At 37.8% G+C, this 72,089-nt stretch overlaps 5 protein-coding genes across 5 annotated transcripts; 2 read left to right on the top strand and 3 right to left on the bottom strand.

Moving 5' to 3' along the window:
• The first annotated feature begins 3,512 nt into the window (after window positions 1-3,512).
• On the top strand, window positions 3,513-4,274 carry LOC110939296 (zinc finger protein 1). Its single transcript, XM_022181009.2, has one exon. It carries the CDS (start codon window positions 3,553-3,555, stop codon window positions 4,180-4,182), a length of 630 nt encoding a protein of 209 aa, XP_022036701.1. The 5' UTR covers window positions 3,513-3,552; the 3' UTR covers window positions 4,183-4,274.
• Window positions 4,275-16,397: 12,123 nt separating this feature from the next.
• On the top strand, window positions 16,398-17,192 carry LOC118492362. Its single transcript, XM_035990284.1, has 2 exons — window positions 16,398-16,551; window positions 16,622-17,192. The coding sequence occupies exons 1-2, from the start codon at window positions 16,422-16,424 to the stop codon at window positions 17,110-17,112; spliced, it is 621 nt and encodes a 206-aa protein (XP_035846177.1). The 5' UTR covers window positions 16,398-16,421; the 3' UTR covers window positions 17,113-17,192.
• Window positions 17,193-47,863: 30,671 nt separating this feature from the next.
• Window positions 47,864-50,744, bottom strand: LOC110899098 (polyadenylate-binding protein-interacting protein 5). Its single transcript, XM_022145974.2, has 3 exons — window positions 50,518-50,744; window positions 48,901-49,303; window positions 47,864-48,264 (listed from the first exon to the last, which is right to left on the bottom strand). Exons 2-3 carry the CDS (start codon window positions 49,282-49,284, stop codon window positions 48,109-48,111), a joined length of 540 nt encoding a protein of 179 aa, XP_022001666.1. The 5' UTR covers window positions 49,285-49,303; window positions 50,518-50,744; the 3' UTR covers window positions 47,864-48,108.
• Window positions 50,745-53,197: 2,453 nt separating this feature from the next.
• On the bottom strand, window positions 53,198-56,634 carry LOC118492361 (serine/threonine protein phosphatase 2A 57 kDa regulatory subunit B' kappa isoform-like). Its single transcript, XM_035990283.1, has 3 exons — window positions 55,225-56,634; window positions 53,812-54,138; window positions 53,198-53,643 (listed from the first exon to the last, which is right to left on the bottom strand). The coding sequence occupies exons 1-3, from the start codon at window positions 56,335-56,337 to the stop codon at window positions 53,554-53,556; spliced, it is 1,530 nt and encodes a 509-aa protein (XP_035846176.1). The 5' UTR covers window positions 56,338-56,634; the 3' UTR covers window positions 53,198-53,553.
• Window positions 56,635-66,505: 9,871 nt separating this feature from the next.
• LOC118492190 lies at window positions 66,506-67,729 on the bottom strand. Its single transcript, XM_035990021.1, has one exon. The coding sequence runs from the start codon at window positions 67,727-67,729 to the stop codon at window positions 66,506-66,508; it is 1,224 nt and encodes a 407-aa protein (XP_035845914.1).
• Between the last annotated feature and the right edge of the window lie 4,360 nt (window positions 67,730-72,089).

Here is a 72,089-nt window from a genome sequence, read left to right as displayed (position 1 = left end):
ATTTCTAAGTTATGTAAAGGTTATTTAAGGTATGTTAAGCATAAATTGATGTTCCGGAGTATTTGTTGCATATAACTGATTACGTTTACGCACCAGTTTGTGTATAATTCTCCAGAAAGCGATATAGAGTTTGAAATCGAATAAAAGTCAAAACATGAAAAACATCAAACATAAACAAACAAACATTGGGATCAAATAACTTTATTTCATTGATAACTGAACTGTTTACAATGATTACAAGCACATATGTCACACAAGTGCCCCTATCACCCTTACTATTTATTCATGTCTTTATAGACGTAGGGGAGTTATATGACTAGCAGTTTCATAATAGACGTAGGGGAGTTATATTTTTTTTGAATGGCAAATTAGGATCACTGACGGACCACTGGAGTATCATCGTGCCACCAGCAGAACCACTCGATCATATCCATCTCAACTAGGCTATAATGCTTATATACAAATTCAGGAGGAAACCTAATAAATCTGGGAAAACCCCCCACTTTGTGAGAATCGAACCCATGACCTAATGATCCTAAAGCCTTATCACACCTCTAAGATGCCACTAGGCTATAATACCATAGACCGTAGGAGAGTTATATGACTAGCAGTATCATAACATACTATTATACTAAAATTAAATTAAAATTATGTCAACATTATCCAAAAAAACATTGAGTAAACATCACAATAAGATATGACCTGTCTTGATCCTAGACAACAAAAACAAGATTATGAGTTATGAGATATGATTGGATTTAAAAGAAAGATTCCTTCATTGAACGCTCTACCTTTGCTTTTGAGGAATTTTGCCTAACTACTTCACATCACAATATCAACTCTACGTCACATTGTTTAAAGTTCAAATAGTGAAATCTTTATGGAAAATTTTCATGAAATTAAATATTTTATCAATAACATATATAAAAAAATAGGTACGCATACATATGTGTGACTTATTTAAATAGTAAAAGTTGTTTAAACTTTAAATGAAACACTTTCCATTATATTTAACCACATGACACAAACAAAATAAGTTAATAACTGTCTAATGTGGGTGACAATTGTGTTTCCCGATCAGGAGGAATTTATATACTTAAACCAAACATAACCCATCTAACTAAACATGATTCATGTGTAACCCGTTTATCTAAGATGATCACATGCGATTGTGGATTGTCAAGAGTTGTAATCTGGTTAACGTAGTCATAAATGGATTGGCGGGTGAGAGAGTCCATTTGGACTATAAACGTCACCTTAATTTCCCATACAACTGATGTGGGATAAGTCTAATACCTGACAACAGTAGTGGAGAGTATGTAGTTTTCGTATAGAAATTTTTGGGTATATACGTTTTTGACCCCCTGTTTCATAGAAATTTTTAGGTGTGTACGTTTTCGACCCCACGGTTGGAAATCTCAAGCTTCGCCACTGCCTGGAAAAGGTTTCAGTCCATAACAATCGACCATTCTTAAGGGTCAACGTCCTCGTTGGTCATGACTGGCTCCTTCCAGAGTCCAGACCACTACTCCGAGCCTCGTTGGTCACGTCTAGTTTTTTCTAGGTCACTACTCAGAGTTTGGCTCTTATCTGTTATAGCCAAAACGTGAGAACTCAACTCAAAAGATTAATCTGGTGAATGAGAGAGTCTATTTGAACTTTAAACTCCCTATTTGTTGCCCATTACTTATAACGATTTCAATCCATAACATTAAAATCAGGTATGATAGTTTCATTGTCAAGAAAATGCAATTAATATTTAAGAAACGACTTTGTGAAAACTGAAATAGAGTAAATAAACATGTTAAAAAACAGTCAAAATCCACAAGAATGACAAATGCAAGACATGTAACGTACTATCTCTATCGTTGTTTAACGTTGAGGTGGAAAAAATTGGTTAAAATGTAAACTTCCAGCACACGTCAAATCAGTTCCAGATCTTTAATTTTTCCCAAATTAATATTTGTTACAATATTTATGTAGAAGATTAATAAATTAAGAAATACATAGGTAACTATTTTAACATGACTAAGATTTGTTTGGTACCCACTTAAAGATTACAAGATCCATGAGTTGAATAATGACTCAAAATGAATGACTTGAGGTATTTGTGTGTCGGGTTGAATTAAGATTAAAAACCCATTTATCAAAATCATGCCGACAGAAAATTACACCAAACAAAACATCCACTAAATATTTTTAAGTGACTTATGACTCCTTTTATCTCATTTACACGTGCTGCTTTAATCTGGTCGAACCGGTCAAACCAGTCAGGAACTGAAAAGAGTTATCAACTAAACCGTGACAACCATGGACCAGCCTAGTGGCATCTTAAGGGTGAGATAAGGTTTAGGGACCATTGAGTCTTGGGTTTGATTCCCACAAGAGGATTTTCCCAGATTAATTGAGTTTTCTCCTGAATTGGTGTATAAGCATTATTACCTAGTGGAGATGGATATGAGCAAGTGGTTTCGCTGATGGCACGATGATACTCCAATGGTATGTCACCGATTAATAAAATAGAGAATAAAAGAGATGATGGATACGTTATTTGGTGTTGGCAAACTTTAGTTGCTTTTTGAATGGTTTAAATTGGCAGAAGATAAATCATATATGGTTTTGATGTATTTTGAGTTCAACATATTATTTTTTTAACAACAATTTAAACCTAACCACTAGATCACTAGGTTATGAGAGTTGTATAGAGAATTGTTAACCTTTTCCACATACATTATTAATTTGTTTCCTTTGAAGTAATCTTTAATATGTCGTATATATCATATTTTCCAATCTTTAGGAAAATATCTCCGACGTATTTTAGTATATTTCAACCATTTATGATGTCATGATGCAGCTCGAAAATACAAAAATTAAAAGAGAGAAATCGGAATATTATTGAATGAGAAAAACATTACATCAAAGTCCCTTTTATAAGGAATTTTAAATCTGATGGTATTGTCAAATCCTGAAACTTGACAAGTAATAACTAATGGAACTAAAGTTGTAAACAAACGCGTAAAATTAGACAATCAACGATTACATGTTTTTACACTAGAAATGACACGATAAGAAATTGTTAAAAACAGAGAAAAACTGGCAATGCATGTAGGAATCCAGGTATAACAATCGGGTTAAACCGTCTATGGCATTTGCTAATTAATGATCCAATTTGCTAAGGTCTCTCTGTAAACAATTTATGATCCCTGTAACTCTAATCGTAACTCAAATTATTTAAATAAAAGTTTGCTAAGTTTTAGATGAGTTCCATATCACTTTATGATAGGATGGATTAAATAAAAACATGTTATGAATTGACATCAAATTTTGTTATTTTATTTTATTTTACTTCGTTTAAAACATGTAATGAATTGACATCCTTTAAAAAAAGAAAAAGTGAGTTGTTAACATATTTTTTATAATATAAATGAGTTTTTAGAAAAGACAATATTGTCTTGAGTATATAATGCACCACAAGTAGGTCATCACTCATCAGTCATCTTGAACTTCAAGTGTGTTGTTAAGAAACCTTTGCCAGTCCTTTCAAACCCTGACATGAAAAACCACTCATCGTACCCATGTAATGTTTACCATGAAAGAAATTCAAGCCACCATAACCAACAACAACAAGCATGTGGTTGTGATGTTAACTTAGATCTTCGTCTATCGTTAGACGAATCTGATCGAAAACCTAATCTAGATCTGAACCACAGAAACCCCATCGTCACTTCCGGTGAAGATCCAAACCAAACATCACCAAGAGTATTCTCCTGCAACTATTGCCGACGAAAGTTCTACAGTTCGCAAGCACTTGGAGGCCATCAAAACGCGCATAAAAGAGAAAGAATAATCACAAAACACATAAATAAAGTTAGCCATGGGTGCACTCATCGCGGTTCAACTAGCTCTTCCTTAGGGCTCCAAGTCCACTCTATGATGGTTCATAAGCCATCAAATGATTCGGGTTTCTTTCCATCTTCTAGCACTAGAAACCCTACCGGTGCTCCACGGATAATAGGGCAGTTTGCACCTCTGGAGCAACAACATGTTGGGTCTCTAGCGAGAGAATACGTTACAACATATCCTCTCGTTGGAGACATTGCTGGAGGCGTTGTTAGCGGTGGTTATTTGAAAAGTAATCAAGATGATCAATTGCAAAAACTAGATTTGTCACTCAAACTTTGATAACGTTTCCATTTGGTTATTTTATTTTTTTTGGGCTATAAATGTATTTTGCAATTTCTTCATCAATTATCGAAACTTATAAATTTTGACCAACCGATAATGCGAACAGTATATACTTTGTGTAAATAATAGAACACACTGCTGGGAACATTATTAGTCGGGTACGTCATGATTAATAATTATGTGTTTATATCTTAGTTTACATTATAGCACGTGTGTAAAATGATCGATCAACTAAAATGATTCCTAGAGTTCACAAGAAAGAGTTCATCAACTTAGAAACTTTTATGACGTATTACTAGAGTTTGCAACTGCCAATAAATTTAAAAAAATGTGAACACTAAACCTTGTAAATCATATCAAATAAACATTTTGCACTAAAAAGAGTAATTTCAGAAAAAAAATATCATATTATTAGAGATATTTTGTATTTTATATAAGTTAATTGTTTCCTATTCCATTTACCTCTAGTATCTTGTAAATTCTCAACATGTATGAAATGATTAGGTGAAAATATACAAAACATATATTGAACACACTTGTTTTTGCTTAAAAAAATTTCATTTTGTATGAATCTTCACATGTTATCAGAGCACTACTCGATCAAAACATATTTGTTTTAAATCCATTGGTTTTTTCGACATGGTTCAATTAAACAAGCTGAAGATCAGAAGCGAGCACACAATGACACAACGGTAACTTATCACCGACAGCCAAGATTCGAGCGTAATTAGCAATGACTCACTAAAAATCCAAGAAAAGTTGAATAGGAAAAAGAAAATAAAAGTCACTAATATATTAGTAATCAACAAAGAATGTCATAACCCATAATGGTGAAGCTATCTGATTCGAGTCAATCCAATTTGGTCGTTATACTGTTGTTGGGTTACACTGACATTTATCAGATTTAAATTTGATCAAAACGAGTTAGATAGAATTGTACTTAAAGAATGCAATAGATAAAGTTAATAAATACCAGTACTAAACCCGTCATGATCAAAGGTTACAATCAAACAAATATGGCACACATTTAATCTTAATCTACTAATAAGATTAAATATACCTTGTAGTTAATTATTTAACCTTTTGAGACACCAAAAATACAACTAATGAGTGCCAGACATGAATACAAACCAAGCATGGAATCACAAAGCTAAAAAGGGGTTGAAGTGTGTATCACAAAAGCAAAAAAGAAAACCTTTTTTATTTTCAGTTGTATGTTGTGATAATATTTTGTGTATATCATAAAGTCAAAGTTTGAGTTGTGATGATAATTTACGTATCATTACCATATAACAATGGTTCGTCTGTGATCCAAAGTTATCATCTAAAAAAATGAAGGTGGTTGTAAAAAATAATTAAGAAATATAATAGTTAATTAGGTTTTATCTTTTTTTAACTATTACTAAGCATCTTCCAGGCATCCAAAGCCTAATACGACTAGTACAAGCCTAAACGCGATATGTGGCCCGAAAAACAAATTTTAATTAAATATGTAATTAAATGTTACGTTCCGCAAGAATATATAATTATCTAGATAATTATATATATTTAGTTCCGTTAATTATTCAGGATCTCATATTGTTTTTCACATGTTTTATTCATCTCCTCAAACCTCACTGTTTTTCAGATGTTTTATTACCAATTTGTTAATTTGGTGTAAGTTGCATATTGGAATTGGTAGTCTTTGAATTAAAATTTGAAAAAAGGGGCGATGGTGGGTGTGGTCTTTTGTTCTTGGATTAATGTCCACTAAGAATATTCCAAAAAAAAAGTTAAAATTACTCATCATGTTTCTTTTGTTCTATATATTTTGAATCAAGGTTTAAAAGAGATACAATAGCTTCTGATATCTAATTTAGTATAAAAGTACATTTCTGTTATATGTGGATATGTATTCTAGTACAATAATATCTGTATTCTATTTATAATAGAGTAAATTTCAAAATTCGTCCTTTATGTATGTCTAAAATATCAAAGTATGTCCTTTGTCTTTAATAACCTCAGAAAACATCCTTAATGTTTGAAAAACCAATCAGGTTATGTCCTTTACCCTAAACCTTGTTTGTTTTCCCAGTTAAATCAGGTCATGTGAGAAGCACATGAGGGTATATTGGTCTTTACCTTAATACTAGTTATATAGTTATATATATAAAAACACACATATATTCTCTCTACCTGTACACTCTTTCTCACCACCACAACCATCCGACCACTACCCACCTGCCGCCGCCACCACCTCCCACCACTCACTCTAACTTCACACCTCTCTCTCTCTCATCAACTCAGAACAAATCCAAACGAACTCATGGCATAATCATTTTGATTGCAGTCACTCAATAACTATTTCAATGAACAATTTACAATTTTTTGGGTAACCCTGCAAAGACTCCGAGTCCCACTCGACAGGCTCGCCACAATGTCCACCCGTAGCCGTTACTTCATGGCTCGAGTCAGCCTTCGCTTTAAGCCTGTAGCGTTCAGCTCTAGAACCAATCACCTAACCGGCTGACCCAAAACAAAAGCTGCAATAGTAAAAGCCATGGCGGATTTGGGAATCAAAACCGACTTTTGCAGGCAGTGGTTGTAACCACTCTTCACCCAATCAACTACTAGAGCCCAAAATGGCTTCAACAGTAATACTCCACCTCAAAGTCTGCAACCCCAATCGGACTCCAATCGGAGCCGTCGCAACAGAACCCCAACCTCCGAACACCCCCGTCGCAACAGAACCCCCATTCATTCGTCGTCTACAACCCTATCCACCTTCACTTTCAGATCTCAGATTCCTAGATATGTCCTGTCCGACAAGCACATGGCCGGCAACGAGCTGCCGGTGCCCTCTTCTCCGGCTACAACACCCCACAGCACTCACCCACCCCCCCACCCTCGTCTCCCTCTCGTTTCGTCGGTAAGTTTCCGACAACAGTTGCAGCGCCACCGCCGCTACGGCGGCAGGGGAGGAGGTGATCTGATAATGATAATGTTCTGTCGAGGAAGATGATAACGATGATGATGATTTCGTGATGCTGAAGATCGATGATGACAGAGACGACGATTATGATGATGACGATGACTTCAGGTTGCGGCGGTGGAGGGAGATTATAACGATGATGATGATTTCGTGGGAAGTATTTAGGGTTTTTATAACAGGTAACATTAATTGGTAGGTAGAATGACATTAATGCCCTCATGTGCTTCACATGTGACCTGACTTAACTGGGAAAACAAACAAGGTTTAGGGTAAAGGACATAACCTGATTGGTTTTTCAAACATTAAGGATGTTTTCTGAGGTTATTAAAGACAAATGACATACTTTGATATTTTAGACATACATAAAGGACGAACTTTAAAATTTACTCTTTATAATATTTACAAGAGTGTACATTAATCATACACATGTCTTCGATATCAAAATGATTTGTTATTACCTAATATGGCTTGTGTAATCTAAACTTACCTACAACATGACAAAGCAAGTTAAGGTCTAAAATTTGCAATTATACATACGTCTTTGGCCTAGTGGTATCTTGATGGTGGGATAAGGCTTTGGGACCAATAGGTCCTGGTTTCGATTCCCACAAGGGGGTTTTCCCATATATATTGGGTTTCCTCCTGAATTGGTGTATAGACATTATGCCTAATGGAGATGGATATGATCGGGTGGTTGCGCTGGTGACACGATGATACTCCAGCAGTCCGTCAGTGATCCAAATTTATCGTTCAAAAAAAAATACATACGTCTTCAGCAGTACTAGAATGACTTGACCTGTGACTTTGTGTAACTTCAACTAACCCATTAACATATGCTACGACCCATTAATTCCTAAGATTGTATAGTTATACATAGACATGTCTTTAACACAAAAATAACTTGTTAAAAGTACTTAACATGGCTTTTTGTAACCTAAATCTATACACCACTCAAGAATGCCTTTTAAGAACCAAAACTGTACAATTAATCATGCACATCTTTAACACCAAAACACATTGTTATAACCAAAAGTTGTGTTGTATAACCTAATCAACCAACTAACACATGGCAACGTCAACTAAGGCCCAAAAGTGTATGATTAATTGATCATAGGTATGTTTTTAACAAGAAAATGACTTGTAATAACCAAATATGACATGTGTAACCTAAATCAACACACTAACACATGGCAAGGCTCAAATGTGAGGAATTGATCATAATTATGTTTTTAACACCAAAATGACTTGCAATATGACCTAACGTGGCTTTGTGTTAATTAGCCCAACAATACATCACAAGGTCTGTGAAAGTGTACAATTAATCATACATGTGTACCATCGCGAACTAACGAATACCATGATACCAAGACCCATGTATCAATTTTAAAGATTAACTAGCAATAAGATCCGCGCGTATTGCGGCGCGGTACATCGAATGAATTAGTCCAAACGTTATGTGATGCATTAACCACATAAAAACATGTGTTTCGACATATCTGATTGAACTCAACAGGAAAAAAACAGACGAAAAAACGTTGAACCCCACACGCATGTTACTGCGTGTTGACTCGCAAAATTTCGAACGAAACGTAAAACAAAAAACTTGCAAAAGATGAAAAGTATGGGGGACCAAAGATGAAAATAAAAAAGTGTTAGGGTTAAATTGAATGATTAAAAAGCTTTGGGTTAAAAACTAAAAAAGTCAAAGAGGTTAAATTTCAAAAATAAAAAACCCTTTGGATTAAAAGTGAAATAGCAAAAAAATTTTGAAAAACTCCTAATACATATATTACAACTACATAAAGCAAAAAAATGGTGGTAATTTATAGTTTGAAAACATCGAGTGAATTAGTCCAAACATTATGTGATGCATTAACCATATAAAAACATGTGTTTCGACATATCTGATTGAACTCAACATGAAAAAAACAGACGAAAAAACGTTGAACCCCACACGCACGTTGCTGCATGTTGACTCGCAAAATTTCGAATGAAACGTAAAATGAAAAACTTGCAAAAGATGAAAAGTATGGGAGGACCAAAGATGAAAATAAAAAAGTGTTAGGGTTAAATTGAAAGATTGAAAAGCTTTGGGTTAAAAACTAAAAAAGTCAAAGAGGCTAAATTGAAAATATAAAAAACCCTTTGGATTAAAAGTGAAATAGCAAAAAAATTTAAAAAACTCCCAATACATATATTACAACTACATAAAGCAACAAAATGTTGGTAATTTATAGTTTGGAAATTTGACCAAAAAAAAAAAAAAAAAAAAAAAAACCTTAACGTAGTTGTAATATAATTCTATTTATTTTTTTTTTTTGGAGATGTATTCCCTGCTTTCCAACTTTCCAATTTGTATGTATTTTAAGGTGATTTTGATTTTCATGAAGAACAAAATATATATATATATATATACCAATTGCCTAGTGTTCTAGCGGTGTTGTATCTTCCATCTATCTAAAAGGTGAAAGATTCAAATCCTGAAGGTTGCAAGTATAGGTGATTAACAAAAGTAGTTAGAAGAATGTTAATTTCCCATTCAATATATATATATATATATATACACACACAAACACAAACACATATTAACAATAAAATTACCATTGTCAGTTAAGTTATAGCGAATGTAAAAAGTTCTTAACTAGTTGAAAATTCTAGGTTGGTATTACCAAACATAATATTTAGTTCAATATATATGTCGCAGACTGAAGACGAACTCGAACACTCTCCACGCGTGGAACAACGTGTCGGGTAGGGCATGGTCAACCATGTGACGGGTATGAAAGACTGGCGTGTAGTTTTCTGCAAGGTGTTGAACTTGAGTAAAATAGTGGGGTGGATTAGAGCAAAAATAGAGAGGGAAACTATGTGAAAACTAATATGGCGCTGAGGTGACAAATTTCCACATGAAAAAGAGATCATGAGTCTATAGCCTTAACATCCACATGCAAGGTTAATCATTGTTTCTTAGGAGTTATTTAACTATTTTTTCTCTAATTAAAAATCAATCCTGTTATGAAAACTTTCAATAAGTTGGGTTCTCTTAATTAAATAATTATAAAGGTTGGTTATTATTAAGTAAATTTTCTTTCAAATGTAATTTAGTACCAACGGCTCTTTTGCCTATTGGCATAAGGTTTTTATCACCACCAAAGTGGTGTGAGTATCCTGTTTCTTTCTCTCTCTATTTAATTATATTAATAGACTGTAAAAAACTGGATGAATGACGGTGGTACGAGATGGGATGAATATAACACATAGCCTAACTTGCATAGTGTTATAAAGGATAGGGAATGAATATAACACATAGCCTAACTTGCATAGTATTATATACTTTTAGGCATTGTGTCTTTGTATAACACCATTCCTAAGTTTGTTTCCCTCTTTTTAGCTAAACTTGATTTTTTTCGCCAAACCCAAACATATGTATATACCGTATTACATTTTTCCAACTTTAACTAAAAATTATTATTTAATAATGGCCATCACTCACAACTCCATCAAAAAGCTACACACGTCTTACTTCAAAAATAGTCAAGTTGCTCGCAACTTGTTTATAAATAACTCTAAATCGGCTCGTTAAAAACTCGAATTAAATCATGCTTGAGCTAAAGCCCAATCGCGAGTCTATATTGAAGCTCATTTCGTAAACGAGCTCTAGCCAAACTTCAATAATCGAGCTCAACTAGCCTAAAATGTCAACTATTAATATAATTTTACTTAATTGTATGTATAATATCATCTATACTATATAATAAAAGAAACCTTATTTGAGATACATGTCATTCAATGAGGGCATTAATAATTTATAGATAAATTTTAAATTTAAAATTAAAAAGATTTAAATATTATATTTGCATTTTATCTTGATTGTAAATCTAAATTCTAATATAAATTTCGTAATAAAAAAAATGAAACAATATCGAAACTTAAGAATTTAAAAAAAAAGTTAATGCTTAATCAAAGAAACTAACAGATAAATAAATAAAAAGACTTATTTGACAATTTTATATAATTTTTAAGCTGATCAGCTGATGTCGAGTGTTTTCAACTTTTAGCAAGTAGTCTTCAAAGCCCAAAAAAAAACATTTCAAAAAATATTAAATGTTTTATTAAGTTTTCAATTGGGCCGTGAATTGAATTTTCAAAAGCCCAATGTAATTAAATAATAGAGTTAAATGTGATTTTAGTACATGTGGTTTGGTCATTTTACCAGTTTAGTCTAAATGTTTGAAACGTTGTTATTTTATTCCAAATAGTTTCAAACGTTGCCATTTTAGTCCACTCCCGCTAAATATTATTTAGTTTAATATCTTATATTATAGATAATCTTCCTACTAAATATTATTAGTTTAATATCTTATGGATAATTATTATTTAGTTTAATCTCATTCTCATTTATAATATTATTTACTTGAATTAATTATATTTGAACGTTTTGTTTAGTTTGGTATCAAATAGATTTTACGAAACTTAAAATAAAATTAACTAATATTATTTATCATTTATACATTTACGGAGTTTTAAATAAAGGGTTAAATTTATTGAGACTTCGTTAACAAATGTTGCAACAACAGAATAATCTATTTTTTCATGAAAACCAAACACGGGGTTTTTTAAGGATATATATGTTTTATTATTTAGTACAGAAAATTACATTTATTCAAACCGTGTAATGCACATATTTTTAAAGATGTAATTTTTTTTATTATTTGGTATATAAAAGTACATTTATTAAACCCGTGTTATAAATGAGGTTTTTTTAAAGATGTATTATTTTATTAGTTGGTAAACAATATTACATTTATTCAACTCGTGTAATATACGTGGTTTTAGAGATATAACTTTTTTATTTCGTATATAAAATTACATTTATTCAACCAGTACAATATGGTTCTTATAGATATAACTTTTTATAATTTAATATATAAAATTATATTTATTCAACCCGTACAATAAATAAGGTTTTTAAAAATATATTATTTTATTATTTAAGATATAAAATTTATTTATTCAACCCCGTGTAATACACGGGGTTATAACCTAGTTAGAATATAAGTTAATGATTTGTATTGTGCTATACATAAAATATACTATGATAAATATATAGATATAAATAAATACAATAATAAATAATACGCAAGTCGAGCGGAAATCAAACCCGAGCTTAAAAACCTACTTATGAGCGGAGTTCGAGTTTAGACGAGCTTAGTGTTACACCCCGATTTCCACGTGTCTCACCGGTGGGCCCGGTGGGGGATTAACGTGACGTAGTTGGCAACAATATAGTCAAACAACACAATTATATGAATGCACAGCGGAAGCATAAAGATAAATATAATTCAACCTTTTGAATGTAATATCAAGTGTATTACAGAAGTCGAATTGTATCCACAGGGGATCATAAACAAAATAAAGTATTGTTCAATCAGATACAGCATCAAGTTTGCGAGACTATTCGTGATGCTAGGAAGCTATTACCAGCCAAATTTCGTGTAGTACCTGCACTTAATCTTTTGGGGAAAATACGTCAGTTTACACTGGTAAATACGTTCAACTGACACATTTGAAAATGTTTATTAAAATTGATTTGAATGCACGAGGCACAAACTCTTTCATAACTTGGGAAAATTATTAAAATCTTGTGAACGAATTATATGTCCTTTTATGCGTTCAGTAGCCCGGATCCTGTCCGGGTTAAAGATTAATAGACACACCACATTGCGTAAAACCGTAGTGTAAAAACCAACGGCTACGTCTTTTAATAATAATAATGTCGACATAATATACCGGGTGTACGCCTACACCGGGATGTCGAGGTCGTGGCCATTTCGTAAAATGATGCCAAGGATATCCGGGACAACGGTCATTAACCCCCCAAAGGCTTTTAAGAAACAAGACTGTTTAAATGAGCCGATCACATTATTCAATTTACCACCTAAGCGATGGAAGATATGATGCTCAATCAAGCGGTATTAATATACCGTAACCCAAGCCCGTATAAGGGAAAATAAGTTAAAAGTATTTACCTTTGCAAGTATATTCCTTAATGGATTACGTCACAGATAGCTTTTACTGGGGATCCTATTCTGGAACGAAGGTTTTATTTAACCTATTAGAATCCTAACGGGTCTTTATATTAGCCGTAGCTTAGACCGGTTGGTTTCAAAAGATAGATATGGTTTAACCGCGCGAAAAGGCGAAAACCGAGAATGGAGTGTGATTCTGACCCAACAAGTTCAGGGACTTGTTTTTATATGGGTTTAAAGTTCACACCTTGGATTTTAGGGTCCAAATAATATGGTTTGACCCATATCGGCTAATTTATGAAAACTAGTTCCATACGCCGAACCGTGCGCGCAATAGGCGAAACGGTTAACCATGAGAGTCCTACGCTTGTTTCCTAGGTCAATATGCCTTAAAGAGGTTGTGGTATCAGTAGGATACCTTCCGTGATGCCCGTAACGAGTTTTAGTTAATATATCGCCCCGTAGGGGTTTTTCGGTCATTTTAAAGACTTTTAAAGAGCTTTTTGAGTTCTACAGGAAATCTGAGTTTCCTGAACAGTTTATAAAGTCTAAAATACTTTATTTATTATTTAAAATCAGTAGTAACTGGAATCGGGTCAAAAGACCTTGTAGAACTCAAGTTTTGGCCGAAAAGGGCATATTCGGTATTTACCGAACCGTAGCCATAACCGCAGGTTATGAGCAAGGTAAAAATTATTAAAAATCTTTAAAATTCCAAAAATATTATTTTACAACAGTGGGTAAAAGTTTTGGTAACGAAATCTTGGTTTAGATAGGCGTTATGCTAATTGCGCCGTTTATTACTAAAGTTTACTTTAATTGCGCTTTTTAGCATAACTCTCATTCTAAACCTCGGATTGACGTGAAACTTTGAGGACATGCTTATAATTTAGTAAGCAAGGTTATGGTCCATTCACGCGTCCGAAATATTCGTTTTATTTTAAAAAGGCCGTTACGGTCAACTTTTAGGCGATTAACGGAAATGCGTAAAAGACTCGGACAAACAATGAACCGGTCACAGAGGGTTATACCATCATGTAACCTGGTCCTAAGAGAGTCCTAAGGCATATCTATACCTCACTAAAACGGGTCAGAACTGAAGTCAAAGCAAAAGTCAAACTTTTGCGACATTCGGCTCCGAACCGGGTCAATATAGCAAATGGCCGATTCAAACGAGCTTAGACAAGTTTATATGCTTAATATCATGTTTTATAAGTGTCAAAAACAGGTTTCATATCATCTGCATTACAATTTATACATGAATCGTTAAAATAGCTTTCTGTTGACTTTTTAAGCATTCGTTTGACTCGACATTTGAACTAGTTAGAGTGGTGATCAGAGGGAACCCTTTTAGGGGTTTATTACCCACATGAATACCAACTCATAACTACTTTTGATCCGTCATAAGACTGAGTCATTTCGGATTTATTTTGGAGTCAAACCGTAGTTACGACGGTTTGATTTTTAGCTATATTACTAAGTAAAATTGAACCACAAAGGATCTAAACGACTTACAGAAGCTTAGGCTTGCTTAGAGAACAAAGAAGGAAGCTTGAGAGCTCTTAGAATGATCAGTAGTTAAGTGTTTGAGGTGTGTGTTGGTTATGAACCAAACATGCCTATTTATAGTGTTCAAAATGCCTTAAGATCTTTACACATTGGTCTACAGCTGGTCATGGATGATGGGCAGGTGGCCTAGAGTGTTATGGGTCGTGTAGGGGGCGCCCATGCCTCATTTATTGATGGTTTGATCGTTCACTAGCTCAAAAGGCATAAAAATCCAAGGTTTCTGCATCTGGGCGTCCCACGCGGCCCGCATGGAGGATCCATGCATTTTGTACGCGGGCCGCCTGATGTTTAAAAATCAGGCGCGTATCTTAGGGGGCTCGCGGCCCGCCTTCACTTACCCCAGAACCTAACGCGGGTCGCGAGAGGTTAGTTTTTCAGGTTTTTAAAATCTTTTGTAATGATGACGAGAATCTGGTAATTAATAACGAAATCTTTCGTAATTATTAACCTGACCTTTCGGGTTTGAAGGGGTAACTTTGCGGTTTGGCCCTCGGTTAATTACAACTAAGGACCTCGTGTTACTTAACCGCATTGTTAAGTCCCCGGTTAGTTTATTAATTATTCTGAAAGCCTTAACTTTCATTGTTGACGCTTTTAACCCTTCTCATACGAATTTGATCATAACTTTCTTGTTTTAAAACGGAACTTCGCGGAATTTATACAGTATATTCTAGTGAGCGTATAATACTGTTACAAAGCCTCGGGAGTGTTAAAGGGTCACTCAGAGGTATAATTAAACATGTTGACACAGTTAACCCCTGTAGCTTGTAATCTCTCACTTTCTTCCGCGTTTTGCTTCCGTACGATCCATGATTTATTCGTTTGAAGGTACAAGCATCACTTAGGGTTACTATACAGTATATTTACCCTTGTTTGACATTTATAACCCTCGAATTTATATACTTTCAAGAGTTGTCAAGATTAGTCCTTTATTTAATATCAATGCCACGTGTAAACTAATGACACGTGTTAACACATTATTGGACACAAAAATTCGAGGTGTTACACTTAGTTTCGGTTAAGCTCGTTTACACTAAGTGCCTGTTTGGCTAAGCTTATTTTGGGCTACTTATAACTTATTTGCTTATTTGAGAAGCAAATAAGCAAAAAATGTGTTTGGGTAAAGTGATAAGTGCTTTTAAAATGACTTTTACAAACAGCAAATAAGTTAGTTTTGAAAAGTCATAACATTGGGACTTTTCATTTCTGCTTATTACTTTTCATCCACAAATTACCCAAATACCCTCTGCCCTAATACATTATACACGCTTTCTTCTCCACAAAAACATCAGACCCTTTCTTCTCCACAACCATAGCCGCAAATCACACACCTCCCTCACACACCGTTCGCCGGTTCCCCCTCACGCCGCCCCCTTACGCCGCCGCCCCCTTACGCCGCCGCCCCCTCACGCCGGTTCCCTTACGCCGCCGCCCCCGTCACCAGGTAAGGTTGTTCTATTTTTCCAATTTCTTGATTGTTTGATGTATTATCTAATGTTTGATGTATATAATGCTACAGTTATTTTAACAAATGTTTTAATTATGTTATCGTTTTGTATTTGTAGAACTGCATTGGCGCTATAGACGGGACACACGTGAGGGCATCGGTTCCATTGAAAGAGCAACCGAAGTACATTGGTCGAAAGGGATAAGCTACACAAAATATAATGGCTGTTTGTGATTTTAACATGTGTTTTACATTTGTATGGGCCGGATGGGAGGGAACTGCACATGACACGAGAATTTTTAATCAAGCGTTAGATAATGTGGGACTTCAATTTCCACATCCCACGGGTGGTTAGTATGCTTTTAGTAATGTCAATTTTATGTGTTTAAAACGAATATTAACTGTTTCTTTTAATTCCAGATAAATATTACGTTGTTGATGCCGGATACCCAAATACTAGAGGGTATCTTGCTCCATACAAAGGCACGGACATTCGTTATCATATAGCGGATTTTCGACGTGCACAAACTAGCGCTATGGGTGCTCATCAAGGACCAAAAGAGACATTTAATTATTACCACTCATCGTTGCGAAATATCATTGAACGGACTTTTGGAGTGTGGAAAGCTAGGTGGGCGTTATTGAGAGATATGCATGTTGGTTTCACGTACAACCACCAAGTGAGTATTGTGATAGCATCGATGGCGCTCCATAATTTTATTAGGAGGGCCGGTGGGTTTGATGACTTATTTGATATTGCACAACAAGAATCTTACAATCCCAGAGGAGGTGGTACTAGTGACGAAGTTCACGCAGAAGTTCAGGCTACAAGTCGTACACATGATGATGATCTGCATATGGCAGCGATCCGAGATATCATTGCGCAAGATATAATGACATTGCGGGGATGAACATGCAATCGTTTCTATTGTAGGGATGAATGTACTATAAGAACTATGGTGATATTATTGTGCTTTTGGGTTTGTTTGTTTGTCCTTTTTTTTGTGAAAGACATATAATTTATCGTTTCTATTGTAGGGAACTATGGTGGTATTATTGTGCTTTTGGGTTTGTTTGTTTATTATTATTATTATTTTTTGTAAAAAACATAATTTTTATTTTGTAAGGTTTTATGTTAATGAACATTTTATTAGGAAGGGGAGAGAAACAAAAAAGCTAAGCCAAACACTTTTTAAAAATTAACTTATTGACTTATTAAAAGAATGTCCTTTTTGGTAATTTTACATGAATAAGCTAAGCCAAACACTTTTAACAAAACAACTTATTGACTTATTTACTTTTCCCACCCAATAAGCTTATCCAAACACTTTTTTAAAAACTTCTTCTCAAAAAGTAATAAGGGGCTGTTTGTTAGCCTCTTAATGACCATTCAGATGCTATCTCTTAATGGTTTAATACCTCTGAATGAATAAGAGGTAACCTCAAGTCTGAATTGTTAAGAGGTGACCTCTGAATGGTAAATCATCACATGTCACATTCTTCTACTTTCTCATTGGTAAAATTCTTAATGGTTCCATTAAGATGTAGCCTCTTAATGACCATTCAGAGGCTACCAAACAGCCCCTAAGTAAATAAGTCCTTTTCACAAAAAGTGTTTTTTGAGTTAAATAAGCTTAGCCAAACAGGCCCTAACTCTTAACTAATTTTATCGAACATATGCCTTGTCTCATTTGTGAAGTGTATCCTACTTCAATTTTTCGACTGCGCGTAAATGGAAATTTATGGAACAAAATGGAAACTATTGCTTCTAAGTTGGGCCTGGGCCCGGGCTCACACGCCTTTCCAGGTTGGTCCTATCAAAGTTGGGTATGGACCTATCTATAGTTAATCCTTTAATATCATGTTTTTTAGCTAGTCATTATTAACCACCCAACACCCAAGACTCGATTCAACATATAAAGATGGTCCAATTACAATCTTTAACCAATGAAATTAACCGGTCCTGTTTTAAGTGGGCCAGCCTAACCTACACTTTTTTTTAAAGAAGGTGATATCTCATTAAGATGAAAAACCTCATCAAGTTGCTTAAGGCATTAGTACCGTACAAAAAGGAAGAAAATTACAGGATCATCACTAAAAAAACTAAATTCACCCTAATCTTTCCATTTAAGATCCTTTATTCCCGCCCTTTTTCATCCTTAAGAATGAAAGTGCTTTGTTGTCTCCAACTGCTCTTGATCCTTGTGTTGTCTTGTTATTAAAAATTAGATTGTTTCGTATCCACCAAATAGTCCAACATGTTGTTGCCACAATAACATATACCGCCTTCTTTTTCTCTTTTGAAGAACTACAACTTTCAGTATGTTCCATTAGTTTCACTAGACTGAGCAAATACCTTGGAAGAGGTATTTTCAGCCATAATGAAATCTTAACCCAGACCAAATGAGTGTATTGGCAGGAAATCAGTAAGTGATCAACTGATTCGTTAGCCGAGTTACATAATACACACATTACCGAGGGTATTGTGATGTTTCTTATTGCCCGCCCACCTATCTAACCAGAAAAAAGTTGTCTCCACAGCCCAGTTGCACCTCGGACCTATTTTGTACTTGTGTTGGTGTTAGATCCGGTCGCTTCCCCAAATTGACAATATTTTTCCACACACTACTTATCGAACTCATTAACGGTATAGCGGGAAAGCTTCGACTCCTACTATGTATTGCCATTAGTGTTTATACTTTTCTTTGACCACCCTTCATTTTCTTATTAATGGTTGATGTTTCATAATTTTAATGCATGTTAATCACAAGGCCCATAGTTCATCTTTAGAATGACACATTAAATGTAATAGTTGGTTAGAAGTTAAATTTCTTGGCTGTAACATAAGGGTCATCTAGCTCCTTGCTAGTGGTCATTATGTGTTGAATAAAAGCTCCCTTTAATGTTAAGAAAAGGGGGAAATTAGATTTTATTGATTTCATCTTTTGTTTTGTAACTGCACTAATCAGTGATGAACACATCGAAGAATAATACTTAGAAGTATTTTGTGTATTTGTCTAAGTGTTGAGTATGTCTGGGAAAGGTTTAAACCCAGACACCATGTAACATCACGAAATAAAATGTCATCCCTGATGATGTCCGGGTATATATCCATGTGTATGTTTGTTGTGTTTGTAATAATCAGGGAATATGTTATGGTGTCCGTATTTAATAGATATGGCATGGAGGTGTCTTGACACAGCGTGGATCCCACATCTTGGGCGTGGAGCCGTAGGCACTATCCATAGTCTTAACTCTTCGAGTCTTTTTTTATCTGAAATTCTTTATCTTTTTTATAACTCATTTTGTATTTTTGCAACTAGATTTTTTTTTGTATTTTTCTATTTGGAAATGAAATACGACTGGGTTTATATGTGACAAAAATTAATGTATAAAATAGTATTTAATTAATAAAAATAAAATAAAGGAAATATTTCACATAGGAAGTCATATCCTATAAAAATGTTTATTTTTAAATTCACTCCCGTCACGAGAAATATATTTTAACCCTCATAATGACATTTTATGTTTATTAACCTAATAACTTTTTTTAGTACATTAATTAATGATTATATCATCTTTTTTTAGTAATTAATTAATTATTGTCATGAATGATATTTTGAATATCAAAGCCTATAAAGATTATTAAAGTAATACCATGATTACTTTAATATTGACTTAACATGTATTGTTTATTTTATGTTTTCTCAATGATAAAAAATATATTTAACATATTATTATGTTTTTTCATGAGTTTAAATTACGTTGCATAAGCACAAACATGACATGAACATATGTGTAACGACAAATCAACTTTAGATTTTTAATGATGCATTTTCTTTAGGGTTTGTTTGGTGACAAATATGTCTTAAAAAAAGAAGCGAGCAATTTATCATTTTGATGATATGTATTTTAGATAATAGAATGTTTCTTTAACTTTTTTAAGAAACAAGATCAACTAAAGTTATAAATTATTAAAGGTAATAATATACACACACCCCTATAATCTTATTTTCACATCCCTTAGTCTATACGGGTCATATAATCTTATTTATGCAAACTAGGTTCGCATAACTAGTTATTCGCATAACTAGTTATTCGCATAAAGACGGATTCGGAAGGTCGGACTGGCTTACGACAAGTCTTAGTATCAAAATACATTTTTTTCAATTCATTCCCTTTCTAACCCTTCATCGCCCACCAACGCAATTCACCGCCATCCACCGCCATTGCCACCCACCGCTACCACCACCACCCACAACCGATTTTGTTCTTTCGTTTTTTGCTGCCTAGTAAACAACACAAAGTAATGATTCATTCCATTCCCACATGGTAATCAAACAATATTGTGGAATGAAATCCATTTCAATCCTTTGTCCATTCAATTACCTCCTCATCCATTACATATTTCCATTCACTCATCCATCCCATTATCTCATACCAAACACACCCTAAAAATCTAGATACTTCATTGTGATTTAGAGTCTTCATCGTAAAAGTTCTCCTTGAAATCTCCAAGCTCCACCTTCTAAGTCTACCAGAGATCTATCTCACTCTCAACCAACTTTGATAGAACATGGAGACACCCGTTAGATGTTGTCTTAATGTTTATTTGAATGTTTTGAATTGTCATTGACACACGCTACTGTGATAACAAAACTCCAACAGGAGATAAAAAGTTCCAATATTCAATTCAACGTCAAAATGATCCAGTTCAAAGAGTTTTAAACAAAACATAAAGAGAAAACCAAACACTCCACAAACTTGGGAACTTAAACATTTGAGTAAACTGTCATTTTGGTCCCTGAGGTTTGGACAGTTTTGCCAGTTTAGTCCAAATTTGAAACCTTTTGCATCTAGATCCCTGTGGTTTCAATTTTGTTGCCATTTTGGTCCAAAAGCAAAGTCAACTCAGATTTTCCAAAAAAAAAAATCGGTTTTTTTGTCCTTTTCCTCAGTTTAATGGGGCAAAATGGTCATTTTGCACCCCCACCCCTTACCCACCCCCACCCCACCCCACCCCCTCTCTCATTTTCTTCTCTCTTTACCCTTCTGATCTACATGACCAAACCACCATCACCACCTTTGTTGGTGCAGTTTTTGTGTCCGATGTTGTTCGAATAGATTAGTTTTATTTTATGCTGATTATGTAATAGTTAGTGAAACGATCAAACGAATGTGTATTGACCCGCTCGTTTGAAGTGGTCAAACGAGAGGGTTATGTGTTTGACCGTGTGTGTGTGCAAGTGAAATGGGTGTGGCTATAAATACCACCCCTTTGGTTCATTTGCACTTGTGAGAGAGGGTGAGCTCATTAAGAGAGCACATCAGTAGAGTTTAGTGAGTTTCTTGTAATATCTTTGTAACTGTTACTTTGTTGAATCAATATATTTAGCGTTAAACGTTGAATCTTTGTTTTGTGTTTGCTCTCTCGCTCGGTTTGTGTCACAACGAGGATTCCGCACTTGTTACGGCACCCGAAACAAGAAGTCATCGTAGTCCGACGATCCGTATCGGGACCTACAAGTGGTATCAGAGCTTTGGCTCTCTTCCTTGTTTAAAACCAAGCAAAACCTTGTGTTTGAACAAGTTATGAAGTTTCTGAAAAGTTTGTTTTTGAGTTTGAAAACAAGAAAGTCAAGTTTTTCTGTAAAAGGTGTTTAAAAATTGGTAAAAAGTTGTTGTTTGAAGGTAATTTTTACAAAAACCTTGTTAAAACACATGGAGACATGTTAGGACTTGGTTTTTCTTAAAAATTTCTTTCAAAATTTGAGTTCGTCAAACTTTCCGGTGAGTCGGTTAACCTGAAAAATCACTGTTACTCCGCTGAATCAATATATTGAGCGTTAAATGTTGAATCTTTGTTTTGTGTTTGCTCTCTCGCTCGGTTTGTGTCGCAACGAGGATTCCGCACTCGTTACGGCACCCGAAACAAGAAGTCATCGTAGTCCGACGATCCGTATCGGGACCTACAACCTTCACACCTTCTAAGAAAAAACACTAATGGCAAATATGTAGATACAACCCGTCAACAAGGTCGTTTTATATAAAAAACGAAACAAATTCATATTTCAGAAGCAAACAAACACAATCTGTTAGGACCAGTTTTCATCTCCGAAACGATTGCGTATGACACGTTCGACGTGCGGAATCCGTGAACGTGCGTGACCGAACACACGAGAACGTACTAAATCTGTGATTTGATTGAAGATATGAAAAGATTACAAACACCGTAAATCACCTCTTGCACTTTCTCTCTCTAGGATCCAAGCTCTCCAAAGTAGCAAATGAGCAAAAGTGGCAAAAGTTCTAAATGAGAACCCTAAGTTCTCTATTTATAGACCAAGGGGCTTAATGAGGAATCTCATTAATTACAGAAATGCCACCTTTCCTTTTCTCTAAATATAACACTATAAAGCCTAAATTCAATCCTTTTCAGCTACAGTTCGCATTGACGGGGGCGATAGACATAAATGCACCAACAGACCCCCCCTAGATATTGCCGCAGTCAATCCGTAGTCAAACTCGTAGCGACTTGTCTTTTTCTCTCTCTTGAGTCTTCTTTAAGCTTTAACACGTTTTCAGCAAATACAGACTCCCTCTTGTTTGAACAGAATCCCGGTGGATCTGTCTTCAGCTTCAGCTCCCCCTTTCGGTAGACTCTTCAGGCTCCCCCTTTCATCAAGCTTCCATGCTTTTGGGATCGACACCTGGCTTTCCGATTACAAGCTCCGTCAGGATAGATTCCTGGCACCTTGAATCCACGCTTCCTCTTGCGTTGAGCTCGTCTTCAGACTCCCCCTTAGACTCGGCTGTCGGGATCGTAGTCTGGTACTACATCTGCAAATCTCAAACGTTTATAAGTACAAACATTTTGAAATTGTCCAGAAATCGTAATCTGGCTCTTTTGAACTTTCTAAATCACTCCCGCTATCAACAATCTTTATTGATTTGGCAGTATTAAGTATCCAAAATCAAAAACTGGCTCTTTTACATATTTTAACAATATAAGCATCCAAATCCTTCACGGTTAATCATCCAAGTCTAAATTAGTGACCTTAGAGATATCACAAACTGTTTTTGATTTTTGATTTTAAAACTTCAAGTCTCAAATTAATGAACTTGTTTTATTTTCAGAAACACGATCAGCGTACTTAGATTTTGAAACTCAGCACTCAGACATCGGTTGTCGAAACTAAAGTGAAATCAAAATCTTTTTGGATTTTCTGAAATATAAAGCAGTAAAGAAATATTTACAAACATATTTACAGACAATATTTTTGTTTGAGTTCGTGTCAGAGGATCATATCAGTTTATGACGAATCACTAGCACCGTTGAGCTTTAAACACTTTAAGTTCTAAACGATTCACTTAGATTGTCAGTATACAGATCCACTTAAATTTTCACACAAAGTTCAACTGTTTCGAGATACGAGATTAGTGTATTAAGGACTTAAACTTATTCGCGTGTACCACCTTAGAATATACTCCCGTATCCAGATCCCAATATTCAGTCTTACAGGTGAGTATACCTAGATGATATTTATAAAGGGTTAAATGCGAGGCCATGAGAGCTCAGGTCAGAACTTCCGTTCAGCAAAGAGATGATGGCTCGTCTTTCGGTGTGTTCCCTTTAGAGAATTTTTTCTTCAACAGCACATGATTAACATTTTTCAATGTTTCATCATTTTTTATGCTGAGGGTGATGCTATATTTCAAGCAAGCGAAAAGTATTATACGGGGACTAGACCATTGCTTCCGCAAAATCAGAAGTCCCGGGATAATACCCCAGATATCACTAAGTATAAAGACCTAGTATCTCAGAAAGAGGGGTCTTTCAAACAAGATTTCAGGGGTTACCTATATATCCGAAAGATGTTCCCCACGAAATAAGTAAGTTTGAAATTTAGGTTTATATCTCGAAAAACAATCTACTAAGCGTGTAAAAACCTACTGGCATACCACTAGTGAGACCGTTTATCACATTAAAACATTCCATTTCTTTAGCGTACTGTGATTGTCTACTGATGTACTATCATTTCCTCTTTTTACACAAAAACTCTTTTTCATTTTTTAATGTTTTTGTCGTTTTTCAATATTTTTTCAATTCAAAAATGAGTTTTGTGCTTTTTCAAATTTTCTAATGTTTTTGGATTTTCTGAAATTTTCTTACTCCCCCTAAAATTCAAAACATTTAAAGAAAATTTGACAACCGGATACTGATAGCTTTGTCTCGCCATCCATTTTCTGCCTCTCATGCACTCATTTGCAGAAAATATAATGTACCCCATGATTTACAACACAATGATTTTTACAGTTTGAAAACCGTTTTTCAATCTTGTGAAACTAATCATTTTTGTTCCGCCGTGAGGGTTTCGGCATATTCAATCAACATATTTTTGATTTTTTTTTTTAATTTTGACAAATTTAAAAACAAACATATTTTTGATTTTTTCAAAATTTTGACAAAATAAAAACATATTTTTGGTTTTTTAAAATTTTTCAATTTTTAGGGTTTTTGAAATATTGTTTATTTATATACAGAAAACAATCAAACTCCCTGTTTCAACCATCACACGGATCAGCAGCCTCTTCCTCGCGTGCTAGGCTGCTTCGATTCTCTTTTTGTTGACATTCAGTTTTCTTCAAAAGCACCTGCACATTGAAAGTATTCAATTACTTGAACAATTTAGCCCGGGTCTGTTTGACCTTAGGCATTTCAACACAATATGCTTCATTTAACTTCGGAAAATCTTTGTCACTCTGTACAAAGATTTTGTCAATTTTGACTTCAACTTTTTCATCATTTACCAAAGTCATTTGTTTCTTAACACTCCATGTTTGACCTTTAGGAGTACCTCGTTTGTAAAAATGTGACTCTTTTTGAACATTTTGATTTTGAACAACAACTTTTGGTTTCCAAAACTGATATGGTTTTGTTGCATCAACAGTTGTTGTCCAACTTTGTGTTGTTCTAAGTCTTGGTGTCACAGGTTTCCATGTTTGTTGTGAGTCAGCCTTTGACATTTTCCGTTTCCAAGTTTGCTTTGAATCAAACTTGGTTGACTTCTGATTCACAACATCAGACTCCTTTTTCGTCTCAACACTAACAGGTTTTAGATTTGGACATTTGCGTGCAAGATGTCCAATGTGATCACATTTGAAACATGTTCTCTTTGAGACATCTTTGACCTGTTGTTGTTGCTTTTTCTGAGCATGAAACTCTTCATTAGACTGTCGTCTAAATTTGAGTTCTTTCTCTTCTTCTGAACTTGTTCCATGAACAAAATTCATCTTTGCCTGATTATTCGGCGTTTCATTTCTTTTCCAACTTTGTTTCTTCTTATAACCCAACTCAGCCTTCATGTTTTTTTTTTGTAACCAGGTTTGTTATAAAAAGTTTTCTGACCTTTTTCAGCAAACTTTGAAATATCAGCTTTTTCAATCTCAACCATTTTGAAAACTTTATCAACCTTTTCTGAAATCACATTCTGAATCGGGAATACAATATCTAAGAATAATTTGTCTGATCCAATCATGGTATAAACCAATCCTTTTGAATCATCATTCAAATTTTTCTCAAATTTTGAGTTTTTTAGATATTCTTCATGAAAACTACCTTTATTTTCATCCTGTGATTCAGATTTACCTGTTTCAATTGACTCCTCTGCTAAAACACATTCAACAACCTTACCGACCACCTCTGAATCACTGATGTCATCAGATTTGGTGTAAGTCACATCGATGTTGTCGGGTAACTGTTCAACCATGTTTATTGCTTTTTCCACCTTCTCGCCATCATAGAATGTATAATTATTCTCCAACGGTGGTGGAACCTGATGGTATTCAGACCCAATACCCTTTTTGTTCTTTTCTGACTCTTTCCCATCGGGTGTGATGTTGAAAATACGTTCCAGAATGTATGAAGACGCATGGTAACTTTGCAATTTATTGACCAAATTTTCTTTATCTGCCAATTCTTGTTTAAGCTTAGCAACATCATCAATATATTGGTTTAAAACTCTTTGTTTATCTTCAAATCTAGCTTCAAGAAATTTAGTGTTTCTTTGACAAGCACACAATCTATCATCTAGACTTTTGACTTTACTTTTCAAAGTTTCATATGCTTCTTTTATAGTATGATATGACAATTTCATTCCATCATATTCCTTTTGCAACTCTTAAATTGTTTTATCTTTTGGAACATATTCGTTGCAAACAACTGAACACTTTTCTTTCAATATTTTGTTTTCTTTTTCAAGTTTATCACATTTTTGTTTCAGCTTTTCATTTTCTTGTTTCAAAAATTTTTCACTTTCTATCATTTCATGACTTTTATTCTTGAAAATCTTTTCTATTTTGGTGAATTCAATGTCTCTGATTTTAAGCTTTTCATCCTTTTCAGTACAAGCACTGCACGTTTTCACGCATTTCTTGCACTGTTGTTCAGCTTTATCAATTTGATCAGAAGTATCAGATTGAGTAGTTACCTCAGTGAGTGGCACTGTGGTTTCGTTTGCTTGTGGATTCTGAACTTCCTCAAACACCTGTTGTTTCTCTTCAACAGCTTCTTCAACCTTCTCATCAGTTTTCTTCACTTCCATCACCAGTTTTTCACTCTCATTCACAATCTCCTCAACTGTCTTCTTCTTCTTCTCCAAACTGGCATATATCACCTTCGTAATGCCATCTTCAACTTTCTCCTTGTACCTTGGAATCTCCCTAAGGCCTTTGCACCAAACACTTACAGTAGGTATGGCAGCAACTAATGCATCAAGGTCAACCTTCTTCGGATCTACCGACTGGTTTCCTTGAGGATCAACATAACATTCTTTTTCTTTGCTCCACCTTCCTGCTAGTGTTGCTTCTTTGTAAGCATCATACACACCATCCAATCTAAGACGTGCATGTCTTTATTCACGAGTAAGTTTCACTTCAGCAACCATTGCTTTAGCTTTTCCAACATCTTTATCATGTTGACTCCAATCATAACCTTCATCATCATGAAATATGCCTCCGGGTCCTTCTGTCTCATCGAAGTGTTTGTCCCAATCAAAACTTTGAACTATAGATTGTACAGACCTTTCATAATCATCATCTAAACTATCTTCATTTTGAACACACAGTGACAAAACAGCTCTCTTTTCTTTAGAGGATCCTTCTTCAATTTGCTTTCTGGTTGGCTGCTCGTTGTTCTTGTGATAGATGGCCTTTTTGTAGTAATCTTCATAGAAAGGATTCACGCTATCATCGGTTTTGTTGTTTGTGCATTCTCTCTTGAAATGCCCTTTTTGCTTACACTTGAAACAAGTAACCTTGTTCTTGTCAAAACCTGTCTTCATTTCTGGGCCTTCCAAACATCTTTTGCCAGTTATCTCCATAAACCTTTGAGCTCTTCGGATGACACTAGCCATGCACCAGCGAATGTCCATGAGTTCCATCTCTTCTGGATCAACTTGATCGTAATCCTCTTTTGTCATGTTTGGATTTCCGATCTTACCTGCAATTAATCCTTCGTAAGATACCAGAATAGAGGCTAAGAAGCTCATGTGCTGTTGAGCAAAGTCATTGTTCAAGAGTGGAGAATTTTTCCAATCAAAGTTGGAATTTGATTTTGACGATCCGGATGCAGACGATGAATGATATCCTGGATCACAACTTGAAGATGTGTTCTTTGATGAATCACTAGTCTTTTCTGCAGTAAAACCTGTTTTGATCCTTGGAGATTCATTGTTTTGTAGCATCCCTCTGCGATAGTACAAACCAACATTTTGTTGATAATTAGAGCTAGACACCTTGTTTTGTTTTTTAATCAACAGATCATGTCCCTCTATCTTTTCTATCAGTTGGTCTAATGTCAGGTTATCAAAATTAGCATCATTTTTCAACACAATCACATATGTTTTCCAATCGTCCTCATGTGGTAAAGCTTCAACAAGTTTATCCACCATTTCTTCTCTTTCTTTGTGAATTTCAAACCTTTCCATTTCAATCTTCAGATGACAAAACCGTTCTATCATTTGACGAATTGTTTCATTCTTCATGCAGCTAAACATGTCAAACTCTTTCTTTAACAGCGATATTTTGTTTTTCTTGATATCTTTCCCGCCTTCAGCTTTCAACTTTAACGCTTCCCAAATTGACTTAGACGTTTCACCATACTGAAGTAGTGAGAAAATATCCTCTCTGATAGATTGTTGAAGTAAAGTTTTCATTCTCAATTCAGCTGAATGTTCTTTCTTATCATCTGCTGTGAAATCTTTTAGTGTGATCAATTCACGTTTTTCATTTCTTGGTTTTTCATATCCTATAGTCAAACAAATCCAGCTATCATATGCATAAGCTTTCACCCAGTTTTCAAATCGTTCATACCACCAGTGATAATCTTCGATATTCATGAGCTTTGGTGGTCTCTGATGATTTCCGTACACATTATCATAGCTCAAACTTTCCGATATCACTTTTGTAGCATTCTTTGGAGTTATTGGAGTATCTTCTGATGTAAACGCATTATAAAATGTGTTGTAAAACTCTTCACCAATTTCCGACATCTTCGAAATGCTTCTTGAATTTTTGCTTCGTTTATCAGCTCGAATCACTTCGAATCACCTGAAACAATCACGTAAACAGACGATCAGTTCAAAAACTTATCAAACAACTTGAATCGGACGGGAGGTTGATCGATCAGGTGGAAAGTTGTTCGATCGGACGGGAAAGCTGTTCGATCGAACGAGTATTCGATTAAGTGAGATAACGAAAGTCAACTTGTTGGGTGATAAAGCTATCCGATCGGCTGGCGTTTTAACTTGAATAGAGTGTGATGCGTGTGTAGTGTAATATAATTTTAGATATATTTTTAAACCCTTTTTTTTTACACTTTTAGCCAAGTTTTAAATTTATAAAACACGATATTTACTAACACTAGACACACATATGGGCAAGTGCACCCATCGTGGACGTAGTATAGTGTTGGTAAGATACCGAGGTCGTCCAAGGACACAAGAGCTTTTAATACCGGTTTATCCTCAACGTCTAATCAAATCAAAAAGTTAGAAAAATGTTTTAAACTAAGAAAGATAAAAACTAACTAAATGCTGAAAAATAAAATAAAAACAGATAGACAAGATGAATCACTTGGATCCGACACGTGTATTAGTATAACCTTTGATTATTTTCGCACTTTTGCACTTGTTTAAGAGATTATCTTAGTTATTGTAGTAGGCCCCTTTTTCGGAGGTGACGTTACCCTCAACCCAGTAGTTTGAGTCAGCAAGGATACAATCCTAAAGGGTTGGATTATTGAAAGATAATGAATTAAGTTATTAATGCAAATTATGGTAGGCCCCGCTTTTGGCGGTGACGTTACCCTCGGCTAAGTAGTCTGAGTCAGCAGGGATACAGTCCTAAATAGCCGGGTTATAGTATTAATAGTAGTTAGCTTATGAGGGGGTCAAAGAGTTTGGATCCCCGCCATCCAATACCTATGGGCATTGAAGGAGATCCTACTAAATTTGACCCAGGTCCCAAGCAGGACCTCTAAACGCTGAACAAGGGCAAGACCTTTACCAAACCGTTCCCTTAACCCCCGACCAGGTAGCCAACATACCTCCATATAGACCGTGGAGATATGAATGGTGAAAATCTTTTATTTTATATAGACAGTAAAATAATGCCAAGACACCACGGACAAACGATAAGGAAAGATCACCTTCAACATAAGTAGCTAGTTATTAAAGTCATTAATACAAAACCAAATAAAAAGTGCAAAAGATTAAAAATAAAAAGTATTATACTAAACACTTGTCTTCACCAAGTGATGTAAGAGACTTAGGCAAACATGGCCTTGATTGTCAAGAACTCTTACGATCAATCTTGGATCCCGAGACGACTCACACACTCTATGATGGACAATGGATGATGGTGGTGGATGATGGTGTTATGGTGGTGGTGGGTGGTGGATGAAGTGTGAGAGAGGTGGTGTGCCAAGGGATGAGAGAGAATGAAGCCAAGCTCCTCTATTTATAGGCTGAACAGAACGCTGGACACGGCCCCGTGTTCGCTGAACACGGCCCCGTGCCCGTCTGACATTCTCTCTCTTCATTAATTGTAATTGCGAATTACAATTAATGCGCCTGCTGTACTTTCAACACGCCCCCGTGTCCGCTGGGCACGGCCCCGTGGTGAGCAATGGAAGCTTCTACTGGTTTGTCTTTTCTGCTGCTTCCTGGGCACGCCCCCGTGTTCACTGGACACGGGGCGTGTTCAGGCTCTGTTCTCTTCTCTTTGTCTTGGGAGATGCCGTTGAGGGTCCGGGCAGTTCGCTTATGTTCCTTTTCTTGTAATTATGATAGAATTAGGGGTCTTTTTGCTTCTTTTGTGATTTTGAGCTCATTTCATCCTGAAAATACAAAAGGAAGACAAAAACACTCTTTTTCCAACATTAGTACTTAAAAAGGGTTAGTTTTATGCCTTAATTGATGTGTTTTATATGTTGCATTTTACACACATCAAATACCCCCACACTTGAACTTTTGCTTGTCCTCAAGCAAAACTCTTTTAATGTGGCTTACACTCCCAAATGGAATAGGTAGAAGAGAAGTTTTTCAACTTGTCCTAGAGTGTCGGGAATCCAAGGTTTGTATAGGTTCTATTTTTATTTTATTTACAATCTTATTCGTCATGGTTTATTTTGAACTTTACATAAGATAAACTACTTAATTTGGCATAGCATGCCTTATTAAAATTCCATTTATATACAAGTTCACATACCTCACGGGAGATCACTCAATCACTCGGCCGAAGGTGTATATTTAAGTGAATCGCTCGAGAGCGGCACGGATTTACATTTTCCATATGCTTGCCAAGTGATCAATCCTCCTCCTTTTTAACTTTTTACCTTTGTAAATATCAAGAGGTCTTTTGGGGTGAAGGCTTGGGTTTAAAGGTGGGTGATTGGTTAGTGGTTAGTAAAAAGGGCGAAAATCGTAACAAGTGTCGGTTTTCGTAAAATACCTTATTTTTTTGTGGTAGTTATTTTATTTTTTTATTTTTTTTTTTTTTGAAGTATTTCTCCAAACAAGCTTTTTGTAGCTTTTGTTTGTTTTTGACTTCATCATTTTTTTTTTTTTTTTTTTTTTTGATCACGTAAAGGTATGTTTATGAAAACCGAGTTTGTCACTAAAATAAAGGTGAAAAAAAATGAAAAAGGTTTTTGGTGGGTAGAAAATTGTTTTGGGGGTAATGAAATGAAAGGTTTAGGCTCAAAGGGGTTTTCTAGGGAGATTTTGGGTAGGTAAAAAAAATGAAAAATAATGGTTTTGAAAGAAAAATAGTTAGTCCTAATGCCTCCATCATTTACTTACTTGGGTTTAAGTTGGTAAGGACCGGGAATGTATCGTCGTGGCAAGTTCTAGATTTGTAAAGACCGAGCGGCTATTCACACAAGAAACGAAAAATGAGCATTTAATCTAAATATGTGTATTTTTATGCTCAATAAAGGCTCAAAACTCACTTTTTGTGGGAATGGGTTTTTTTAATGTGAACAAGCATATATAATCGAATTTTAGCTAGACTTGTTATACCGTTTCATAATTTTCTTATGTTAGTTCTTTTTATCACGACGCTATCGGTTGTAAGTTTGTAAAAATATAACCCTTTTATAACTTGTTATTCCCAACTTAAACTAAGACAAGTAAATAAAAAAAATGAAAAAGTTTTTGAAAAAATTTGGGGTGTTTAGCGGTTCCAATAGAGTTTTGTGTAAGGCTTGTTTTAGGATTTTGCAAAAATTTCAAGGTTTTAGCATCCCCCCCACACTTAAATTACACATTGTCCTCAATGTGTCCAAAAATAAAGTTTTTGGTTGATTAGAATATGTAAAAGTGTGTTTAAAAACAAAGATTTGTGTTACTGGCAATCTGGACACGGCCCCGTGTTGACTGGGCACGGCCCCGTGTTGAACTGCCAGTAACGAAAAACTTACAGAGGGTGAACACGGGGGCGTGTTGGGTGAACACGGCCACGTGTCCGACAAAAATCTGCAGGTCAGTAGCCAAACAGCAGAACTGGGAGATGGACACGGGGGCGTGTTGGGTGAACACGTCCCCGTGGTGACAGTCTGTTAGCCGAAAAAATATGGTTTTCTCCCGGTTTCTTCCTCCTAGGGTTGTGAGTGCTAATGTTTAGCATTCTAGCCCTTGCATTGCACCTGTTCAAGCATTCAATACCATCCAACCAAGCACCAAACATCCTAATCTTACCATAGTTAAACATTATCCAACACAAAGTAAAAACAAAGTAAAAATAAAAAGAAAAGAGTTAAGGAAAGTAAATTGTCTTGACAAATGGCACGCAGGCCATGAATTGTTCGATAGGAAGGGTAATCAAACCTGTGGGCTCATAACCAGCTAGCCCTTTTGCTCCTCCCGGCCTCCTAGTCCATATCTTCATCACTGTCTTCACCTCCGCCTCCCTGCCTCGCCATGTACTCCCGGATGCTACCGATGTCATCTTGTATGTCGTTGACGCTTCGTTCGATAGCTCCCACCCGGAGATGTGTGTTGTTGGCAAGGTTGTAGGTGTTCCGAGTGCACATGAGGTTTTCCTGCAAAAGATCATGCAAACTTTGGAAATTAGGAAAACCGCCTCCCTGAGAGGAGGATTGACCCGGATCGCCTTGGGGAGGGTATTGGAAATGTGGAGGTGGTGCATGAAGAACTAGAGCCTCTTGCGGGTTCCATGCGTAGCCTTGCGTCCTCTGAAAGCTCACCGTCCCGTCCTCCGCTTCATAGAGCAAGTTCATGGCCCGGCAGATATGGTAATCAACCCGTCCCGACCATGGGCTCCTTTCGAAGGACTTTGGGATGTTCGCGAAGTGCTTGAAAAGACGGTACACCCACCCCCCGAAGAAGATTGGTGTAGGAGCAGTGGCAAGGCGGTTTAAGTGCATGTTCCGCAGTAGGAGGTAAGGAACATCGAGAGGCTTCCGGTTATGGATGCAGTGGAGGACAACCAAATCTCTAACCCCAACAACGCCACTACTGTCATGGCGTTGGTTCAACGAGTACGTGAGGAGCCTGTGGATGTAACGGTATAGCGGGTCTCTCAGTTTGGTACTCTTTGTGCTGCTGGAGTTATAGATCCCTTCACCGATTTGTGCCCATGCTGCTTGACGTTCACTTGCGTCCAAGTCTCGCAATCCCCCGGTATTCTCCTCGTTTCCCCGCTTCTTCGTCTGTGTACAGCCCAATGATTGATCCGAACTGCGCCATGGATGTTCTATAGGTCACACCCCCACATCGAAACTCGACCGCCTCGTGATCAAACGGTTCGCGTCTTGAGTTGAAGATAAACGTGCTATAGAATTCCAATGTGCACTGATGGACCGACCGGAGTCGGGCAGTCAATGCAACGTGCAGTGGACCAGTCACTATGTTGTTGAAGCGGTCCAGTTGGTTTACCATTGTCAGCAGATCGGTGCATGCCCGCCTTGGATACTCCTCGGGCCTTGTTTGTAGGACCTCATAGCGAGCCCTGGCGTCAAGTTCGTTGGCATTGAACCGTGTGAATTTGGACATCTGAAAAGAATACAACAAAAGTTAGTGCGAAACATGGAAATTCGGGTTGAAAACTGCAAACAGTGGGCTGGACACGGCCCCGTGTTCAGCGAACACGGCCCCGTGTTCAGGCGTCTGTAACACCTAATTTTCATTTTTTCGTCCCGGTTTCGAAAACCTGAAAATTTTTAGCCTAATAGTAGCGGTTTCCCCCGAAAATGAAACCCTAAGTGTCATTTTTCCAAAATCAAACCATTTACCCCTTCGATTTTGAGTTTTTCGGTTCAAGAACAAGGGTTTGTGTTTTTAGTTGGAAATCGGACAAATCTATCAACAATACATGACTATTTACTTCCTACTACTCTACTCTAAACTATTACTAACAATTTTCATCAAAAATTTTGAGTTTGATCCGGTTGAACATGAAGAACCCTAGATTTTCCCCTAATTTTTGATGTTTTAACTACATGCAAGTAACTAATCTAACTACTAAGAAGGATAGAATCATACCTTGACGTTGTTAGGCTTGGTGGTAACGTTCGAAATCGGCAGAAAATCGCCCTAAACCAGAGAGTTTTCGGCGAAACGGGGCGTGTGGAATGGTGTAACTGATAGAACAAATGGGTTTTATCCCGACAGTCGCCTCGACACGGCCCCGTGTTCAGCGAACACGGCCCCGTGCCGGGTGAAATTTTTGAAATTTTTTTTTTTTTTTTTTTTTTTTTTAACGTGCTCGTGTGCATGCCCCTTATCTCCGAATAATGGTTAGATGATTTTACCAGTTTCGAATATATACTTACCTGTAACATGTCAGGTATGAGTTTATTCGTTGACCGCTTGAAGTGCGATTTCCTCTTCCTCATCCTCAATGGATCCTCTGTAGAGTTTCAGCCGTTGGCCATTGACTTTAAATGGTGTTCCATTTCGAGTTTTAATTTCTCCTGCACCGTGTGGAAAAACATGGGTGACTGAAAAAGGTCCCGACCACCTAGATTTTAACTTACCAGGAAACAATCGAAGTCGCGAATTGAACATTAGAACTTGGTCTCCAACCCGAAATTCATTAGATTTAATATATTTATCATGCAAATTTTTCATTCTTTCTTTATAAATTTCGGAGTTAGAATATGCATAATTCCTAAGTTCTTCTAATTCATTTATTTGACAAAATCGATTCTTACCGGCAACTTCTGAATCTAAGTTTACGTTTTTTATTGCCCAGTAGGCTTTGTGAGCTATTTCTACTGGCAAGTGACAACTTTTTCCATAGACTAGTTTATATGGGGTTGTGCCTATAGTGGTTTTATAAGCGGTTCGAAAAGCCCATAAAGCGTCATCTAGTTTGTCAGCCCATTCTTTTTTATTTATCCCTACGGTTTTCTCAAGTATTCGTTTTAAACCTCGATTAGTCACTTCGGCTTGCCCATTTGTTTGAGGATGATATGCTGTTGAGACCCGGTGATAGACCCCATATCTTGTTAAGATTTTTTCGAGTTGATGATTACAAAAATGGGTACCTCTATCACTTATTAATGCCTTTGGTGTGCCGAAACGAGAGAACAATTTTTTTAGGAATTTTACTACTACTCTTCCATCATTTGTTGGAAGAGCTTCGGCCTCTGCCCATTTAGACAGGTAATCGACTGCCACAAGTATATATTTGTTTCCTTTTGAAGGTGGGAAAGGTCCCATGAAATCGAGTCCCCACACATCAAAGATTTCACAAACGAGAATGCCATTTTGGGGCATTTCGTTTTTGGAAGAAATATTACCTGATCTTTGGCAGGCATCACATGTCTTTACAAGGTTTTGTGCATCCTTGTAAATGGTTGGCCAGTAAAATCCTGAATCAAATACCTTTCTCGCGGTACTTGAGGCACCATGATGTCCTCCGTATGGACTTTCATGACAATGACGGAGTATTCTTCGTGCTTCATTACCATGGACACACCTTCGGATGAGTTGATCGGCACACATTTTGAAAAGATAGGGGTCTTCCCAAAAGTAATGCTTTACATCAGCAAAGAATTTCTTTCTTTGATGATGTGGCCATCCTTTGGTGACTATACCGCTGGCTAAGAAATTAGCGTAGTCGGCATACCATGGTTCTTGTCTGCTTTCCATCATTTCCAGGGACTCCGTGGGAAATTTTTCGTTGATTTGCTCGTCCCTGGTTGTCTCCAAAGCTGGGTCTTCTAAGCGTGAGAGGTGATCTGCAGCAGTGTTTTCTGCTCCTCTTTTGTCCTTGATTTCGATGTCGAATTCCTGGAGGAGTAGAATCCACCTTATCAAACGGGGTTTTGCGTCTTGCTTCTTGAAGAGGTACCTGATGGCTGCATGGTCTGTATAAACTATTGTTTTAGAAAGAACAAGATAAGAACGAAATTTATCAAAAGCAAACACCACCGCTAGTAACTCTTTTTCTGTAGTTATATAATTTTCTTGTGCATCATTTAGAGTTTTACTAGCATAATATATTGGGTGGAAATGTTTTTCTTTTCTTTGTCCCAATACTGCTCCAACAGCAAAGTCGCTTGCATCGCACATGATTTCGAAAGGAAATTTCCAATCTGGTGCTATCATGATAGGTGCATTGACTAGCATTTCCTTGAGGGTTAGAAATGCTTGATTGCATTCCTTGCCAAAGATGAAGGGTGCATCTTTTTCAAGCAATTTTGTTAGAGGTCTTGAAATTTTCGAAAAGTCTTTGATAAACCTTCTATAGAATCCGGCATGCCCTAGGAAACTTCTGATTGCTCGCACGGAGGATGGAGGAGGTAATCGAGATATAGTCTCAATTTTTGCTCGATCAACTTCCATTCCTTCGCTTGAGATTTTATGTCCGAGTACTATTCCCTCTGTTACCATGAAATGGCATTTTTCCCAGTTAAGGGCGAGGTTAGTTTCCTCACATCGGGATAGCATTCGTTCAAGATTATCGAGGCATTGATCATATGAGTCTCCAAAGATGGAAAAGTCATCCATGAAGACTTCCATGGTTTTTTCAATCATATCATGGAAAATGGCGACCATACAACGTTGGAATGTTGCAGGCGCATTACATAGACCGAATGGCATGCGTTGATATGCAAAAGTTCCGTAGGGACATGTGAAAGTTGTTTTCTCTTGGTCTTCTGGTGCTATCGGTATTTGGAAAGTAACCTGAAAAACCATCTAAGAAACAATAAAATTTATGACCGGATAATCTTTCTAACATTTGATCAATGAAGGGCAAAGGAAAGTGGTCTTTCCTCGTTGCTTCATTTAATCTCCTATAGTCTATACAGACTCTCCATCCTGTGACGGTTCTTGTGGGTATTAATTCATTTTTCTCGTTAGTTATTACCGTCATACCTCCTTTCTTTGGGACTACTTGGACGGGACTTACCCACGGGCTATCGGAGATAGGGTAGATTAGTCCGGCGTCGAGGAGTTTGATGACTTCATTTTTAACCACTTCTTGAACATTGGGGTTCACTCTTCGTTGTGGTTGAATCACCGTTTTGTAGTCATCATTCATTAAAATTTTGTGCGTGCACATGGAAGGACTTATTCCCTTAATATCTACAAGCTTCCAAGCGATCGCATTTTTGTGTTTTTTAAGTAGGTTAACTAATTTTTCTTTTTCCATTCTAGTTAATTTAGACGAAATAATTACAGGTAAACTACCATCTTTGCCTAGAAAAGCATATTCCAAACCCTTAGGGAGTTCTTTGAGCTCGATGGTTGGGTCTTTAGGAGACACCTTATTTCGTGGCTCATCTAGATCAAGAACTTTAAAAGTTTGTTCTATGGCTACCTCTTCGTCGACAAAGTGGTCTTCCTCGTGGTTTGTATCAGGTGGTTCAGCTTCATCTTCAATTAGGGGGTCATTGTTGCCAAAAGGATATTTCATTGAGCGCTCAAGATCTATGCTCCTTTTGAATGCCCCTAATTGAAGAGTTAGATTGTTGAATTTCCGGTTTTTCAAAGCTTTGTGAGTTTGTACAAAAGGTTTTCCCAAGACTAGGGGGGCATCATCTAAGATGACGAAGTCGGTTGGGATTACCATTTGATTTGTTTGTACCAAAATATCTTCGACTACACCGATTGATTTCATTACTTTTCGGTCGGATAGAAAAATGGGTATTTGAAGTGGAGTAAAATCACTAATACTTAACTTTTCAAAAATGTAGTTGGGCATTATGTTAACACAAAGATCTTTATCAATAGTGACATTACTAATAAATGAATTTTGAAAGAAACATGGAACCGGTGTGATGTTAATTTCAAAAGGATCTTCCTTTATTAGCGAGGTTTGATCATTAGTTAACTTAACACTTACTATTTCTTTGATTTTAGCACTAGTGTTTAACTCTTTTAAAAACTTGGCATGAGGGGTTATTAAACAATGGTTTTCGAAAGTAGGTGACAAGAGAATAATTTCCTCTAAATTAGACTCTTCTTGAATTTTAACATTATCGGACTCACCATTTTCGTTGTTTAACTCATGTGTCTGTTTTTCACTTTCTTGTTCTTCCATTTTCACACTTTCAACTATCTCTTCGTTTTTATCATTTTTTAGCCTTTCTCTTGCACGGGATTCCTCTTCCCTCGCGCGAGATTCTTTCATGCAACGTTCGATAGTTTTAATGTGTCAAAGAGTTTGGATCCCCGCCATCCAATACCTATGGGCATTGAAGGAGATCCTACTAAATTTGACCCAGGTCCCAAGCAGGACCTCTAAACGCTGAACAAGGGCAAGACCTTTACCAAACCGTTCCCTTAACCCCCGACCAGGTAGCCAACATACCTCCATATAGACCGTGGAGATATGAATGGTGAAAATCTTTTATTTTATATAGACAGTAAAATAATGCCAAGACACCACGGACAAACGATAAGGAAAGATCACCTTCAACATAAGTAACTAGTTATTAAAGTCATTAATACAAAACCAAATAAAAAGTGCAAAAGATTAAAAATAAAAAGTATTATACTAAACACTTGTCTTCACCAAGTGATGTAAGAGACTTAGGCAAACATGGCCTTGATTGTCAAGAACTCTTACGATCAATCTTGGATCCCGAGACGACTCACACACTCTATGATGGACAATGGATGATGGTGGTGGATGATGGTGTTATGGTGGTGATGGGTGGTGGATGAAGTGTGAGAGAGGTGGTGTGCCAAGGGATGAGAGAGAATGAAACCAAGCTCCTCTATTTATAGGCTGAACAGAACGCTGGACACGGCCCCGTGTCCGCTGGACACGGCCCCGTGCCCGTCTGACATTCTCTCTCTTCATTAATTGTAATTGCGAATTACAATTAATGCGCCTGCTGTACTTTCAACACGCCCCCGTGTCCGCTGAGCACGGCCCCGTGGTGAGCAATGGAAGCTTCTACTGGTTTGTCTTTTCTGCTGCTTCCTGGGCACGCCCCCGTGTTCACTGGACACGGGGCGTGTTCAGACTTCTGTTCTCTTCTCTTTGTCTTGGGAGGTGCCGTTGAGGGTCCGGGCAGTTTACTTTTGTCCCTTTTCTTGTATTTATGGTAGAATTAGTGGTCTTTTTGCTTCTTTTGTGATTTTGAGCTCATTTCATCCTGAAAATACAAAAGGAAGACAAAAATACTCTTTTTCCAACATTAGTACTTAAAAAGGGTTAGTTTTATGCCTTAATTGATGTGTTTTATATGTTGCATTTTACACACATCAGTACGATAACAGAGTGTGTTACAGATGCGGCTATCAAGGACACATTGCTGTTAACTGCCAGAGTTGGAGTTATGAGACGAGGAGATGCTATAATTGTCAAATCAAAGGTCATATTGCCAGAGATTGCCCAAGGAGATCGAATGAAAGATTGAGGGCTAAATCTCAGAAATTGGCAAAGATTCCAGTCAAAGTCAAGCCCCATGAACAGAAGGTTCTAAAACCTAAAGTTCAAGATCAGACAATTCAAGAAAAGAAAGTTAAACTTTCACAGGGGCAGAAAGACAGACTGAGGAAAAAGAGGAAGAAGGCGAGAGAGTATCTCGAGAAGATTTTGTCCTCGGGTTCATCCGTTGGAAAGAATAAGAGTTCTGATGAATCAACTTCCTCGGCTGCAAAGTCAAGCAAGATGAGTTCATCAGATACAAATCTGAGGACAAAAGAGGAAAAGAGGAAGAAGAAAATAGTCGGCGATGAATCTGACAGGTCAAAGTCAGACAAGCCACCTGCGGGCAATGATTCTGGTTCATCAAAACCAGAGGAGCCATTGATTGAGGTAAAAAAGGAGAATTCAGATTTAACAATGGATGATGCAAATTTTCCACCATTGTTGAATAAGAATTCGAAATCACCCAAGGACCGTCAGGCTTGGGTGAATCTGTTTAAATAGAAAAACCTGACTTGCCGGAGCTCACAGGTTGGTAAGCGTGGAGCTTGAATCGGCATCTTTCTTAAAATTTTATTCGTTAACGTCATTCATTCAAAAGGTAAAAGGTTTGTTTGTGATTGATTCAAGTGGTTCAGATTTTGAATCAGATCAATCCTACAATTGGTTAATCAAGGTCATTAAATTAAACTTGAGTTAACTACATGATTTGATCCCCAGAATCTACAAATGATTGGTAAACAAACTAAGTTTTCCGGAAAAACCATTTTGAATAAAACAAATTTAAGTGTTTTGAGATCACAATGGGAAAATAGTTTGTTGAGAGGGGGAGTTCTGATTGTTTACGCCATGTGGATGGCGAATCGAAGCAATTCGATATCATGTTGTCAAGCTTTGTATAGTTTGTTTCAAATTTTCCCAGAAAATCAAAATTGAAACATATTTTGATTTTAGGGGGAGTAAAATTTAAAAAAAATTAGAAAATTTGAAAATGTCAAAAACATTGAAAAAATTAAAATTGAGTTTTTGGTGCGAATAAGAGGAAATGATAGTACATCAGCTAGACTGGCACAGTACGCTAAAGATTTGTAGTGTTTAAAATGCATTTAAGCAGTCTCGCTAAAGATGTGTCGGTAGGTTTTCACATAATTAGTAGATCAGTTTGGGATATAAACATAAATTTCACTTACGTCTATGTGGGGAACACCTCCAGGATATATAGGTAACCCCTGAAATCCTGTTTGAAGGGTCCCGTATTCTGAGATACTAGGTCTTTATGCTCAGTGATATCTGGGGTATTATCCCGGGACTTCTGCTGTATGGAAATACTGACCTAGTCCCCGGATAATACTTTCTGCAAAAAGCTTTGAAATATAAGCTCGCCCTCAGCATGCTGATGAAACAATAAAATTGATAGTCGTTGCTGTTGTAAATAAAAGATCCTCTAAAGGGGACACACCTTAAAGTCGAAGCCGTCATCTCTCTGCGTATACGGAAGTACCGACCTGAGCTCTCACGGCCCTCGCACATAACCCCTTAACAGATATCAGCTGTGGTATACTCACCTGTAAGACTGAATACTGGGGTCTGGATACGGGAGTATATACTGAGGTGGGACACATGTAGATGTTTAAGTTCTAAAACACTAAATCTGTATCCCGAACAGGTTGAACATTTTATGAGAATTTAAGTGGATCAATATATCGACAATCAACGCGAACTGTTTAAAAGCTTAAAATGAAATAACAGCTTAATGGTGCTAGTGTTTAGTCAAACAGCTGATATGATCCTCTTGCACGAACTCATAAAAATATGTTTGTACATATTTCATTTTTGCATTTTAATTGATGTTATTGCATTTGTGTTTCATATTTGAAATATCCAAAAAGATTTTCGACAACTGATGTTGGAGAGCTGAAATTCAAAATCTCAAAGGCTAAACAAGATGAATAGTTGGTTTGGTTAAAGTGATTTGAAATGGTTAATTAGATTTTGGAAAGTTTAATAAATTGTTAAATGTGAAAAATTCTTGAATATTCTTAAATGATTAGTTGATTCATTAAGTTGAATCACAATTGTGTTTGTTTGTGATAGATTGTTTGAGTTGTGCAGGTTTCTGATCCTGTTGCTACGGAAAGCCAGGAGATACATCAGAACCTGAGAAGAAGTTTGATGAGATAAAGCCAGGAGTTGATTTCAATGGTGATAACGATTTCCAGACGGCGATCCCAGCATGATGATAGGGGGAGTCTGATGAAAGTTAGAGCCAGAGAAGGATCCAGGCATATGATCCCAGGCAGAGTTCCTGAAGAAGGCTGATCGAAATCGATAATGTCATGTTGAAGACTCTCACTGAAGATTCCGTCAACATTCAAGGGGGAGTCTGTTGGTGCAGTTGTCTGTCGACTACATCTTAGTTCGAGTCTTAGGCTAGGGCTGATTGTATAGTGAACGGAAATCGAGAAATCATGTTTTGGATAGGTCCGCTTATATGACCATATGATAGGAGGTCCGCTTATACGGACATAGGAGGTTTTTTTTATGTCAGGTCCGCTTTTATGTCAGGTCCGCTTATACGGACATGTCCATATAAGCGAACCCTGTTGCCTATATATAGGGGACCATATGAGCGGATCTGTAGTGTGTCTTGTGCATGTAACGGCGAAGCCCTGCCGATTTGTTTCCGGAACGTGTAAACTGTCAGATTATCAATAAACAAGAAGTTAAATAGTGAAATCAAGCTTTACGAAGACCGAATCAATGAATTCCGCCTTTGATTCTGTCTAAGCGCTCTTCTGATTGACTCGTCAGGTCGTCAAACGTTCCTACAACGTTAATCAACCGAACCCAAATAACGTATTGGCTCATGCGAGAGACCATCAGAACGTGAACCTACAATGCCCGAAATTAACCACGACTAATTACTCATCTTGGTCGGTTGAGGTTAGGACGGTTTTGGGTGCTTACGGGCTAGCCGAGGCCATTGACCCAGTGACCGGAGGGGCCGTCGAAGACCGAAAAAATCAGACGGCAATGGCGTTGTTGTTTCAGTCCTTGCCCGACGATATATTATTGCAAGTTGCAAAATATAATAGAGCACATGAGGTATGGGAAGCCATACGAGTTCGCTTCTTGGGAGCAGACCGTGTTCAGAAAGCACGTCTGCATGTGCTTCGTTCAGAGTTAGAAAATTTGAAGATGAAGGACAACGAGTTAATCGATGAATTCGCCGGAAGAATTAGCGCCATTGAAGGAAGATTCAACAACCTTGTTTCCGTCATAGAACCCGAAACTTTGGTTCGTAAATTGTTCAATTCGCTGCCAATAAGGTTCCTTCCAATCATCGCCTCCATTGAGCAGTCGGAGGATTTGGAAACGATGCCGTTTGAGGAAGCAATCGGGAGGTTAAAGGCGTTTGAAGATAGAGTGCGTCTTTATGCCGGGAACGAAGGAGAGACCTATGGAAGGTTGCTTTTCTCTAAGTCCGAAAACCAACCGAGACAGAGCCGTTTTGAGAATAAGAAATCCCAAGGTAGAGGTCGATACGGTAACGGGTCAGATACTCGCGGACGCGGTCGAGGCCGAGGCCGTGGGAATGGTAGAGGTCAAGGGCGTGGTAATTCATCCAACGGTAATCGAAACTACAACAATCAGGGACGAGATAAGAGTACCGTTCGTTGCTACAATTGCAACGAACTCGGACACTTTGCATGGGAGTGTCCATAACCAAAGGATGAACAGGCAAATCATGCTCAGAACTCTAAACAAGCTGAAGAGATTAGGATGGCAGCAGTGGTTGAAGTCAATGAAGAGATTTTATTGAATGAAGATAAGGTACATCCAAATATGTATCGTAACGATGTTAAGACTAACGATACTTGGTACCTTGACAGTGGAGCATCAAACCATATATATGACTGGTAATCGGGAGCACTTCGCTGAAATTAATTACAATATAAATGGTTTGGTCAGATTCGGAGACGGTTCATTAGTAAAGATCGAAGGAAAGGGTTCAATTCTCTTCAACTGCAAGAACGGCGAACAACGACTCGTTACCGACGTTTACTACATTCCAAAGTTGTGTAGTAATATTTTGAGTTTGGGGCAGCTAGCAGAAACCAGTCACAAGATAGTAATAGTTGATGACTATCTTTGGTTATCGGAGAAAGAAGGACAATTGCTTATGAAAGTGCGACGTTCGAGCAACCGGTTATACAAGAGGGAACTAAAAATTGGTAAGCCGACTTGTTTACTTAATGCAATTTCTAACGAAGCATGGCTATGGCATGCTCGGCTTGGACACTTGAATTTCAGGTCATTATGCGAGATGTCGAAGAAACAACTAGCAAAGGGGCTGCCCAAAATTACTCATCAGGACCAAATGTGTGATGCATGTATGGTCGGGAAGCAACATCGGCCACCGTTTTCGAAACATAGTGAATTTCGAGCTAAAAAGCCCTTGGAGTTAATTCACACGGACCTTTGTGGTCCGATTACACCATCTACACGAGGTGGTAATCGCTATATTATGCTTTTGGTTGATGATTATAGTCGCTTTATGTGGTTAAAGCCTTAAGGAGTGATAGAGGTGGCGAATTTCTTAACAAACTATTCAGTGCATATTGTGAAGAAACCAGAATAAAGAGATTGTTTTCGGCTCCCTACACGCCACAACAAAATGGCGTTGTAGAGAGGCGTAATCGTACCGTGCTGAACATGATGCGAAGTATTTCAAAAGCCATGAAGATGCCACAAGATCTGTGGGGAGAGGCTGCGAGACATTCAGCTTATTTAATTAATTGAACTCCAACGAAAGCAGTAAAGAATGCTACACCATTCCAAGCATGGACTGGTAAGAGACCAGACTTTGAATATCTTCGTGTTTTCGGATGTCGCGGTTACATGACGACGCCACCTGTGGGTGTTAAGAAACTAGACGATAGAGGTATTGAGATTGTTAATCTCGGAAAAGAGCCAGGAGGCAGTGGATATCGTGTCTATGATCCGATAAATAAACGGGTTTATGAAAGTCGAAACGTGGAACTTGAAGAAGGCGAGCGTTATGATTGGTCAAAAGTAATTAATCATGATGAAGAAGGGTCTGCATGGGTGGAATTTCAAGTCTCGGATGATTTTAATCACATTCATGCAGAGGTTACTCAAAATATACAAAGTGGTGGTGTTGAAAATATGACTTCTTCATCATCAGATCAAACTGGTATTTTACATGACGAATTAGATGGTGATGGAACCGAGAATGAAGACCAAGAAAGTGAAGGTATTGAACAGGGTACTTCTGACGAAAACATGTCACTTTGAAGGTCTACAAGGAATTCTGTATTACCAAAAAGGCTTGATGATTATGTATTATTACAAGAAGAGATTGACACATTATTGCTACTTGACGGTGAACCGGTCAATTTTAACGAAGCTAAAGAACATACAGAATGGCAACTTGCAATGAAGTCAGAGATTAACTCGATCGAGTCTAACAAAACATGGGAGCTTTGTAAATTACCCATAAGCCACAAGGCGATTGGTTTAAAGTGGGTGTTCAAGATCAAACGTGATGCGAGTGGGTCTATATCAAAGTATAAGGCAAGGTTGGTCGCTAAAGGATATGTGCAAAAACAAGGAGTAGACTTTGATGAAGTCTTTGCTCCCGTTGCGAGACTCGAAACCGTACATTTGATACTAGCAATTGCAGCTAGAAAGGGGTGGTTAGTATATCATCTGGATGTAAAGACGGCTTTCTTAAATGGCGACTTGAAAGAAACCGTATATATCAAGCAACCCGACGGATATGTGGTTCAAGGAAAAGAAACTATGGTCTATCGATTATTCAAAGCTTTATATGGCTTGCGACAAGCTCCGCGAGCGTGGAATGAGAAGCTTGACACGACACTGAAAAGATTGAAGTTCATTCGTTGTCCTAGAGAATCGGCGGTTTACAAACGCGTTGATGGAGATGCTATAATAATAGTCGGGATTTATGTCGACGATCTAATCGTAACTGGTTCAAGTACTAATGAAATTAGACTATTCAAAGCACAAATGAAAAGTGAATTTGACATGCAAGATCTAGGCTTATTAACGTATTATTTGGGATTGGAGGTTGTTCAACAAAAGGGATGCATTACAGTAGGTCAAAAAGCTTATGCCAATAAAGTTTTAAAGTTAGCAGGCATGCATGAGAGTAATTCAACTAGCTATCCTACGGAACCAAAATTAAATGTTACAAAAGACGAAGACGGACAACCGGTTAACACAACAGAATATCGAAGAATCATAGGAAGTCTGAGGTATCTAACACACACTCGACCCGATTTGAGTTACTCCGTTGGGGTTGCGAGCAGATTCATGCAAGACCCAAAACAATCTCATATGCAAGTCATTAAACACATTCTTCGATATGTACGAGGTACAACAAGTTATGGTTTGCGTTATGGAACAGATGGAGATGGAGCATTACACGGGTATTGCGATAGTAGTCATGCTACTGATAAAACCGATGGTAGAAGCACGACGGGTATGGTATTTTATCTTGGAAACGCCTTGATTTCGTGGAACTCACAAAAGCAACAAACTGTTGCTTTGTCTTCGTGTGAGTCAGAATTTATGGCTGCAACATCTGCAGCGTGTCAAGCACTATGGCTGAAAGGTTTACTGAGCAACTTACTAGGACAAGAAGAAGAGACAGTAAAACTTAAAGTTGATAACAAATCAGCAATCGCGTTAATGAAAAACCCGGTATTTCACGGTCGTAGTAAACACATCAATACGAGGTATCATTTTATTCGTGAGTGTATTGAACGAGGCGACATATTAGTTGAGCATGTAGGTGGAAACGAGCAAAAGGCCGATATCTTGACCAAAGCATTGCCGAGATTAAAGTTTTTGGAGATGTGAGAGTTGCTCGGGTTGGTGGACTTAAGAGGTACCCATCGAGATTAAGGGGGAGATTGTTGGACTTAACCTCGTTGGGCTGTAATTTCTTGTTGGGATGTTTATTGGGCTTACAAGTTAGCTTGGAAGATAAAGCAATCCAGCAACAATTATGAACTGTTGACATTCTAAGTTTAAGTTTTGAATTTTTAAGTAATAGAAATTAGTTAGGATTTGGTTTTGAGTCGGTCAAAGGAATTAGAGTTTGAGTCAAAATAGGTAGGCTTGTTTTGCAAGAAAGGAGTCTATATATATAGATCGTGATTTACGTTTGTAATTAGTAAGTTGAGTTAATAAAAAAACAGAAAAGAGTCGTGGGATTTCGTCCCCCACAAATCACCGTGTTCAACGTTTTCTTTGTTTTATCGATTGTTCGCTAACAAGGAATAGAACTTGGGTCCCTTAAAACACCAATTTTCTTCCTTACCACTCACCACCACCTCATTGGCACACCTTATATCTCTTTTTTTTTTCTCTCCTTCACTCTCTGACATCCTCAACTGACACACAAAGTCATCTTCTATTGCTATATGTGACGTTTATTATTTTAATTTAAGATTCTCATATAGTTGCACATTATTGCAAGACAATCTTACCCCTTTACAATACCAATAGGGAGTTGCAATAACGTGTAATTATTTTATTTAAGATTCTCATATAGTAGTACTTCACATATCTATTATTTTAATTTATTTAGGGTTTTTTATGTTACGTAAATGTTTTGTCATGACTTTAGTTTTTTATATTTATTTTTTAGAACATCACACACTAGTTCTACATCATCTAAAATACACCTAAATCTAGTTGTATGCGAATATCAAATAATTATACACCCGCTTAACCATAGGTTGCCTGTCGCTCCCAAGGACTCATTCGCCCAGGTCCACACTGCCCACACCATATCACAAACACACCCAAGGACCAAGGTGTCTGACCCAAATACATAGCTGCCAGTCCGCGCGTACATATGGCACGCATGCTGAACACCCATACTGATCAGACCCAACAACTCGGTCCAAGACTCGTGTGGCGACCCTTCACAAAACCACCACCAACTTTCCAACCCTATTGGCTTATTACGACATGCATGAGAATGCGCGCCAGTTGTAATACAAATATTCCAATACTACAACAGGTCTACAAAACCATATGGAGTATTGGAGCTGGTAATAATCCCCGACTGTGAATTGTTTCACACAAAAGAAATGCTACCAATTCAATAACCACACTACTCCAAACATACTTCACATAAACTTCTGCACAAGACTACAGTTTTCAATCATGCATACACAACTATATTCGTATGAGAAACCGACTTCAATTTTAACGAAAACGGCACAGTTTACTTGCATTACTAAGAACTTTCCTTACCGACCCACCACATTGCCAAAAACAATTTCCAACACAAGCAACAATCTCACAATCTATACAAACAATCAAAGCAACTCTATATTTCTCTACTTGTATAACCGAGAGTTTTCCCAAAATTCACCAGAAATATACACAGAAACGGTTAACGCCATAGAAAGTATAACATTTGTAGGTTTTTACTTCGGAGACGGTGTGTGGTTCCACCAACTGCCTTCAGCAACAACCACCTTCTTCAGTTTTTGAGATCCGCCTTCACTAGATGATCCCGCTTCTGATACATCACCGATATCTAGAGAATCCGGAAGATTCTCTGTGAAATCACCGCTATGCAGCTGCAAAATTGCAGTTAATCCAGTTACCAAAAGGAGCACAAAAATACATTGTAGGGCCTGTGTGTGTGTAGGCCTGTAAACGAACCGAACGTTCATGAACTGTTCGTGAACTTGTTCGGCGGGAAGTTCGTTTATGTTCGTTTATTTAATAAACGAATGAACATGAACACCGCTTTTTGTTCATCTAATTGAACGAGCGAACATGAACACACGTTTTGTTCGTTCAGTTATGTTTGTTCAATTTGTTTATGTTCGGTTTCAATTAAAATACATAACTAGTTAAAAGTATATAAATATAACTAATTGGTAATTGGGCTTTCTAGTAATAAAAATGGGGTTTTCAATGGAATTTATCGTATTAATCACTAATTTACATAAAAATTATTTATGTTCGTTTATATTTAGTAAATTATGTTCATTTAGGTTTCTTCAATTATGTTCATTTGTGTTGTTTATTGTTTGTTAAACTGTGTTCGTTTAAGTTTGTTTCTTTATGTTCGTTTACGTTTTAAACGAACGAACGCGAACATGCCCGTTTACTTAATAAACGATCATGAACAAAAGAAAATGTGTTCGATTATATGTTCGTGTTCGTTTACAGACCTATGTGTGTGTGTGCGTGACATTAGCTCTTACCTCAAGTTGACTCAGCATTTCAACTGCAGCTTCAATATCACCGTTGCATGCAGTATAGACACTAGAAAGAGACTCATCAGAAACACCGGGAAAAACCATCTGAAGATACGCCAAATTCATGTCATGATCGATATCCAGAGCCTGTTTTCCGGCTAACTCTGCGGTATGTGATGAGGAACCGTAAGAACCGAAACCGGAATGGTTCTTGAGTTTCAAGCTATGGGGACTCTCGGGCACGGTATCGTGATTCTCGGAATATCTTGGTGACTGGTTTAGTGTAGCATTCCCGTGATCATAGGTTTTGCTTTCGTCGGTTGCTCCTCTTCTAGAGAGTGGGATGTATGAAGTAGCGTATGGATTCAACGATGATGACCTTGCCTTCATTCTCTTAGCTCACAAATGACTTCTCGTGTATCAAACAAAAGAGAAAAAAAAATCATGAAACACAGGCTCAGCGTATGTTACAACAATTTAATATGTGGTAATGTCACATTAACATAACGAAATAGCTCTAAGGTATCTTGACACCAAGTCATCGGCATCTTTAAGTATTAAGAAAGATGCAGGATAAAGCGGTTGCATGATGCTTCATTCGCTAGATTGCCTAATTTTAAGTATTAAGAAAGATGCAGGATAAAGCGGTTGCATGATGCTTCATTCGCTAGATTGCCTAATTCATAACATATATGACTATACCAGCCAAAAGAAACTCATATACAATTGAGCACATTACCTGATATTCTCCACTAGATCCCAACTGAAGACCAAAATCCACATAATTCTCTACCTATTTAGATGCATTCACACCTTACTACTTGAATAACCTTCTTTGACACATAGTGTAAAATGAATTATCGCTCATCAGCATTTCACAGATGCATGTCATATTAAAATATGACTTAGTTGGTAGCAAGTCTAGCAGGCCAAAAAGTGACGGTCATAGTTTAACGAGCAGTAGAATTCAATAGTAATACACATGTTACGACTACTTTTTAAATAGAAGCAATTATGTGCACATGTCTAAAAATCAAAGAGTTTAAAACACAAAAGAAATGGCGTATTCACTCCAGAAGAAATCGGTATATATGAATATTCATAAACTGTTCAGAGACTATGATCCTCGTTCCTAATTGCTCATTCACCACATCATACACAAAACTTCGCCAATTGAGAAACTATAATTTACCAGAGGCTACTTCTTATGATTATGATAAGAGGCACGCTGATTAACAGGAACAAATTCAATATCCACAACACTAAATCCTCAATTTTTGTGGAGTAACAGATTACCTAATTGATTTCTTAAAAGTGAAAAACAAGCATGTGCATACTCAAGAAACAATAAATTTGCACAACAAATACACTTACATATATATCAATATTTACAGATTCCGATTCCAATTCTTAATATAGATGCACACAAAATTCACGAAAAATCGAATTCGTTATCTAACGATCACAATTACAACCTAAATTACGAACAATCAGACCTCAACGCAACACACGAACCAGAAACAATCAAACGCATACAAACTAGATCAATATATAAATCATATAAGGAACGAACGATATAAATCATATAATAGATTTTGTTAATCCAGAAGTATCTAATCTTACATGATGAAGGATGATGAAGTAACGAGAAGCTTGCAATCGATCGAACAGCGAGAAGGCCTAAATTTTTGGTTGCGAAGAAGAAGATCGAATAATAACGACTTTCTTTCTCTAAAGAAGGTATGTTTCTCTCTCTAGAAATGGAAATTGGGGAGAATTGATGAATGAAAAAGGGAAGGGGAGGTCAGAGTGCGGTTTTGACGTGGATTTGTATTTGTCTGGCCCATTCTTGTTCCATAATCCATCTGTATGTTATGTAATAATGCAATACATAAAGCATTCACATATTTTATTCGTTACCTATAAGACCATCCGTGCTCGTTTACCGCTTCCATCCTGTACACCCTTAACCTTATTTTCAATAACCTACCTCTCAAAATTCCAAACATAGAAGTCGTCAATGAATTCTTTATCTATATCTATGTATTTGCACTAAAAATAACTACTTTTTCTCTCTTCTTTTTAATTAAATAATATTTTTATACATTTATCATTACTTTTTCTCCCTCCTCCTCTAACAGCCATTTCAAAAATATTAAAAAGTTGATAAGGTTTTCTCTCTCCAGATTCTTTTTCCATATATATTTTCTCTCATCTCCACTCGTAACCACTCAAAAACACTAACAACATTCCTTATAATATAACTAAACATACTCTCATACTCACATAGTCACATATTTTTTTAGGGTCATCATCGATGCTCTAAGCTTGATAAGTTGTTACATGCTCCCCACTTAAGACTGTGCACTATGGTATAATGTCCAGGTGATGTGGCATTGTGAACAGGGGCGGATCTGCCTTTGAAGCAGGGGTAGCCCCCGCTACCCCTCAACTTTTCGCTCGAAGTGTAAGAAAAATTATATTTTGGATGTTTTTCGTATTTCGCTACCCCTAAAAATATATTGTGCTACCCCTCCTATCTAGTCATCGGCGGAATCAGACTGAAGTTTGAATAAATGGAGCCTGTTCGGTAGACGCCTGCACCGGCAATGTTGCAGCGGCAATGGCTCTATAAATGGTAAGAAGAAGAAGAAACGAAAAAAAAGGCCTAACCTAATATGATGAAGTGGGCCTTTTGTAAAAGTTAATAGCCCTACTTTTAAACCTGAAAATGAAATCTTTTATTTAAGTTTTTAATGTGAAGGGTAAAAGAAGTAAATTTCACTGATTAAATTTCAGTCATAGTAAAAAAAATACTTCTTCCTATTATTTAATAATTTATGTAACCTAATATAAAAATTTTTAATTTTTTATGTTTGATTTTTTCTTTTTTTAATTTATTATCATTCTATAGTTTTACGGTTCCTTTATCATAGAAAAAAAATATTTCTTTATGTTTACATTTATTTGCATATTACTTAATAATTTATTTAACCTAATACAAAAGATTTTAATTTTTTGTTTGATTTGTCTTTTTTTAATTTATTATCATTATATAGTTTTACGGTCCTTTTATAATAAAGAATTTTAATCACATAAATATATCATTGATATCTTGATAAAAACGTTCTCATGTATGTAAGACATAGAGTGTTAGTTAAAACTAACCAACATACGCTTGAGAATGTAAAATATTTCAACTCTTTATTAAAAAGTTTTGGTTCCGTCACTGTCGATAGCACAACACCCTTATTATCTGAAAGTTTAATTAAAATCCCAAACTAATTAAAAGTCCAACCCCACAACATAATACAATTATTCAATGCTCATTCCCTTCAGGGTTTATGTGTAAATTGATTAGGGTTTGTGTAACTGATTAAGGTTTATAACTTTATGTGCAATTGAATGATTGATTACGATCTTTTATCACACTTTAAAAGAAGATGATACATTTGCAAAGTTGAATGGATTGTATGACCTTGCTCGTGTAATAGTGGAAACCGGAAAACATAATACTTTTCCTTTGGTTTATCGAACATTGAAGGTAGCATTGGTTTTACCGGTTGCAACCGTAACCATTGAAAGATGTTTTACTAAAATTCAGTTTATCAAGATGGATTTACGCAATCAAATGGGTGAGGAGTATCTGAACAATGATCTAATATGTATGGTCAAAAGAGAAACTTTTGATAAAGTAAAAGAAGATATGTAACGACTCAATTTCAAGCTTTCAAAAACCGAAGAGGAGAAATCTATTATGTATGTGTTTAAATTTATTTATTATCGTGTTTCTATTAATGTTTCGTTTATATTGCATGATGTACGGTAAAAAAAAAATTGAACGTTACCCCTAAATTTTGGTCTAGATCCGCCACTGATTGTGAATGGGGGTGATGGGGACTTAAACACCGTGGGAGGGGGTGGCGTGAGGAAGATAGGGGTTGGGATGGTAGGCCATGCCTTTTCAATCAACCAAATAATTTTCTTTTTTTACTTATTTAAAATTAGTATTATTTTAATGGGTAGTTGATAGTGAAAACTGAAAACTATAAAGAGGGTTAGTGAAAAAAGTGATAAGGTGACAGGTACTTTATGACATAGTAGTGACGTTAACTGAAAAATTGTAAAACGATAATGGATGATCTGAGTTCATGACGTCATATATAGCCATACAATCTTCAAGGCATCTCTTGATCTTGTCCTTAAGCCACATAATGTTAATCAGTTTGTTCACGCTAAAATCACATTTAAACTTTAGTTAGTGTAAATGTGTAATTGCTCAACGTGTGACCCTATAAAATCATGTCATTAGCAATGTTTCTAATAAATTGTCTTTCACATATAGATCCAATATATAGTTCAGCACACCACATCTCTATACCTTCCGGTCCAACACGATTTCTTTAACGAATGGCGTCACAACTGTTGTTCTCTTGGACACCCCTTGTCACGGGTCTTCCTCATCTTCCCGTTGAGAAAGCTCGCGTGAAAGAGCACGTAATCTTCAACTTGGGAGGAAGTTGAAGTCACTTTTCCAACATGGCTCAACACTAGAAACAAGCCTTCCTTTGTACCTTTGAATAAATCCTTACGCACCTTCGTCAAGTGAAGGTATACAAATAACCGTACACCACATACTAGTATACACGATTATAATCGTTAACTAGATATCAAACTTTCTAAACCCGTCATCTGATCAGTTGCTTCGTTTTTCCTGGTTTCGTAGGTTGAATCACGTCGACCCTTGATCTTAACACGGTAAAAAGAAAGCGCGTGTCGTGACGAAAGAATAATGGACAAAACGGCATTACTTTAATCTTAATAATAATCCACGAGTAACCGTGTTAACATTTTCCATCATATAAACTCACTACAACAATGAATCAGAAAAAATTAACTTAGGGGTGGCATCATTACCAGAACCGCCGTAGTATTCCATGATACTGGCTGAAGACTTGCAGCATTCTCGAGGCGAGCCCACGCTTCCTTCCTTTTCTCTGTTTCAAAACTCTCTTTTTCCCGCTCCTCCAAGAAACGCGCAAAGCAGGCCAGAAACAACATGTTATCCATCTCTGTCATCACGTTTCTCACACTGTGTGTTAAGTTTAGGACTGATTGGTTCCAATGATTTTGCATGTTCATTTCCAGTGCTGGAAAAATGATGGGTAAGATCACTTCTCGATTGTGTCCGATTAGATTGTAGATTTGGTCGTTGTTCCATAAAAGCAACGCCTTTTCTGCCACCTGAAACCGTAATAATTCGTCAAGTTTTGTCAACAAAAGTAGAGGATGCGTTGGAAGCTAGGGGACTAGAGGTGCGATTTCAACGAGTTTACTTATTAATTGGTTGATTTTTGGGGTTTTTATTTATTTATCTAAAACGGGTCGAATCACAAAATTTAGATAAAAAGGGAACAGGTCAAACGTAATTCAAAGAATCAAAGTCGCCTAAAATCTATTTTTAATCAAAGCAACCTCCTAAATTGTTTTGTTTAAAACATGTATAATTATTTTAATTTTTAAATGGATAAAAAAGTGTTTATGGGTCAATCCAACCTAACCAGGCCCATTTCAACCACCCTAAAGTGATCCGTTTTGACCCAGACCCGGCAACCAGCACGTTGTCTTGTCACATCTATTTGAAACCGTAAAGGTATGTGTTTAACCATATACTACTTAGCTTATTTGTAATAATAAACTAGTCTATAGCACAAAACAGTGAACATGATTTTGCATACTCATTGGACTTGACTTTTCGTTTCAAACTAACCATAGTTTTCGCAGAAATAAAAATAAAAAGAAAATCGTTGAACAACCCCTTTACATTATGGCCATAGCACAAAACAGTGAACATGACGGCAATCGCTGATTTGTAACGGGTCAAAACAGGTTCACGTTAAGTCAAAAGAAATGTTGATGCAGGTCAAAATGGGTCAGATAAAACCGACCCACAAACACCTTTTATCCATAGTCAATCAATCATGCCCAGTAAATCCCACAAATAGCAAAGCTACTTGTAGGGTCTGGGGAGGGTGAGATGTAGGCAAACCTTACCTCCATCCATAGGGATAGAGAGGCCGCTTCCAGAGAGACCCCCGACACAAAGAAAAAAAATAAAAAATAAAAAAAAGGCCTCAAGATAAAGTTACAGACAACGCTTAAATAACATACTCTTAAAATTACTATATTATTAATAACTTTAACGAAACGTTATGCATGTTTGACCAGTTTCCTTTTTAGCTAAATGTTTCAACCCATCCCGTTTGACCAAATTTACAACACAACCCAAATCGACCCGTTTGCAGTTAGGTACCGAATCGTTGTTCATACCTGAAAATGCGAACTAGTAATGCAGCAGCCAATCCGCCAAAACAAAGGAACCATAATTCTCTGAAACTCGACCATGCTAATCGCTTCGAGAATCTCTTCAATCTCCCCCAAAAACATCACTTCTTTCTGACTATTAGTAATCGGCCAATACTTCAACAACCCCCGAATCACCATGCTAGCTAACTTCGGATCCTTTTCAATAAACTGCGATACACAATAACACAACTGCTGAAAATAAACCCCTAAACACTTCGGTTTATGCAACGGGATCAAAACCCTCCATAGAAAGATCCTGTGTTCTTCCTTCAACGGCAACGAAAAACCCGTGATCACACTGCCGAAAATCTCTAACAACTCCGCTATCCCATTGTGCCGTTCGCTTTCGAAAACAAACCTATAAAACACATTACTTATACTTTTCCGAATAAACGGTCGGTGCACCATAAACTTGCCGTAAATTCTATGCATTATCGCCTTTAAACACCCGCGTTCCCGAGGATCTTCAGATTCAAAAAGGTCAAGCAGTTGTAAAATAAACGAATGGTTTATATACTTTTTAGCAACCTTTGGCTCAACCGAAGAAGATGCAACATATTCAAGTAATACATCGTATACGATTCGCAAATGTGGCCACGCGGGATCAAATGAGGGCTCGTCGACTTCATTTTCTTGTTTCTCTCCTTTGTTTTTACCTCTCGAACATCGATTGTTTCGATAATTTGGCGGGAAGATTCTATACAGATTAACAGAACACATCTTACATAATGCGAAGATTGCAGGCTCCGAGAATTTCGGAGCCTGCCCGGATGTGATAAAGTCGAGTAATTCGAGTAATGTTAACCTTTTGAGCTCTTTTTCCTCTGGGTTTTTACTAGGATCATTGAAATCAAATACCATACAGCAGAGGCTTAACTTACTGATGAACAATGACATCTGTTCGGAAATTGGGGCATCTTTGAAGGGTATAAGTGGTTCAATTCCTGTTAATATGCTTGATGGGAACACTGCAGATGATGATCTTTTTGGTGGGTTTGGTTTTGTGATTGAAGGGTCTTCTAAAGATTCAGACTTTATGGGTTTTTTGGGGAGCTTGTTGAGAATCTGCTTCAACATTGGGAGATTAAGTGAAAATAGCGTGAAAGATTGAAAAAAGATGATATTTTTTATGAACCCTAATGAATTCTTTAACTGAAAACAGCATGAAAGATTGAAAAAAGGAGAATTTTTATCAACCCTTATGAATTCTTTAACTGAAAACACTCAAACAGCATGAAAGATTGGAAAAAGAGGTGATTTTTATGAACCCTAATGGATTCTTTAACTGAAAACAGGATGAAAAATTGAAAAAAAAAAAAAAGATGAAACTGATATGAACCCTGATGAATTCTTTAACCCAAACAGTGTGAAAATTTGAAAAAAATATGAGAATTTTATGAACCCTATAAATGTAACAAAGCAAAATTTGGGATTTTAATTGTGAAATTCAAGAAAGGTGTTTCAAATCAGAAGATCTGGACACAATGGAATTTACATTAAAAAACATGTTATGGAAAAACCAAAAAAAGAAAAAACATGTCTTGCAGAAACACATGTTCTGTGTCGATTAGATTATTGAAAAGGATAATTGTTCTTTCAAAATGGTAAAGTTGGAGGGATAAAATAAAATATTGTGGATCTTTTTGATAAAAATACAAAATTTGAAGGCACTTAAAGCCAAAAAAGTTGCAATTTTTTTTCACTTTTTTACTTTTTAGAGGTTGTTTAGGACATAACGAGAAGATCACATTGCAGACAAAGAAGAATTGGGAGATCTAAAGAAATACAAGTAATTTAAAGTGCTTAAGATGACTCGAGATTCTATAAAGGCATAACAAAAAGAGAGAACTTGCAATCGATACATATAAATAGAAATGATAGGGATTCGTATAAACTAGAAACGCAATCCGCCGTGATGCGATGGGGGCTATATTTATATTTATATTCAATCGATTGCCATTGAGTCGCATCCATTGAGTTAATTACATAAGATAGTGTCTCAGCGGGAACACGCTTTCTTAAACACCAATGATTGTCCAAAAGCGATACCCGCGCTCATCGACAGGACTGAACTTGGTAAACCGTCATATTCCTAAATTGATAACAATTTATTGATGTCTCATGCTTGTATACCAATTGTAGTGTTAACTTAATTTGATGCAGCCTATAGCAAAAACACAATCAAAGCATATACTCTAATATCAAAAACCACCACACTTTTCCTAAACTAATTTCTCTAATACCAAAACCATGTCTTGTATCTCTCCTCTCAACTCTAATAACCAGAGTTCATTTTATTTTGTTATAATATCTTGTTATTGAATATCGATACCATTCACAATTATACATCTAAGTTTCTTTCCTTCATCACCATGTTCAATTGTTCATCACCATGTTCAATTGTTCATCATCAATGTAAGTCCAATGCAGATCTGTTAAGCCCACACCCAAATTTTAAGAGCTGAAACAAACCCTAATTTGTGTAAAAATATTTCAGCCGCCAATAACACTTTCTAGACCTCCATATTTTCGCTAAATGCAACCCAACCCAACACAAAACTCAAACGTTAATAATCTAAACAGAAACCACCTCCAAAAGAAATTTTAAGGTTTTACACCCACCATCACCATTATTGACAACCATTCACAAAACATCTCCGGCACTAAGAAACAATGGTCATATCTCAATGGTGAAACACAAAATTACAAAAACACAAAAAAAAGCAACCACCATCATTTACAACCACCAAGAAAAAACAAAAGCGCAACAATGTTACCAAAATGAACATCACCGATGCTGAGAAAGAATAAAACATACCGGCTCTAAGAAAAGACCATCATCATTCACTACCATCAACAACAACGAATCTAACCCAGAATATCATAAATAACCGAATCAGATCTCAGATGAGCGTACGCCCACTATCATCGACCTTTAAAATCAGTTTTGGACCCGAAGAACACAATCAAGAGTATCACAAAATCGGTAATATGTTTTGGGCGTTACCAGCCTCCTCAATCTGGTATGTTTGATCTCCATGTTCGATACATCGATCAGGTAATGTCATAGCTCTCCATTGAAATTAAAGATAAACAATCCACAATAATAAATCACTTTGTCTAATATGTTTTATATAGTTTAAAATAGAATTTAGGCATATACCTTGAGGTTTCCATCAAGTAAACCATTCAAGGCCAAGTAATGTGCAACATGTGAGCTGAATCCTCTAATGGAACCTTCTTCAACAGTGATGAGGAACTCGTGAGTAGCACAAAAATTCATATATAATATACGCCCATTAATATAGCAGGATATTAAATTCTCATTAAACATCTGAAACTTTTGAAAGCTAGCTGTAATGGGTATATATGCAGGATACTTGAAGTGTGATCTGTTAAAGTAATTCATCCTCAATACATATGATATCCTTGTAAAGAATCAAAAGCCAATACATGAGCTGGTCTATATGCAATATGCAACCAAATCATTCTAATAAAAAGTTTAAATTGATTGATACATGGTTTATAATATCAAGTTGATAAAAGACAACATCCAAATCAAGTCTGAACATATCATATTCATATTAAGATTCAAAAGTTTACATAACATTTAAGTAGTGTGCAAGATGTAACCAAAATTTGGTCTAAGAGAAAGCTCACAAATATGCAACCAAGTGAGCCGGCAACACAGAAAACACCAAAACGCCCAAAAACACCAACCACCACCAACATAAACAATGGCGGAGATGGCGGCAAAAGGAGGATGCACCCCAATGACCGCCACCACACTACTTTATCACCACCGGCCGAAGGCCAACACATCGGTGCTTATAAAACCGGCAACAATGGCGCAACCATAGTGGAGATTTTTAGAGAGAGAATCAGATGTTGAGAGAGAGAGAAAGAATGACAGTCTCGCTTTTTAAGAGAGGGAGAGAAAAACGTACATATCAACAACTCAACCCATGGTTTCAAGAAAAACAACTGTACCATAAAGAAAGCCAAAAGTACAAGTATCAATGCATACAAATGTTATAAATTAGAGTATTATATAATATATAATGTATATTGAGGAAACTTCCGTTTTGCTCTCTGTGGTTTGGTCACTTTAACGATTTTGCTTCAAACCTTTAAAAATAGCCATTTTCTCCCTAATATTTCGGTTTTTTTGCCAGTTTGCTCCCCGCCTCTAACTCCATCCAAATTGTTTGTGTTTCCATTTTGCTCCCCGCGGGGAGCAAACTGGCAACAAAACCAAAACATCAGGGAGTAAAATGGCTATTTTTAAAGGTTTGGGGCAAAACCGTTAAAGTGACCAAACCACAGGGAGCAAAACAGAAGTTTACTCTTTTTTTAGAGAAAAATGCAATTTGCGTCCCTGTGGTATGTTCCAAACATCAACCTGAGCTCCTAAATTAAATTTTTGGTTTTTTGAGCCCCTGACTTTATAAATTCATAACAGTATGAGTCCCTGCCGTCAGTGTTCCGTCAGTTTTACCGTTTGACAGTTGTGAAAAGTCCATAATATCCACCACCCTTAATATCTACACTTAATAGCAGACAATCAGTTTCATTATCATCATCAACAGCTCTCCCAACTCCCAATATCTCTCCAAACTCCCAAGATCATCATCATCTTCATCGAACAGATCAACAGATCATCTTCATCATCTTCATCGGACATCTTCATCATTGAACAGGACAGGTTCATCTTCACGATGATTTGAATGTGTTTATATTGTGAAAAAACAGAGGGTTGATTCTGGGTTTGATTTTGGGTTCCATTCGATGACTTTGGGTTGATTTTGGGTTCCATTCGATGATTTTGGGTTTATTTTGAAAAAAAAAAAACAGAGGGTTGATTTTGGGTTCCATTCGATGATTTTGGGTTCCACTCGATGATTTTGGGTTGATTTTGAAAAAACAGAGGGTTGATTTTGAAAAAAAACAGAGGATTGATTTTGGGTTCCATTCGATGATTTTGGGTTCCATTCGATGATTTTGGGTTGATTTTGAAAAAACCAGAGGGTTGATTTTGGGTTCCATTCGATGATTTTGGGTTTATTTTGAAAAAACAGAGGGTTGATTTTGGGTTTGATGTATCAACTGAGTATATTGTTCAAAATGCATCAAAACAGAGGTTTTGAATGTGTTTTGGTTTTGATTCTTGTGGGTTTAGGGTTTAGGGTTTAGGGTATCAAAACAGAGGTTTTCAATGTGTTTTGGTTTTGATTCTTGTGGGTTCATCATATTGATTTTTGGTTTGATTCCATGATTTGGGTTCCTCATATTAAGAACTGATCGGATCAGTGGTTTTCAATGTGTTTTGGTTTTGATTCTTGTGTGTTCATCATATTGATTTTTGGTTTGATTCGATGATTTGGGTTCCTCATATTAAGAACTGATCGGGTCAGTTTCGGATTGAATATGTTCCTCATTTGAATGTGTTTTGTTGTACAGAAAGGCTGCGGATGTAAAGATACGCAAAACACCAACTACGAAGGCGAGAACACTTGACAACCTCCTAGAAGATGGTGCGGTGCAGATAAGGAAGTTATTGATATGAATGAATATAACCCCAGTGTAGCTCTTCGATTTTCCTTGAAATTCCAAAGCTCGCTAATTACATATCTACCACTTGGGTTATATTCATTCATATGAATGAATATACCCCCAGTGGCAGATATGTAATTACCTACACTGAGGTTATATTCATTCATATCTGCTACATTCCGAAGTGCACCCTCAGTAAAGATCCACAATTGCTTGTGGATCTTTGACGTTTTGTCTTTGTATTGCATGTTACGGTCTTTTGTTATCGAGTCTGTAAGTTCCGTCAAGTCTATGAAGTTGGTATGACGTTTTGTCTCTGTATTGTATGTATTAAAAGTTTACATTTAATATACAGTTTAGGCTTTAATAATTTGTTATATATAGTATACATTTAATTATTATATTGCATTTATTAGATTGCATTTATTTAAAAATAAAAGAGAATTTAGGCTTTAATAATTTGTTATATATAGTATATATTTAATTATTATATTGCATTTATTAGATTGCATTTATTTAAAAATAAAAAAGAATTTAGGCTTTAATAATTTGCTAATTTGTTATATATAGTATACATTTAATTATTATATTGCATTTGTTTAAAAAGAATTAATTATTAGATTGCATTTATTTAAAAATAAAAGAGAATTTAGGCTTTAATAATTTGATATATATAGTATACATTTAATTATTATATTGCATTTATTTAAAAATAAAAGAGTTAATTTGAATTATTAGATTTCTTAAGAAAAAAGCAAAAAATGAATTTAGGGGCTCAGGTTGATATTTCACTCATACCATAGGGACGCAAAGTGTTATTAATATATGTCAAAAGACAGTCTTACCACTGCCTCAAACAGTTAAACTGACGGCATGGACTCAAAGTGTTATGAATTCATAAGGTCAGGGGCTCAAAAAACCAAAAATTTAATTTAGGGGCTCAGGTTGATGTTTGGGACATACCACAGGGACACAAATTGCATTTTTCTCTTTTTTTTAGAGGGAAAAAAATCTCACGTGTAAACCCATTTTATTTGGGGCTATTTTCAAGGACGACTCCTCGATTCTCATGAGACCATGCCCCTCTGATGTGCGAGAACCAGATGGAATCCATAAACCCTCGCCTCCCGTCAGGTTCGAACCCGGGATTAAAGCCCTGATTCATCCCTTCACAAAGATGTCCCTCGAAAATGGCTTAAGCGGGAACGAATCTGCGTCTCTACTGGACCAACATCTCAGGACTATAAATGTATATTTCTAACTGAAAATTCATAAACTTTGTACGGTTGATATGTAGAATGAGAGGCATAATAGAATGGATTATTATGAGAGAATGAAAAAAACATGCTTGGTTGGTCAAGTTAATGGAATCACCATTGATATGTAAAAACTTCAAATTCATTCAATCCACACCCTTGTTTTTTTATTCCATTCCCTCTATCATCTTCATCACCACCACCGGGCGTTGCCGCCACCGCCCGTTGTCGCCGCCGCCACTGTCGACCACCGCCACCCATCACCACTACCACTCACCAATGCCACCGCCGCTACCATTCGCCAAAGCCACCTCCACCGCCACCACCTGCCACCATTCGCCACCAACCATCATTGTTGCCACCCTCCGCCGCCGCCGCCACCCACCGCCCATTTTATTCCTTCGTCTTTTCTTGCTAACCAAACAACACAAGGTAATAATTTATTTCATTCTCACTTGATAACCAAAGAAGATCATGTAATAGTAATGATTCATTTAATTTCTTTGTCCATTATATTACTTCGTTCATCTTATTCCATACTCAATTTCATTTTCACATAATACATTTATTTTTCTCAACACTAGATTTTCACCACTTAGAAAGATTAAATGACAAAGTTTTATCCAACATCAACATTTTGATACAGTTAAAATTAGTTTTTTGTTAATTTTTTATATCAATAGTTCATTTCATATATATATAGTTATATTTATATATTGTTTTAACTAATATGCATAATATAATTATGTTCTGTTTTTTTTATTATATGTTTTGTATGATAATCGTATGAGCTTACTTTTTCAAACACATGATTATGGAGAAAACTGGTAAGAGCATTCATGATGGATCTATTATCTTTGATTTAACGTTAGTTATTGAATCCAAATATAAAAAATTATATATTTATTTGCGTTTTGTTGTTCTAATAGTCATCAATTTAAACAAACAATATCGTACATGATTGTATCTTCATGTGCATACAACACTTGGTAATTGGTATATTAAATTCATATCTCGTGGTTATAAATACAATTTCTTACGTTTGGTTTGAACTTTGAGCTGATCAACCACTTATTTATATCCAAACAATAAAGTTAACTGATTTTTTAATACACACCACTAACAAATATAAACAATAGGCAGAATAAACCAATAAAAGGAATATCAAACTCAACAAACATGAACCACAACCTTTTGAATACACACCACTAACAAATATAAACAATAGGTAGAACAAATCAATAGAAGGAATATTAAACTCAACAAACATGAACCACAACCTTAAAAGGCATAGCTTAGCACATAGCAAATACAATACACGAGCAAATACTTATAACTTAATGATATGAATTTACATTGAGATAGATGGTAAACGGGTAATAAGTTGCACCGCTACTTCTTTTTGAATAGCAAAACTAAGTCTTTTAAAAACTACGTCCATAGATTTCGGAGCCATAATATTACTATGCATGACCCTTTAAACTTGACTAATGATGAAACACCGATTAACACCAAGGTTAACCGATGGGGTTATTTCTTTTATGGGTTCAACCTCTTTCTTTACTCGTGATAACGGCTCGAAACCTGCAAAACAGTAACCACCGTCAGTCTCGTTAAGAGGGGGAGAAAGGGGATTTCCCTCTTAACCAGGCTCCGGCGTGAGAATAAGTACTGTTCTGAGAGAAATAGACAGTGTGTGTTTAGAGTGAGTATGGAGTGTCAAAGATCCCGAACCTGAATGATGAAGGGTCCTATTTATAGTCGGAGGGTGAAGAAGGAAGGAGCAGCTGTGCCAGCTGTGGGCGCGTGCCAGCTGTCCAACCAAGGGGAATATCCTCTTGGTCTGCTCTGTCACGGCAGGTGTAGTGGTACACGTGGCGTTCTTACATTTGCCCACGCTGCAGACCTCGTACCGGTGTTGTCAGCTCTGCTCCCAGATTTGTCGCAGGCCTATGTGGCGTTCTGCGAGTGGTGACACGTGTTGTCCTTTATGTCGGATAGAGCATCTTTGGCGCCACCTGTAGATCTTCCAGAAGTTTCTAGAAGCTTCTGGATTGCTTCGCTGATGTGGACGCCTTGTATGCTCAAAAGTGGTGTGGTCCCTGCCATGTAGGCAGGGAATTGGGACCATACCTCTTCAAGTCCCCCCAGTCCAGTGTGCCTTCTAGTTGAGTTGATCGTCTAGGAGGGATTCTGGACTTATGAGAGTAGTGGTTTTTTATGGTGGGTTGTATGGGTTCTGGTCATTTGGAAAAATTCGAGCCAAATGGACGCACGGCGCATGGGTTTTGGCAATTTGAAAAAGTTGAGCCAAATGGACGCACGGCGCATGGGTTTTGGCAAGTTGGAAAAAGTTTAGCCAAATGGACGCACGGCACATGGGTTTTGGCGACTTGAAAAAGTTGGGCCAAATGGATGCATGGCGCATGGGTTTTGGCAACGTAAAAAAGTTGAGCCAAATGGACGCATGGCGCATGGGTTTTGGCAACTTAAAAAAGTTGAGCCAAATGGACGCACGACGCATGGGTTTTGGCAAGTTGGGAAAAGTTGAGCCAAATGGACGCATGGCGCATGGGTTTTGGCGACTTGAAAAAGTTGGGCCAAATGGACGCATGGCGCATGGGTTTTGGCAACTTAAAAAAGTTGAGCCAAATAGACGCATGGCGCATCACGCATGGCACTTATTGTTTCCTTCTGCTGGAAGTTTTGGCGTCTTGGAAAAGGTGCTGATGTGACTGTCGGATGTCCCTATCTTGTCGGAGATGAACAGGCGCCTTTTCAGTTACTTTCTGTCACGTCGTCAGGCCATGTAACCCATGCTCCCGAAAAAAGAGGTGACATATTCTCTCTCCTCTGACGTGTCTTTCCCCTGTTGGTTGCTTGTTTAGACAGTTTTATTTTTTGTTTACCTGTTATGCGTGCGGGTATTTGAACACGTTTGTCGGTGGATATTTTAACGTTGTCTTTTAGTTTATGTGAATTTTGCTATCGTCGTAATATGTGCATGTGGAATTACTTTGATTAGGTGTCACGAATGAATGATGGCGCTGACAGGTGATGTTGTGTTAATACAACGTTTTAGTCTGTCGTTTTTACGTGTACGTTGATTTGTGACTACGAAGTGATCGAGTTGCAGGTTATTGTGTGAGCTCAGCTGTGTTCAGCCTTGGTAGCATTACAATGTTTAGTTACCTTGCTATCGATATTTTCGTGTTTATGTGGGCACGAAGTTTTGTTTTGGCGTTTTGTAGGCTTTGGTTGTGTTTCCGACCCGGCTGTGCACTTGGTTGTGACGAGCCTTGGAGGTCTACAACGTTTCCTATGGTCGAGCCATTTGATGTTTTCGTGTACGCCAAAAGTAATAAATGCAGTTGTGACAAGAAATTTGCATGAAGTAAAAGTAGCCAAACACTTCTTGTATTATAGTAAATGTGTTGGCGATTCGGCCTTTGCGATTACATAATTGTTTTACATGTAGCACTTTCTAAGTTGCTGAGCGTTCCAGGTTCGCGGAACCTCCTTGTTGTTGATGGTGCGCAATTTGTAAGCTCCCTTGCCGAGTACTGCATCGATGATATATGGGCCTTCCCACTTGGGGGCCAGTTTTCCGGGCTTTTCTGCGTTGGAAGCTTCATTGTCTCTTAGGACGTAATCTCCCGGATTGAAAGTGCAGACTCAGACTCTGGAGTTGTAATATTTCTCCAGCTTCGTTTTGTACTTGGCCTCATTGATTGCTGCCATCTCTCTCCGTTCTTCTAGGAGGTCCAGATCGATCCTCCTTTCTTCTTCATTGTTGATTAAGTTCATTGAGAGCATTCGTGGGGATGGCAGCCCGATTTCTGCTGGAATGACTGCTTCAGACCCGTAGACTAAGCTGAACGGTGTCTCACCGTTGCTTGTCTTCGGCATTGTCCTATGGGCCCACAATATGCTGGGCAGTTCGTCTACCCAGCCTCTTCTTTTCTCGCCTAACCTTGCTTTGATACCATCAACATACTTTTATTGACTGCCTCTACTTGACCGTTCCCTTGCGGGTGCGCAACCGAAGAGAAGGTGTGTTCGATGTGTAGTTCTTTGAACCATCGTTCGAGGTCGTCTGCTGCGAAGTTAGTTCCGTTATCGGTGATGATTCTGAGAGGTAGGCCAAAACGGCATATGATTTGTTCCCATATGAATCGTTTGACGAATGTTGATGTGGTTGATGCAAGTGCTTTCGCCTCTACCCACTTGGTGAAATAGTCGACTGCGACTATTATGAATTTGACCGCCCCTGGTGCTTCTGGGAAAGGACCTACCATGTCTATGCCCCATTGTTGAAAGGGCCATGCGGTTGTGACTGTTACTAGTTCATTTTTGGGGCGCATGGTCTTGGGCGCATGTCTCTGGCATCCACTGCACTTCCTCAACTCTTTCACAGCATCTAAATGCATCCCGGGCTAGTAGTACCCGGCGTTCATCACTTTTGCCACCACCATTCGAGGCCCGACATGGATACCACAAATTCTTTCATGAACTTCCCGGATTAAGTAGTTTGTGTCTTCGGCATCTACGCATCTTAGCAACGGTCCTAGGTATGACTTCCTGTATAAAATTCCATCGGCCATCTGGTAGTGCTCGGCCTTGTACTGATTTTTTCTTGCCTCCGCCTTGTTTTCCGGGAGAATCCCAGACTGAAGGTACATGATTATTGGGGTCATCCAAGAAGTTGTCCCTGTTTGGATGACGCTTACTTCTCTGAGTGGAACGGATGGGTTGCTCAAAACTTCTATGCGCACATCCTTTGCTAGGTGTTGGAAACTTGTTGATGCGAGTTTACTCAGCGCGTCTGCTGGCTTGTTCTCGCTTCTGTTTATGTGGTGCACCTTGTAGGAGTAGAAGGTTTGTAGCAACGTTTTTGCTTGGCTGAGATAGAGTGCCATTACATCCCCCTTGGCTTCGTATTGGCCGTTGATTTGCCCCGCTACTAGCATGGAGTCCACATGCGCTTCGATGTGTCGGACCCCCATTTTGACCGCCAATCGTAAGCCTGCCAGGAAAGCTTCATACTCGGCTTCGTTGTTTGTGCTTTTAAAATATAGGCGTATGGCGTACGTGAATTCATGTTTGTCGGGGCTTACCAGCCTTAGCCCTGCGCCTGCTCCGTCTTCGTTAGACGCGCCGTCGGTGTATAACAACCATGGCTCCTCTGTTTGCTTTTTCTCAGCTTTTTCCATTGCTTTACATTCTCTATCTTTGTCATCTGGAACTTCTGTCATAAAATCTGCCAAGACTTGGCCTTTGATTGATGGTCGTGGTCTGAAAACCACATTGTGACCTCCCAGTTCTATCGCCCATTTGGCTAGCCTTCCTGATATTTCTGGCCTTGCAAGGATGTTGCCGATGTTGTAGTTTGTTAGCACATGGATGACGTGATTGGCAAAGTATCTGCGCAGCCGCCTTGAAGCATGAATCAGTGCAAGGACTAGCTTTTCCATGATGGCATACCGGGTTTCTGGGTCGGTCAAGGTTCGTGACACATAGTAGACTGGTGTCTGAGTACCTTGACGATCGACAAGTAAGACTGCTCCGACTGCCCTATCGGAAGCTGATAGGTAGAGTACCAAAGGTTCTCCTTTGTTTGGTGCGGTTAATGTTGGCAGTTTGATGAGACAATCTTTCATCTCGCGGAACGCGCTCTCTGCTTCTGGAGTCCACTGAAACTAGCTTTTCTTCATACAATTGCGCAAGGTTTTGATGAACGGGAAGGATTTTGCAGCATGATTAGCTAGGAAACGATTGAGCGCGGCTAGTCGCCCTGCTAATTTTTTCATGTCTTTGATGTTTGACGGAGAAGGCATCCTTTCTATGGCTTGGACTTTTTCTGGATTCACCTTAAAACCATCTTTTGTGACGATGAAACCTAAGAACTTTCATTCTTCCATTCCGAATGAGCACTTTGCTGGGTTCAGCTTGATACTCATGCTGCGTAGCGTGTTGAAAGTCTTTTGGATGTTAGCCAGCATCGTGCCTTCTTCTTTGCTCATAATCACCAGATCGTCCATATACACTTCTATGTACTTGCCGATGGCGTCGCTGAACGTTTCGTTCATCAATCTTTGTTAGGCCGCGCCCGCATTCTTTAAGCCGAAAGGCATCTTGGTGTAACAGTACAGCCCTGTCGGTGTGCGGAATGCGGTTTTATCCTCATCTTGGACAGCCATTTGAACCTGGTGATACCCCTTGTAGCAATCAAGAAAACATTTCCACCTGAATGTTGCCAGAGAATCGATTTTTTCGTCTATGTCTGGTAAGGCGTAGCAGTCGCGCGGACATGCCTTGTTTAGATCTTTGTAGTCGACGCACATTCTCCAGCTGCCGTTTGGTTTCTTTACCATCACTGGGCTTGCTACCTATGTTTGGTATCTGACTTCTCTGATGATGCCTGCATTCAGTAATTCCAGTACTTGCTTTTTCATGGCGTCATGCTTTATATCGCCTAGGTGGCGCTTGGCGTGTACCACTGGCTTTGCGTCCTCTAAGACGTTTAAACGGTGCTCTGCAATGTGCCGTGGAACACCAACCATGTCAGCTGGTGTCCAGGCAAACACGCCCATGTTCTCATGTAACAACTTCTTGAGCGCTGCGCGTGTTAAGTCGGACATTGCCGGTCCTAGGGTAACTGTTTGTTCTGGGTGAGCGCTGTTCAACACCCATTTTTCTGCCTCTGCACGTGGCGCTGGTTTACTTGCTTTTGCAGGCCTCATTTCATCTGTTGCTAAGACTTCCTTGCTTGCGTATATCAGTGCGATGCCTGTTTCTGTTGGGAATCCAACGGCTGAATGTGGTGCAGAGCAAATCATACTGAAGTTTCCTTGGGATTCTCTTCCTAGGAGGATGTCGTGTCTTGAGTTTTCGGGTAGCACCATGAACGTGACTTCTTCTATTCTTGAATTTCTTCCATCCGAAAGTAACACCGGGAATGATATCTGTCCCAGGGGAAAGACGGCCTCGTTGCAGAAACCAGTTAATGGGTAGTTAACTGGCTCCAAGCGCGCCTTGTCCTCCTGATCAAATTGATTGAAGCATTGTTCATATATGATATCCGCGGTGCTCCCCGGATCGATGAAAATGTAGTATGTCTGGTAGTGACCAATCACTCCTGGAATAATTATTGGTCGTTTTTCCCTCGGGCCTCCTCTAACAACTGGGAAAATAACTTGCTTCTCGCGCCATGAATTATCCTGCGTGCGCTTGTTGTAATTTTTCCTTGGTCTTCATGGACCTCCCTGCACCATGTGGGTTTCCAACTTCCTGAGTTTTTTGTTATTTGGCCCTTCATCTCTTCTTTGGATTTGGCGGTAGTCGCGCTTTCCGCCTTTGACCAGGTGAGTGAGCTTTCCATCTCTCAGGGCTCTTTCAATTTCTTGCTTCAGGCTAAAACAGTCATCGGTTAGGTGACCCGTGTCTTTATGGAATTCACAGTAGAGATTGGGATCTTGACCCCTTTTGTTGCGCATCTGCAGGGATGGTTTGAATTGGTGATTTTCAGTGGCCAAGACCTTTGAAGGGGTCTTTGTCAATGGCGTCCACTGCTTCTCTCTGTTTTCTCTCTGTTTTCTCTCTTTACTTCTTTTCGGTGGGCTTTCTGATTGATTGTGTGTCGCGCATCTTCTCTTGGTGGGCTTCTTTCTCTGTGACTGGAAGTCTTCCATGACTGGCCTCTGCCTTTTCTGCCATGTCGTTCATTAGAGTTATGTGCGCGTTGACGGTGGTCGTCACCGGTCAACTGTTTGTCTGTCTGCGCTATTGTTTTGGCGGCCTCAATGAAGGTTTCCCAATCTTTGGGTCCTCCGTCTCTTCCTTTCACGCGCTTGATTAGATCATCACACTTGACTGCCCTCATGAAGTGCGCGCGCATCATCTTCTCGCCTACGTCTCCAATCTCCAGACATTCCTTGTTATATCTTGTGATAAAATCTTCCACGCTTTCGTGGTCTCGGCGCCATATGTTTAGACAATCTGCTGGGTCTCTGGTGTGTCTCCGCTGTTGAGAGAAGTGTGCCAGGAACTTCTCTCTGAAGTCGACCATGACTTAATTTTCCCTGCTGGTAAGCTGTCGAACCAGACGCGCGCTGCGCCCACGAACGTTTGTGCGAACAGGTGACACCAAGTTGGTAGGTTCCACCTACCTGTTGCTCTTGCGCCTTTGAAAACCTGGAGGTGGTCATCTGGATCTGTCAGGCCATTGTATTTGCCAACGTTGTGCGGCAGCTTGGTTTTGTCTATAGCGGCTGTGGCAATCTCCCTGATGAATTTTGAATCTTCAGCCATGTCGTCTGGACGATAGCTTAGGGTATAATCATGTTCTGCCTTTGGGTTGTACCCTGCGCGTTTAGCGGGCTTGTATGACGCGTGTTCCGGATGTAACCTGCTGAACACCGTGCTTTCCTTGTACGTTGGGTCTTCTTCTTCGTTTTCCCACTCATTGTTCATGTTACGCGCGCCCAGGCGGCTTTGAATCGGCTTTCGTTGTAAGTTGGAGTGCTGCACATAGTTGCTTTCTGTTTCACCGTAAGTGTCGCGCGTGTCGTGCGCACTAGGCTTTCTAAGGTTTGTTGCAGGTCCTTTTTCTGGGTGTAGAGTCCACGCATTGACCTGCTGAGTCGTATGTGTGCTCAGAGACCGTTGCGGTGGAGTAGCGAACGCCGACTGGTTAGCCTGTGCTTGGAGCAGGGCTTGTTGCGCGCTCAGTTGTGTGTAAACCAGGTTTATGGATGCCACTTGTTCGGCGTACCAGGAAGCCAGAGTTTTTCTTCGGGTAGCCCTAATAGTGCAGAGAAATTTAGTTGTGCTTGTTCCGATGGAGCTGAGGGGCCAGCTCCATGGCTTGATGTGTGCACCGGTGGAGGTGTTTGAACCAACTCGGATGGGGGTATTTGCTGGACTACCCCTTGTGGAGGTTGGAAAGTGGCTCCGTTTGTGGTCTGGGTGATTATCCTGGTGGGAGTTTGGAAAATGGGTCCAGTTGTGGTTTGGCTAGCCACCCTGGACGCACTTCCGAAAATGCTAGGAAAATCGTTGTTTGTTTGCCCTTCCTGGATGATTTCGTTCCTCTGACCCCTTTGGACGTGTGCTGAGTCCGAAACGAGTTCCAAGGAAGAAACTTCTCCATCTACATGGTGTGAAGGGTTTTGCTCAGCCATTTTACGAGTGTTTCTTGAAAAGAAAAGAGATGAGATTGGTTTTGCAAAAAAGCGGATGGCGCCAATGATGAAACACTGATTAACACCAAGGTTAACCGATGGGGTTATTTCTTTTATGGGTTCAACCTCTTTCTTTACTCGTGATAACGGCTCGAAACCTGCAAAACAGTAACCACCGTCAGTCTCGTTAAGAGGGGGAGAAAGGGGATTTCCCTCTTAACCAGGCTCCGGCGTGAGAATAAGTACTGTTCTGAGAGAAATAGACAGTGTGTGTTTAGAGTGAGTATGGAGTGTCAAAGATCCCGAACCTGAATGATGAAGGGTCCTATTTATAGCCGGAGGGTGAAGAAGGAAGGAGCAGCTGTGCCAGCTGTGGGCGCGTGCCAGCTGTCCGACCAACGGGAATATCCTCTTGGTCTGCTCTGTCACGGCAGGTGTAGTGGTACACGTGGCGTTCTTACATTTGCCCACGCTGGAGACCTCGTACCGGTGTTGTCAGCTCTGCTCCCTGATTTGCCGCAGGCCTATGTGGCGTTCTGCGAGTGGTGACACGTGTTGTCCTTTATGTCGGATAGAGCATCTTTGGCGCCACCTGTAGATCTTCCAGAAGTTTCTAGAAGCTTCTAGATTGCTTCGCTGATGTGGACGCATTTTATGCTCAAAAGTGGTGTGGTCCGGCAGGGAATTGGGATCATACCTCTTCAACTAAGTAGATACACAGCCTCTGGCGTCAGACAACCAAAAGTATCAAAACCGAATACATCGATTAGGATCATTTGTAGACATAACAAGTAAAGATTACGTTGTAGACACAATGATGAAGAAGAATGGGTAAATT

This window comes from Helianthus annuus, chromosome 5 (genome assembly GCF_002127325.2).
Source record: "Helianthus annuus cultivar XRQ/B chromosome 5, HanXRQr2.0-SUNRISE, whole genome shotgun sequence".
NCBI classification, from domain to species: Eukaryota; Viridiplantae; Streptophyta; class Magnoliopsida; order Asterales; family Asteraceae; genus Helianthus; species Helianthus annuus.
This window is presented reverse-complemented; position numbering and strand designations above follow the sequence as displayed.

Excerpts from the sequence above, each read along its gene's own strand:
- LOC110939296 (XM_022181009.2), top strand. The coding sequence starts at position 3,553 with ATGAAAAACCACTCATCGTACCCATGTAATGTTTACCATGAAAGAAAT.
- LOC118492362 (XM_035990284.1), top strand. The coding sequence starts at position 16,422 with ATGGCTGTTTGTGATTTTAACATGTGTTTTACATTTGTATGGGCCGGA. Across the intron at positions 16,552-16,621 it reads ATTTCCACATCCCACGGGTG|ATAAATATTACGTTGTTGAT; the intron begins GTTAGTATGCTT and ends TTTTAATTCCAG.
- LOC110899098 (XM_022145974.2), bottom strand. The coding sequence starts at position 49,284 with ATGAAGGCAAGGTCATCATCGTTGAATCCATACGCTACTTCATACATC. Across the intron at positions 48,265-48,900 it reads AAATGCTGAGTCAACTTGAG|CTGCATAGCGGTGATTTCAC; the intron begins GTAAGAGCTAAT and ends GCAATTTTGCAG.
- LOC118492361 (XM_035990283.1), bottom strand. The coding sequence starts at position 56,337 with ATGTTGAAGCAGATTCTCAACAAGCTCCCCAAAAAACCCATAAAGTCT. Across the intron at positions 54,139-55,224 it reads TTACTAGTTCGCATTTTCAG|GTGGCAGAAAAGGCGTTGCT; the intron begins GTATGAACAACG and ends TTACGGTTTCAG. Across the intron at positions 53,644-53,811 it reads GGAATACTACGGCGGTTCTG|ATCAAGGGTCGACGTGATTC; the intron begins GTAATGATGCCA and ends TACCGTGTTAAG.
- LOC118492190 (XM_035990021.1), bottom strand. The coding sequence starts at position 67,729 with ATGAAAGATTGTCTCATCAAACTGCCAACATTAACCGCACCAAACAAA.